General features: G+C 37.8%; 1 long non-coding RNA gene across 1 annotated transcript; it reads left to right on the top strand.

The window, feature by feature from the left end:
• The first annotated feature begins 19,958 nt into the window (after nt 1–19,958).
• Nucleotides 19,959–25,748, top strand: LOC147578216 (uncharacterized). Its single transcript, XR_015254228.1, has 3 exons — nt 19,959–20,092; nt 22,010–22,089; nt 25,309–25,748. It is a non-coding gene; the product is annotated as an uncharacterized LOC147578216 (long non-coding RNA).
• Nucleotides 25,749–72,089: the final 46,341 nt, after the last annotated feature.

Raw genomic sequence — 72,089 nt, 5'->3', positions numbered from 1 at the left:
TAGTATATCTTAACTATAATAGTTCCCTTTCTTATTTTAATGCCATTTTTTTTTTTTTTGGAAGAAACCCGTTGATTTTTCTGATGGAATTTTCATATACTATATTTCACTAATTTGTCTCAGGGTGACATTTAACAAGTTTCTCTACCCACCACATTTCCTATTAGCTAGTAGTTAAATCTAAAAGCTTGATTAGATTCCCATTATAATGTTGGTAAGAATATTGAACAGATTGTGCTGTGCATTTCCTTTTGAGTTCATCAGGATCCATGTATTAATTGGTTGTCTCTCTTTCAGGGCTATTAAGGTTATCAATGCAGTTCAGATGGCTCCAGCCCCATATATCTTTTACAAAGTTTCCCACCAACCTTTCATCCAATGGTTTTCACAGTCATTGATGATTATTGTCTAAACCCAGTATGCCATGAGAGCTGCAGTATGATGTTGCTTCTCATTCTTTCATTTTTTCTGCATTTTTGTTATTCTGGAATATAACCGATATAGGGAAATGAGCATGAATGTTTGATTCTTTCTCTTCATTTACTGATTTTAAGAATGTTGACTTGGTGCATATCATGGTCATCCCATGGGAAATGGGCTCAACTCCCTACTCATAGTTTGATTTAATGTTGAGACTGATAATGCCACAAATGTGTCAAGAGGGTATGAAGAGTTTGTTATTCACAGTCTTTCTGAGGAGAGCAGAGCAAGCTCTCAAGCAGGTCTGAAAATAGCTTTAGGGAGAGCAAGGAGGGTGTGACTGGCTTTGAGTTCTGTTGCGGTTTGGGAGTGGGGCTGAAGTGAGGTAAAGAGTGAGTAAAGAGGCTGGGGCTTTCCTGGTGTAAGCATTGCAGGAAGGGACACCTGGGCTTGCTCAGAAGCGGGACAAGAGAAGAAGGCATGTGTGGGGGGAAGAGTAGGATCTGAAAGCTGTGAATAATCAAAACTAAAAGAATAGAGTCAGACTCTTTACTACCATTCACCTTTGATATTTGACTGACAATTGAAATATATCATGTTTTATTTAATTACATTTGAACTTATTCCAGCCAGGTCTGGCATTTATGAGGTCTGAAACCTGAGACTGCTAAGGGAGGTGAAATTTCTACTGAATGCCTTATTCAAGAACCCAATATTGTATATTCTGAGAAGTGAAATGAGTGTCTTTACTTCTTTTCTAAATAGGTCTTGTATAATACATTTCAATCCTTGAAGGCTCTGTTTTAATTTACATTGGACCACATTAATTATTTTTGGCCAGGGGGTACATGGAATCCAATTTTATCAAGCTCATTGTAAGTTCTAAAGATTAATTTTATTTAAATTTATCACTTGCTGGATCTGAGTGCCCATGCCCATCCTGAAATATTTTAGGACAATGGGTGCTATGGCTATAGAGAATTTAGGCATGCAATACTTCTGATGGCCAAGGTGAATCTTACCTGTTTGTCCTGTATTCTATGTATGGTGACTACCCTGACTGTATACAGTATACATTATTGAAACTTATTGGGTTCTCAGGTATAACTATAATTTGAATCCCAGTATAAATTAAGGTATGAAGATTTGTCAACTTGTAAATTTCATCATATGTTACAATTAACCCAGAACCTATGCTATGAAGACACAAAAGCCAATCAACATGCTTTTATATTGGGAGGAGGAGGATTTTTTAAAAATGAACTTTACCTATTTATTTGAGAGACAGAGAGAGAGAGAGAGAGAGAGAGAGAGAGAGAGAGAGAGAGAATGCATGCAAGTGGGGGAGAGGGGCAGAGGGAGAGACAGAGACAGTATTAAGTAAGCTCCATACTTACTGTGGAGCCCAACATGAGGCTTGATCTTATGACTGTGAGATCATGACTTGAGCCAAAATCAAGAGATGGACGCTTAACTCACTGAACCACCCAGGAGCCCCTATATAAACTTTATTTTAAAATTTTTTAACATTTATTTATGTTTGAGAGAAAGAGAGACAGAGCATGAGCAGGGGAGGGGCAGAGAGAGACAGAGACACAGAATCTGAAGCAGGCTTCAGGCTCTGAGCTGTCATCACAGAGCCCAATGCAGGGCTCCAACTCACAAACCATGAGATCATCATCTTAGCTGAAGTCCAAGGCTTAACTGACTGAGCCACCCAGGCACCCCTTAAGCTTTATTTTTTAAAGCAGAATTAAACATAAGCCACAAGATTTCCTACTTCTCCTCCCCCAACACATGCATAGCCTCCCCCATTATCAATATCCCCTACCAGAGTGGTGCATATGTTAAATGATGAACCTATATTGATACATCTTTATCATTCAAAGTCCGTAGTTTATGTTTAATGTTGTATATTCTATGGGCTTTGGCAAATGTCTAATGACATGTACTGCTATTATAGTATCATACAGACTAGTTATCTACCCTAAAAATTATCTGTGCTCTGTCAGTCCTTTCCTACTCACCACCCAACTCCTGGCAACCACTAACCTTTAAAACGTTTCCATATTTTTGCCTTTTCCAGAAGGTCTTATAGTTGGAATCATACAGCATGTCAGCCTTATCAGACTGGCTTCTTTCACTTAATAATATGCACTTAAGATTTCTCTATGTCTTTTCATGGCTTAATAGTTCATTTTTATCACTAAGTAATATTCTGTTGTTTGGATCTACCACAATTTATTTACCTTCTCACCTACTGAAGGACATCTTGATGGCTTCCAAGTTTTGGCAATTATGAATGAAGCTGCTATAAACCTCCATTGCAAATTTTTATGGATAAGTTTTTAACTCCTGTAGATAAATATCAAGAATCACACTTGTTGCACAGTATGTTAAGAGTATGTTTAATTTTGTAAGAAATTGTCAAGCTCTCTTTCAAAGTGGCTATACCATTTTGTATTCCCACCAGCAATGAGTGAGAGATCCTGTTCCTCCACATCCTCACCAGCATTGGTGTTGTCAGTGTTTTTGATTTTGGCCATTCTAAAAGGTGGACTGCGGTATATCATTATTGTCTTAATTTTCAATTCCCTAAGGACATATTATGTTGAGCATATTTTTGTATGCTCTTCCTTGGTGAGGCACTGCTCGGAACTTTGGCCCATTTTTTTTAGTTGGGTTGTTTATTTTCTTATTGTTAAGTTTTAAGAGTTCTTGGTATATTTTGGATAATAGTCCTTTATCGGATGTGTCTTGAACAAATATTTTCTACCGATATGTAGCTTGCCTTCTCATTCTTCTGACAGTGTGTTTTGCATAGCAGAAGTTTTTGATATTAATGAAGTCCAGCTTATTTATTTTTTCTTTCATGCATCTAACATTTTTCCTTCATTTTTCAAAAAAGTCATCGCCATACCCAGGTTTTCTTATCATTTTGAAGTTTTATAGTTTTATATTTCACATTTAGGTATAAGATCCATTTTGACTTAATTTTAACAAAGAATAGAAGTTCTGTGCCTAAGCTTTTTTTATTTGTTTGTTTGTTTTGTTTTGCATATGGAGGTCCTGTTGTTTCAGCACCATTTATTTTATTTTATTTTTTTTAAAATTTTTTTTTCAACGTTTTTTATTTTATTATTTTTTTGGGGACAGAGAGAGACAGAGCATGAACGGGGGAGGGGCAGAGAGAGAGGGAGACACAGAATCGGAAACAGGCTCCAGGCTCTGAGCCATCAGCCCAGAGCCCGATGCGGGGCTCGAACTCACGGACCGCGAGATCGTGACCTGGCTGAAGTCGGACGCTTAACCGACTGCGCCACCCAGGCGCCCCTCAGCACCATTTATTGAAAAGACTGTCTTTGCTCCAATATATTGCCTTTGTTCCTTTATCAAAGCTGACAGATATTAAGACTCTATTTGTGTGGGTCAATTTCTGTGCTCTCTATTCTGTTCCATTTATCTATGTTGGCAATTCTTTTGCTAATTCTTTTGCTAACAGTCTTATCTTGGTTACTGGGGTTTTATAGTAAATATTGAAGTTGGGTAGTGTCAGTCTTCCAACTTTGTTCTTCTCTTTCAAAATTGTGTTGACTATTCTGGCTCTTTTGTCTCTCCATATAAACTTTGGAATCAGTTTGTTGATGTCCACAAAATAACTTGCTGTGATTCTGAGATTACATTTAATTTGTAGATTCTGTGGGAAGACATCTTGACAGTATTGTCTTCTTACCTACGAATGTGGAATATCTCTCCATCTACTTAGTTCTTCTTTGATTTATTTAATCAGAGTTTTGTAGTTTTCCTCATATAGATTTTGTGCATAGTTTGTTAGATTTACTTTGAAATCTGTTTCATTTTGGGATGTTAATGTAAATAGTATTGTGTCTATGTTGATGATCATGTTGATTGCTAATAAACAGTTTTACTTCTTCCTTTCTTATCTAGATGACATTTATTTCTTTTTCTTATCTTAATGCAGTGGATAGAACTTCTGATACAATCTTGAATAAAAGGGATGAGAGTGGACATTCTTGCCTTTCAGTGTTTCACCATTAACTGTGATGTTATCTGTAGGTGTTTTGTAGGTGTTCTTTATCAGGCTGAGGAAGTTTCCTTCTATTCTCAATTTGCTGTCATTTTAAAAATCAGAAATAGATGGATTTTTGTCAAATGCTTTTTCTGCATCTATTGAGATGATGTTTTATTTATCTATTGCTGTCTAACAATAACATCACAAACTTAGCAGCTTAGAACAACACATATTTATTATCTCACAATTTGGGTGAATCAGGAGTATGGACCCTGCTGACTTAGTTTAGTCTTTTGCTTCAGAGGCTCACAAGACTGCAGTCAAAGTATCGGCCTGGGCTACTCTGATGTGAGGCTACAATCAGAAAGGATTGTATTCAAATTCAAATCCAAAGTCAAATGTTTGCTGGAAGTATTCACTTGCTTGCAGGTTGGAGGACAGAAGCCCCCACTTTCTTGCTGGCTGTTAGCTGAAAGCTGCCATAAGCATCTCTCTGAGTGGCCCTCTCCCAATGGCAACAAACAAGACGACAGTTTCTTCTTTGAAGCCAGCAGCGAAGAGTGTCTGTTAACTGATATCACAATTTTATGTGATGTAATCATATACACATAATCACATACATCCTTTCATCTGTGCGACATTCTATACGTTAGAATGAAGCCACAGATTCTGTTCACACTCAAAGGTAGGGAATTACACACAGGTGTGAAATGTCTTCTGGTCAGGATATTGGGAACCATCCTAGAATCTGCTCATCACAGATGGTCATATGGATGATTTTATTTTTAATCAGTTACTGTGATGAATTACACTGATTGCTCTCAAAAGTGAAATTAACCTTGTATTCCTGGGACTACTCTACTCCATTATGATTTATTATCCTTTTATGTATTATTATATTTGATTTGCTAAAATTGTGTTTAGAATTTGTACCTTGTGTAGTTTTTTCCATATTTCTGGTGTTTCAGATGCATGTGTGGGTTTATAGTTTTAAAATAATTCGAAATTTTGGACTTGTTGGAGGGGATTTTTTAATAACTCTCTGTCTCTGTCCTCTGCTTTTGGACTCCTGTTATATGTGTATCACATCATGTGAATTTTCCCCACAGTTTACTAACACTGTGCTTATTCTTTTTATTTCTTTCATTCCTCTGTGTTTTTCATTTTGGATAGTTTTATTGCTATATCTCCATGTTCTGATCTGCTAATTATCCCTTACAGTATTTTCTTCTCAACACTGTATTTTCATCTCTAGATGTTTACTTTGAGTCATTTAAATATTTCCTATTTTTGTACTTAATTTTTGGAACAAATAGAATACAGTTATTATAACGATTTTAGTGTCCTTGTCCATTAATTCTAACATTTGTGTCTGTTCTGGATCAGTTTTGATTTATCAATTTTTCTCTTCATTGTGAGTTATTTTCCCTGACTTCTTTGCAAGCTTATTATTACTTTTTAAAAAATTAGACTCCGGACATTGTAGATCTTTCCTTGCTGTGCACTGGATATTTTTGTACTGCTCTAAATATTCTTGAGGTGTGTTCTGGAATGCGGTAAAATCACTTGAAACAGTTTCATCTTTTGGTCTTGTCTTTAAGATTTGTTGTATGGAAACAGAGCAGCATTTAGAACAGGACTAATTTTGCTTCACTACTGAGAAAAAATCTTTATGAGCACTCTGTTAAATGTGATGTTGCCCAGCTTGACTGGTGGGAACAGGCACTATTCCCAGCCTTCTGTGAGCTTTGGTACTGTCCCTTCTAGGCTAGCTCTTTCTTAGGCGTTAGGGCCTCAGTTTCCTCACACATTGTGGATCTCTGGAGTTTCTGCTCTCTGTGGCTCTTTTTACAGTGTTCCGTCCCGTGAATTTTAGCTTTTTTGGTGCCCTGGACTCACAAATCCATGATTTTACCTTAGGGAAACATTGTCTTCTGCCTGGGCTCCTCCCCACCACCCCTTGTCATGCCTTGGAAACTTCTCAAGACAGTAAGCTGGGACAATCTTCAGGATCATCTCATTTAAGTTCTATTCTTCAGGAATTTATATCCTTCATTGTCTGATGCCCATTGTCTTCAAAACCATTATTTTATGTATTTTATTCAGTTGTCTTATTGCTTCAGGCAGTAGGATAAATCCAATATGTTATTTGAACTTGGCTGGAAGCAGAAGCTTCATAGGTTCTTTTAATAACTAAATGAAATAGCATATTAAAATATGTTTGAATATAAAATTCTCTACATATACTCATTATATATAGAACAATGTATAAAGTGTAAATATCATGTTATTACTCAAAAAGCAAGTATGAAATTCTATTTTAATATAGTTTTTTATTATAAAACCCACAATATACATATTGTAGATTATTTGGAAAATAGAAGCACAAAAAGAAATATTAAAATCACCTATAATCATACCACCCAAGGTATAATCACTGGTGATATTTTGCAATGTATGCTTCTAATGTATATTTTGTATATATCGGGATCCTTCTCCCCATAATTATGTAATGATATTTCTTTTGGTGATATGAACTATTTTTCAAAACATGATTTTCAATGGGTTGATGAAAATCTATTTATAGATCCACAATTCTTTATGTAACCATTATACTTTTGTAGGGTTATTTGGAGAATTTTGAAATTTTGTTATTATAAATAACATATTTTACATAAATTTTTGTTCATAATTCTGATTATTTCTTTAAAAATTATTTTTAGATAGATTCAGTTTTTGTTAGAAAGGTTTGTTAACAAAAACCAATTCAGTTTTTGTTAGAAAGAAAGGAAACTGATAACTTTTGTTTGTAAAAGTTACTTCTGCCTCACCTTAGTAGATGGAATATTTTATCTTGTGGGGTTGGAGTTGATTGATGCTAAAGATCATTTTGCCATACTGCATTGTAACACTATAGGTATAAATAAACTTCATTTAGTCAAGACACTTCTCCGTATTCATGCTAGTTAATTGAAAAATCCTATAACCAGGAGGAAGATTCTGAAAGATTAATGAAGGTTGTCAAAGCAGCTAGCAGACAGTGATCCAGATGCTGAGATAATTTGTCCTGCTTCCTTTTCTACTTTCACCATATTAGAATAAGTACATCAGTGGAAAAGAGATGACTTCAGCAAAAAATACATATTAAAAGACTTGTGTGTCTATAATGAATGGAGTTATGATCTATGATCACACCATCGGTATTCAAATTCTGGCCTTTTCATTTATTAGTTATGCCAACTTATTAATCTTTTTGGGTCTCAGTTTTTGTTTCTGTAAAATGGGGGTAGTGTAATACCTCAAATGGTGTTTAGGATTTTACTTTTTTTTTTTGTCAATTAGATGTTCTAAATGTATAGCACTCAGAACACTGCTTGGCAAGTAGTGAAGACTTAAGATTTAGTAGATATTATTAGTATCCATCCTTTGTAATACTTTTATAAATAATTCACTTTTCTTTAGTAAATAATTGTGAAATCTATATGGATGAAGCAACTGATTATTTTCTAGTACTATAAGAAAGAGAGTATATATTATAATCTTATAAAATCCTTAGATTTTACTTAGTCTCCTTGTCATAGACTTTATTATGAATCAAAGACTTCTATATGGGAAATTGTAATTTCCTGTCTACAGTGAGAATCCCTTTTAAAGTATCTCTGACAGCTGATCTCACCACTCTCATCTGAGAACCAAAGCTGAGTTCCTTCTTGATGGTATGCTTCATTGTGGGGCCGTGTAGATTAGAACAAAATGTTGTTCATGCTATATATCCCTAATCTCTACTTTGGCCTTTAGGTTCCACTTTGAGCAAATCAATAACCTCAACTTTTATCTACACTATAGCTTAGTTTACACTCTCCAAGCAATTCATTAGATTTACTTAATCCTTTTCTAATATGGATAAGATTTCCTTATCTATTACCACCATCTAGATCAACTTTTCCCTGAGAAAAGCAACCTAACTCCATAGATAGTTTTTAGCTTCATCATCAAGTAAAAATGACAGAAAACTTAAATTTAGCTACAAAAGGCTTAAAATTGATCTATTAAAGAGACATTCTATTAAAATTATATATTCTTCATGTAAGTGAAATAGAGACTTATCATGGGTATAATTAGTTAATATTCATGCATTTGTATTTTTGAATAGTCATTTTCAATTCCATAGTGATATATTTTATCACTAAATCTATTTTTAAAACTGAATTTTGTTTCTTAGAAATTGTTTTTTCTTTCAACAACATAAAATACTGGAACAAAAATTTTCTTTAAAAATCAAATTCTTGCTACACACACAAGATGTTATATATGAACCTAATGGTATCCACAAATCAAAAACCTATTATAGATACACAAAAAATAAAGAGAAATGAATCCAAGCATAACACTAAAGAAAGCCATCAAACCACAAGAGAAGAGAGCAAGTGAAGAAAAGAACAGAGAAAAAAACCCACAAAAACAACCATAAAACAAGTAACAAGATAGCAATAATTACATACCTATCAATAATTACTTTAAATGTAAATGGACTAAATGCTCTAATCAAAAGACAGAGGGTGACTGAATGGATATAGAAGAAAGACCCAGCTATAGGCTGCCTACAAGAGACTCACTTCCCTCCTATTCTTTAATCTTTTTTCAAATATTAATTACTTGACTTCAAGGTTCTTTTCCCACACATCTTTTATAATAAATGTTAGCCTCTTCAACTTCTACTTTTTATGGACTCAACATACTTACTCTGAACATCTCAATTTCATTTCTACAAACTTGGAACCTTGTCATCACTTATATTTCTGCACCTTTCTTTAACCTACACCTATGGCTCACCTATTTCCTCTTTTCCATTAGACCTTTTTTTTTTTTTGTTTTCATTGCATCTACTATATCTCTGTTCATATTTTGCTCTGTACCATCTGAATTCCATAATCAGCCATAGTAAATGTATTCTAACCTCCTCAACCATCTACCTTCAGGACTTTCCTATTAAGTAATAAACCCCACATTCATTTTCTTTATCCCTAATCCCATTTGGTCAGACAATGAATGTTGAGAGGTTTTTGTTTTTGTTTTTGTTTTTTTGAGTGTAATATGTACTTATATTTTTACTCTCAATCTCAGCAATGAAATGAAGGACATATCATTTTTTTCATATGCTTTATCTCCTACCCAGGAGGAGTGGGACATGACATTGAAAGGGTATGCCAATTGCCAGTCGTATATTTGACATTATTTACATGCAAAAATCTACCACTACAATGCAGATACAAGATAATACCAGTACCTACAATGTTCCGTTGTGCTCCTTTCTGGTCAGTCTCCATCATCTATGCTTGGCGCTTAAAAATCTTCTTTCTGTCCTGTGAGATACTATATTTTCCTTTTTCTACATAAAATTCCTGATAATTCCATATAAGTGGAATGTAGCCTTTGTGTATGGCTTCATTTACTTAGCACAAACGTTTGAGATTCATTCATATTGCTGCATGTGTCAGTGACTAATTCCTTGTTAGGAATTAGTGCTGAAAGGCATTCCATTGTATGTATCACAATTTGTTTATCCGTTAACCAGTAACTACATGTTTGGATTGCTTCCAGTTTTTGACTCTTATAAATAAAGTTTCTGTGAATATCTACAAAAAGTCAATTTTAGAATATTTAGATACAGATAATGTTATATGTCTTATACTCGGTGCCATGAAATTATAATAGTAGATCTAGGAATAAACCAATTTGATTCTCTCATTTCTTATAGCATCTACCTATTTTGGTTTTTAAACAATTAGTATTAGTCTCTTTGTTCACTTGGAGTTGGAAAAAAATCATTGCAAATTTTTTAAATTATCTAAGCCAATCCATTCATTTTACAGATGAAAAAAATGGAGGCTCACAGGAGTTACATCACTTGTCCAATGCCATCCAGCTCTTTGGAAGCAGAACATAAATCAGAAATTAGATTTGACACATACAGTTATCACTAATATTTTAGAGAAGATTTTGTTTTCAAATAGCTTGTTTGTAGCTATTCTATAATAATTTTAAATTATTTTCAAGTTAATGAATCTTAAGTACTACTAATTGCTCAGCCTTAAAGGGGTACTCCAAGAAAGCCTAAGAAATTGTTTCCCTACACATAATACTCTTAACAGGGAAGAGAGATGCACAAGTAAAATAATTAAGAAGGACTTTGAGGTAAAATATAGTGGCAGATGGAACTGGGATGTGGTAGGTTGAAGTGAGGATTAGTTGTAGAGAAAGGTGAGGATGATAGAGCAATCAACTTAAATTAAAGCAGTTGTTAGAGAAACCTTTGGGAAAAAGTTTGAATATTAATGGATGCATCTAACCACCAGCCTTTTTCTTATCCTCCTGGTGCTATGGAATAGAGCTGGAGGAAAACACCAAATAGGAGAAATGAGGTAATTATTTACTCTTTGACTCTAAGCTCAGCTGTAGATCAAGTTCCCAGCAATCTTTTAGATTCCAATCAACTTTTTTCTGCAGGTGCAATCAGGTGCTTTTCCAAACTTTTCTACACTCAGACCCCCAATTTTACACACCTCTCACAGTTGATTGATGCTGAAGGTTAGTTTTGTGGTTTGGATTGTTATAACTACAGGTGTAAATGCACTTCAGCTAGAAAGAACAACACTGTATTCACACTAGCTAATTGAAGCGTTCATAAGCATTAGGAAGAATCTGAAGGACTAAGAAGGAATATATTCCTTTCATTTAATCCCAAGTAGGTGACACCGCCAGGACAGAACTCTTCACTTGCTGCCTTTTTGCCCCATCACTACCATTTGTTTTCTTTAACTTCATCTGTCTCTTACACCTCCTCTCTCATTGCAGAGGATGAAGTAATCCTTTTTGTCTAAAGTGAATCCATCTACTTGCTTTTGAAAGCTGCTTCAAGGATCCAGACCCATTAATTATTTTCTCTCTTTCCTATGTTTTTAATTTCTTATTCTTTACTGGCTTCTTTGTACTACATTTGCTCAATGCTTTCTCAGTTTTATAAGGGAAAATAAATCTCCATCAAGCCTGTTTGCTTTCTATCTAATGCTGAGCTCTTTCCTTCCATAGTCAATTTTCAAGTTACAAACTCTGCATCCTTAGCAAATAGTCACTGTGTTTTAAAATAACTTTATTAAGATATAATTTACATGCCAGAAAATTTACCTATTTTAAGTATATGGTTCTGTGAGTTTTAGTAAGTATATTGAGATGTGCAACCATTATCACATTCTAGTTTTAGAACACTTCCATCATCCCCCACCCCCACAAATTTCTCTCATGCCCTTTAGAGTTAACCCCATTCTCACTCCCAACCCTAGACACCACTGATCTGATTCTGTCTTCATAGTTTTGTATTTTCTAGAAATTTCAAATAATTGGATTTGTATAATAAGTAGTTTTGGTATCTAGGTTACCTTGGATAGCATAGTGTTGTTAGGTTCTTTTGTGTTTTTACATGTATCACTTTTGTGTTCCTTTTTATTTCTGGGTGGTGTTTTATTATACAGATACACCACAGTTTGTTTGTTTATTTATTGATAGACATTAGATTGTTTCCAGGTTTTGGCTATGACAAATAATACTTCTGTAATCATTCATGTACAAGTCTTTATCTGGTCATATGCTTTCATTTACTTTGGAAGATACCTAGGAGAGGAATTGCTGCATTGTATGCTAAGTGTATGCTAACTTTTTAAAGAAACTAACAAACTTTTTCCAAAGTGCTTGTAAAATTTTTACATTCCTACCAGCGGGTATGAGAATTTCAGTGTCTCCACATTCTTTCTGACATTTAGAAAGCCCTTTTGACTATATCCATTCTAGTGGGTGTTTAGGTATTTTTTTTTTGAGTGTGTGGTTTTAATTTGCATTTTCCTAATTACTAATAATGTTGAGAATTATTTCATGTGTATATCTGTCATTTATATATCTAATTTGGAGAAGTAATTATTCAAATCTTTTGTCAGTTTTTGCTATTGGGTTGTCTTCTTTCTATTGAGTTGTAAGTTTTTATATACAGTAAAATCTTGGATTGCAAGTAACTTGTTCTGCAAGACAAGCAAACATTTCTAGTAAGTTTTAACTTGATAAATGAGCAATGTCTTGCAATACGATTAGTACGTGATGCTGAACATCACATGATCACAACTGAGCCAATGGTCCTTGAAATTTGCTTTGATGTACAAGTGCTTTGGATTACAAGCGTATTTCTGGAATGAATTATGCTCACAAACCAAGTTGTTGGATCACGAACACAACACAGCTTTAACATTTCTATGATTTGCAAATACTTTCTCCAAATCTATGGCTTGCTTTTCAATTTTTTCAACATTATATTTAGAAGAACATAAGTTCTTAATTTGGATTTATAAAAATTATAAAATGTTTATTTTAAAGATTGTGATTTTTGTTGTCATGTTTATGAAATTTTGCCTAACCCAATGTCACCAAGATTTTATCCTTTGTTTTGTTCTAAAAGTTTTCTAGTTTTAGGTTTTACATTCAAGTATATGATCCATTTTGAATTATTTTTTGTATATGGTGTAAGGAATGGACCAAAATTTATTTTACTGTATAGAATATCTAATTTGAAACAATTTATAGAAATCTGTATTTTTTCCCCTGACACCTGTACTTTGAAAGGAAGTTTCAGTGCACAGCTAATTCTTAAGGAGAAATTATGTTCCCTCTTCTTTAGGGTAAAATATCTATAAAATTATTTGGAATTTTTCTGCATGAACATTTTATCTGTTTCCCCCATTACTAATTTATTTAATCATTCATTTATATCACTATAGACTCATGAATATTAATTTTATACCCTGGGTTACAATCCATTACTGTTTTATTTCCTTCTTTTAATATGCCAATTATGGACAAGTTACACTTTTGGAAATTGTCTTGTATTTCTTAGATGCCTGTTCTATTTTTTTAAGTTCTTTTATTTTCTTTTCATTTCAGTTTGGAAAATTTCTGATGACTTATCACAGTCACTGATTCTTTCCTCATTTGTGTTGCATCTGCTGATGAGACAATCAAAATCATCCTTCTTTTTTGTTAAATGTTACTGATTTCTCACATTTTCTTTTGTTTTTTTCCTAATTATTTATTTATTTATTTATTATTTTTTTTTTTAAATTTTTTTTTCAACGTTTATTTATTTTTTTTGGGACTGAGAGAGACAGAGCATGAACGGGGGAGGGGCAGAGAGAGAAGGAGACACAGAATCGGAAACAGGCTCCAGGCTCTAGCCATCAGCCCAGAGCCCGACGCGCGGCTGGAACTCACGGACCGCGAGATCGTGACCTGGCTGAAGTCGGACGCTTAACCGACTGCGCCACCCAGGCGCCCCTTTCCTAATTTTTTAACAAAAATTTTAAAAAATGTTTATTTATTTGTTTTTGAGAGAGAGAAAGACAGAACACAAGCGGAGGAGGAGCAGAGAGAGAAGGGGACACAGAATCTGAAGCAGGCTCCAGGCTCTGAGCTATCAGCACAGAGCCCAATGCAGGGCTCCAACCCACAAACTGTGACATCATGACCTGAGCTGAAGTCAAACACTTAACTGAACGAACCACCAGGCACCCCTATTTTGGTTCTTTCCTAAGAGTTTTCATCTCTTACATTGGCCAGACGTTTGTTTTCTTTTACCACTAGATTAACATATTACTCATTAAGTTCTCCTTGTGATGATTCCAATATCTGTGTCATATCAAGCCTGGTTCTGATGACTGCTTTGTCTCTTCATTCTGTAGTTTTTATTGCATTTGCCATGCCTTGTACATTTTTGTTAAAAGCTGTCCATCTTGTATTAGGTAACAGGAATTGAAGCAACTAGGTCTTTCATATGAAGACATCTGGCTAGAAGTCTGGCTAGCTAGAAGCGGGTGTGTTAATGTTTTCTGTAACTATAGATGTCATAGGCTTCACCTTCTCTAGTGTCCTGCTTTTGTCTCCCTTCTTGACTTTGGGATTTCCTAATATCTCCTCCTTAGAGAGAGTCTGTGTCTTGCAGTTCTTCCAGCTGTAATTCACTGTCATTATACTGGATCCCTGCTGGTATGATGTTGGAGTGTGGGGAGAGAGGCATTCCATAATCTTCCAATTAAAGCTCAGGGTTGTAATGGATTTGTGTCTTAGGTTTATGACTTTTCCAAGTATTTCTCCAGTGGTATAGTATTTTTTAATTTATTTTTCCTTTTGTTGCTATCTACTCTCTTGGAATCTTGACTCATGTTGAGTACCTTTTTCTCTTTTTTTTCTGAGATAGAAAGGCTAGAATAGGCCTGGGGTAGAAAAGTATCCTTCCTCCAACTGGGATAGGCTTTGGCCAAATATTTTCCTCTGGAGAGGAGTTTGTTCTGATGAGGTTCTGGACATAGTTCATGAAGATTATTAGTACCCCTGCCTGAGGTATAAGATCAAAAACTAATTTATGTCCTTTCTTGGCAACTGGCAAAATCAGGAGGGCCTTGAATGGCCTAACCCAATTCGCCCTCTCTTTAAAGGTAGCTGGGATTTGTTTTAATCAGACATGGTGAGACATGCTGTCACCAACATGAGTGTCCTTCAGGAAGAAGCCTGTATACTCACAGATCCCTAGAAACAGGAGGCACTGCACACAACTCTGCACTCATGTGGAAGCACTAGGGTTGATCAGCAGACAGAGGGAGCAAGGGGAGGAATGTAGACAAGGGAGAAACAGGCAGGGCAGGGTAAACAGGCTTAGATTTGACTAGTTGGAATAATTACAATAGGCTTGGGGGTATCGAGCCTATCCTTAGTTGTCTGGCACCTGATCCTGGGGTGACTAGAGCTAGGGAATAATGGCCTGAAGTATAAGAATTTAACAAATTCAGAGAACTGTGGGCTTTGAATGTGTTGGTTTGCATATAAAAGGTACACTCCCAGGCAAGTCCTTTACTATCTGTAGGAATTGGCTAGCCCTAGGAGGAACAGTGTCTCCAGGATCAGCAGGGCCCAGGTGTCAAAGCATCCAGTACAGAAACTAGAAAACCTGATTATATCCTCCTCACTCTGCTCCCTTGGATAAAATCCCCTACCCAACAACCCTCCCTATCAAACGGATCACATGCTGTTCCTGTTTATCTGGAGTGGTGGGTTTCAGTTCCCTGACAGCTCACAGACTTAATGAAACAAGCCAATTACATCCTTATGTAGAAACTCAGGGTCACTGCACCCTTTTACTCCTACAAAGCTGCCTCCTACAGCCCTTGATTTTTCACTCTTTTCCCAAGTGAAACTCCCATGAATTCCTACATTGCATGTGGTGTTCTCTACTCTTGGATTGTGAGAATATGTGACTAATAAATTGCAGTAAAATTCATATGTCAAGTGTCAGCTGTTGCGTGTTTGGCTATCCCCATAATCCTAGAGTGGAATCTCTCCCTCACCATGACTGGTTCAGGGAGAAATCTTTTTTTTAACGTTTATTTATTTTTGAGAGAGAGACAGAGCGCAAGCGGGACAGGGACAGAGAGAAAGGGAGACACAGAATCCGAAGCAGGCTCCAGGCTCTGAGCTGTCAGCACAAAACCCTACGTGGGGCTCGAACTCACAAACCGTGAGATCACGACCTGAGTTGAAGTCGGGCGCTCAACCGACTGAGCCATGTAGCCACTCCTCAGGTAGAAATCTTTACTGGACCATCACCTGGAAGGAATGCCCACGATATTATGTGTTATGCCCAGAATTCGTGATCCCCAAAGACCACCAGGGAGCCGAGTCCGATGCAAAAGCAAAAGAGCCTTTATTCGAGCTAGCTCGAGCTCAATCCCCTACCTGCACCTACGCAGCGGTGAGATGCCGGGGAGAGAGAACAAGTTTCAAAAGGACAAAGGTTTTACTGGGGCCCAGGGGCAGTTGGTGAGGTAATGGCTGTGGCCTCAGCCGATTGGCTGGGAAGGGTCCGAGTCCTGTTAGGCAGGTGAGCCGGAGGTTACTCAAGGGGAGGAGGCGTGGTCAAGGTGAAGGACACAGAACAAGATGGAGTCAGCCGGCGAAGGCCCGCCCTCTCATTATGGACGTTCCCAGGGGTTTCTCACACTCATGCTAGTCCATTGTCATCTTCCAGCAATTTTCCAAAATTACTTTTTAAGTGTTCCTATCAGTTTATGTCTCCAGTGGCTTCTACTTCAGATAAATATATCTGGTATCTCTCTTCCTAAATGATCCTTCTCTCCCAATTTTGAGGTAATGATTTTCCCTGAAACCTCAGTTCTCTGGTAAGTTCAACAAAAGTTATCTATTTGTAGTTTGTCCAATTTTTTGGTTGTAAGAATAAGAGTGATGAATTGTAAGCTTTTACATGTTGGAGCTGAAACCAGAAGTCCTAATCCATTCATTTTTTTCTCCTACTATAATCTCATTTGTTTGCCAATGAAATTTCTCTTAGCAAAGTTATATAACTATCTTCATTTTTACATGTAATGGGCATATTTCTCTCCTTATATTAATCTCTTTGTGACATTTATTATCTCTTTTAAGTTTTTTGTTTATTTAAGTAATCTCTACCTCCAATGTGGGGCTTGAACCCATGACCTTTAGATGAAGAGTCTTCTGACTAAGCCAGCCAGGTGCCCATCTTTGTGACATTTATAATTGTTGATTAATTCTTTCTTCTTGTAATGATTGCCTGGCTGAATTTTTAAAACACCATGATTATGTTTTTCCTCTTCCAGGTTCTGCCATTATCTATTCTTTAAATGTTGAGTGTTTTCCAAATTCCATCTTCAGTTTCTGTTACTTCTTCTCATATTCTCCTTGGGTGACGTCCACCCGTTTTTCTTTTTTTACTGAAGTATAATTAATATAGAATGTTAGTTTTGAGTGTATGACATAGTGATTTGACAGTTCTATATATTACAAACTGCCCACAGTGACAGGTGTAGTCACCATTTGTCACTATACAATATTATTATAATATTATTGACTATATTCTCTATGCTGTACTTTTCATGCCTGTGACTTATTTATTTTATAACTGGAAGTTTTTACTTCTTAATCCCCTTTATTTTTCTCATTCCTCCCCCCTCCCCCCACCCTGCCTACTTTCTCTCTAGCAATCACCAGTTTGCTCTCTGTATTTATGAGTCTGTTTTTTTTTTTTTAATGTTTATTTGAGTATAGATGACATACATTGTTACATTAATTTCAGGTGTACAACATAGTGATCCAACATGTGGATCACTATGTGTTATGCTATGCTCACCACAAGTCTCGCTACCATCTATCACCGCACAATGCTATTACAATATCATTGACTGTATTCCCTATCAGACAGACCTTTACTTCTGCTCAGATCTCTCTATTGTCCTGCTATTCTGAACATTTCCATGTAAATGTCCACCTTTTATTCCCATGACATATTCATTCCGTAAATGGAAGCCTGTATCTCCCACCCCTCTTCTCCCATTTTGTCCATCCCTCTACCCCTCTTCCCACTGGCAATAGTTCTCTACATTTATAGATTTGATTCTGCATGTTGTTTGTGTATTCACTTGTTTTGTTTTTAAGATTCCACATATGAGTGAAATCACATGATATTTGTCTTTCTCAGTCTGATTTATTTCACTTTGCATAATACCCTCTAGGTCCATCCATGCTGTCCCAAGTGACAAGATCTCATCCCTTTTTTATGGATGCATAATATTCTATTGTATATCTATACCATGTCTTCTTTATTTATCCACCAATGGGCACTTAGGTTGCTTCCATATCTTGGCTATTATAAATAATGCTGCAACAAACATCGGAGTGTATATATCTTTTTGAATTAGTGTTTCTGTTTTCTTTGGGTAAATATCCAGTAGTGGAATTATTGGATCATATAGTATTTCTATTTTTAATTTTTTGAGGAACCTCTATACTGGTTTCCACAGTAGCTACACCAATTTTCATTCCCATGAACATAAGGTTTCCTTTTCTCTACATCCTCGCCAACAGTTGTTATTTCTTGTGTTTTTGATTTTAGCCATTCTGCCAGGTGTAAGGTGGTACCTCATTATGGTTTGTGTTTATTGTTTGTCCACTTGTTTAGCTTACTAATATTCCACGTATAAGTGAAATCATATCTTCCTCCCTCCCTTTTTTTATTAGCTCTTCAACTTTAATCACTCCTAAGATCACCTTTCTCTTAATCCCTTTACTTCTGCTCAGATCTCTGTATTGTCCTGCTATTCTGGACATCTCCACTTAAATGTCCAATATGTCAGATTTGACACATCTCAACATGAAGCAACCATCAATTTTATATACTGACCACCCCAAACCTGATATTTTCTTATATTTCTATGTCTGTGAAAGGCTCCACTAGGCATTAATCACACAAATCATAAACCTCAAATGTTATTTCACTTTTTCCTTGTCATCTTCAGGTCAGTAACATCTGGAAAATGTGTTTTCTGCTCTCCAAATCCACAGCCACTAATCTTGTCTCCTACTATTCTTCTGCTAAGTCAGTGGTTCACAAACTTTAGTGTGCATCAATTGCACCACCATCTCCTGGAAGGCTTGCTACAGTGTAGACTTCTGGGATGGGGCCTGTGTTTTGTGATGTGGTAGGTCTGAAATGGGGCAGGAAATTTGCATTTCTAACAAGTTGCTAGGTGATTCTGATTTTGCTGATTTGGAGACCACACTTTGACAATCATTGTCCTAGATTATTGCAATAACCTCTAATGAAGCTCCATGTTTCTATTCAAGACTTATTTCAGGCTATATTTCACACCTGTAATACAATTCGCTTAAAGGTTATATTTGCCGTTCATTGCCCTATGGAACCTAGCAAGTGCCTGGCACATACTAAGTGTTCAGTGTTTGTGTAAACAAGATAGGCATTAGAGAATGATCAGGATTTGCACTGGATGAGTTAAGACACAGTTTATGGTAGCATTGGAGTTGGGGGAAGGGTGGGACAGGGTATACAGCTTTAGTTGCAATAATATGTATAAGGAAGCAAAGCCTATCATGCAAATCAATTAATAAATAAGGAAAAAAGTTGTATATAGACCAGTGAAGAAATCAGCTAGATTAGAGCAAAGAATGATATTAGACTGATCTATTCAAGGACAGATAGGAACTCAGTCTCCTAAACATTTTATTTTGCTTCACAGTGTTAAAGAAATCTGGGTTTACTTTTACACTTTCACCCATCTCACACAATTTGAATATTTGTTCTAGCATTCCCCCATGCAGCTTTTTAGAGCTCAAGAAATATATATTTATAGAGTATGTCTACTTACTCAGTGTGTACGTGGAAACTTTTTCCATTAAAATTAGCTCAAGGACTTTATTTAGCTTGCCACCACAGTCGAGAATATATTTGTTATATCCCTAGAGTTTTCATATTATGATTTCTTTATGAAAAGAACTGTCGTTTGCTTGAAGCTTCCCCTTCAAAGATCTTTTTTATGTGCAGCATAGAAACTTGTTTCCTGAAATATTATTCCTCTTATTTAGGAAACTGCATTGCAAAATATTTGTCTCCTGTCCACAGAGGTGAATGCACTCAAGAAAAAGACAAAAGCAAAGAAGATATGGGTCTTCCAAGGATGATAGTTGATCATACTCTCCTGAGAACTGTGGATGTCAGTTAGGGTCTGTATCAGAATCATATAAAAATACATATCTCCCTTCCTCTTCCTTCCACTTTCCTTTTGAGAGCTCACAACAGAAGGGGAGTGGCAGTGTCTATTTTGAAACTACTTTTTTTTTTTTTTCAACGTTTATTTATTTTTGGGACAGAGAGAGACAGAGCATGAACGGGGGAGGGGCAGAGAGAGAGGGAGACACAGAATCGGAAACAGGCTCCAGGCTCTGAGCCATCAGCCCAGAGCCTGACGCGGGGCTCGAACTCCCAGACCGCGAGATCGTGACCTGGCTGAAGTCGGACGCTTAACCGACTGCGCCACCCAGGCGCCCCGTATTTTGAAACTACTTCTAAGGGAATTCTGATTCACCTCTGGAAAAGGACTGATTTAGTTGCTGTATATATGTGTGTGTGTGTATATATATATATATATATATATATATTGGGGGAGAACATGGTGTTGTGGAGCCTTAATTTTGAGCAGTAAGGGCTTTGGAATGAAAAAATAAACTTTCATATGATATCATCATCTCTTCCAATTAAAGGATATTTTAATACAAAACAAAGCTAATAGAACACACTCCCAGAATAAGGAATAATTCTTTAAATTAAAAAAAAAATACACATAATGAAGAAACTCACCACTTTGTCCTCACTTTGTGGGGAACCATCGAAAACATCATTATGTACCAGTGCTTATTCTAGCATCAGAGAGCCATTGCCCTAGATAAATTAGCAGCCTCCAGGAAAGAAAGTTAACGTCACCTTTACTTTCTTTGCCCTTTATTTTAATTTGTCATTTTAAAGCTTTGCTTTCCATGTGTATCATAGTAGCCTATTTTGGTTCAATTAAGCATTTCCTTTCCTGTTTTTCACTGTTCTGCTCCAGGGAACCATCCTCAGTGCTAAGAATTCATGGCATTAGATCAGATGGTCCTTTTTCTGTCCTCCATCCAGTGGCAGGTTTAAAACCCTTTGATGATTCAGCTCTATAATATTTAAAGTTATATTTCAAATCCTTCAAACTTAGGGTTTTAGGAAATAGCTAGCTGCGTGGGAAGGCAAGAGAAGAGTCTATTAAAATCTACAATCCTCTTAGTGACCCATTCACTGAGTCTCTCAACAAATCTGTTCAAGTTTTTTCCTCTTCTGAAAACAAAAGAAAAAGCAAATGGGAAACTAAAACTCGACCAAGACAAATCTAAGAAAAGCCCACTCAGAAATAAGCCTTATTAAGAGACAATATTGCAAGTGCTAGCTTTTGGTACAGTATGAACACCAGAATCTCAATTTAACAGCTGAGTGAGGTCCAACCTATTTGGGCCACTTTCTTTTACAACAGCTGAAAGGACTTTTAGATTTAGGATTCTGTGAATATGGACAATAACTAAGGCTACATTCTGTACTAAGAGCTATATACTGTTTATAAACAGATGATAAACTTAAAAAAGGTTTTTTTACGTTTATATTTTTGAGAGAGAGAGAGCAAGTGCGAGAGGGGTGGAGGGAGAGGGAGACACAGAATCTGAAGCAGGTTCCAGGCTCCACGCTGTCAACATAGAGCCTGACATGAGGCTTGAACTCATGAACTGTGAGATCATGACCTGAGCTGAAGTCGGACGCTTAACTGACTAAGCCACCCAGGCACCCCCCCAAAAATTTTTTTAATGCTTATTTTTGAGAGAGAAACAGAGTGTGAGCAGGGGAGGGGCAGAGAGAGAGGGAGACACAGAATCCGAAGCAGGCTCCAGCCTCTGAGCTGTCAGCACAGAGCCCGATGAGGGGCTTGAGAGATCATGACCTGAGTGGAAGTCGGAAGCTTAACTGACTGAGCCACCCAGGCGGTCCCAGATGACAAACTTTTAAGACTATATAAGATTTCTGAAATCAGGTTTCTCTTCTTCTTTGCTCATTGCTTTCCATAGGCTTTGACCAGGTGTGGCCAAGGGGATGCCTCTGTTCCAGTCTTCACCTCCTGCACATGACACTTTTCTCATCCATCCAGGTCAGTCAGACCTCTGCCATTCAGTTTTAGTGTTTTGTTTATGTACTTGATCAAGACTAGTTTTTAGATAATGACTCTTTAACAGCTAGTTTCTGTGGAAAGCTTTGCCTCCTTTTAACATTTTTATTTTTAGTTGGGCCTGTATAATCCCCAGCTGTGTGTATCTCTAAGCTGAACATTGTAAGTGTCTTTCTTCAGGCATCAATGTCCTTAACACTAGAGCAATGGTTTGTAAAGAAGGAAGATTAAATCCCTTTGACAAGAAGAATGACTTTCTATTTGAATGAAAGCTGGAAACACATTTACTTATTTCTGTGGGACCATAATTATATTAATGAAGTACCATTAAACATCTCTTCTCTAACATGGCCATCCCAGGCCTCCTGAATAGTAGTAGTTATGATAAGTGTGTTAACAAGAAACATTTCTACAGTGCTTCCTATGTGCCAGGCACTATTCTAATGCTTTATTTATTTATTTATTTATTTATTTATTTATTTATTAAGTTTATTTTGAGAGAGAGAGCGAGAGAGAGAGAGAGAGAGAGAGAGAGAGAGAGAGAGCATGTGCATGCACACAAATTGGGGAGGGACAGAGAAAGAGGGGGAGAGAGAGAATCCTGAGCAGGATCCATGCTGTCAGCACATAGCCCAGTGGGGGGCTCCATCCCATAAACCATGAGATCCTGATCTGAGCTGAAATCAAGAGTTGGATGCTTAACTGATTGAACCACCCAGGCACTCCTCTAATGCTTTATTTTTATTAATTAATTTAATATTTAAATAACCTTCCCCACGGTCATGCAGACAGTGGTAGTGCTGATATTGTGAACATAGGCAGTCTTGCTCTAGAATCTGGTTCTGCCATCCATATTCTTTATTGTGAGAAGGCAAACATTTGCTTTTCAGTTACCTCATGCACAAAAATTATGCTTGTTACAATGAATTTAGAGCCAAGACATATTATAATAGGGTTAATAATCAGCTTGCAAAATCTCTAGGTACCTTGGGGAAGCAGAGTTGAGATAGCACAGATTTGAAATCGGACATAGAAGGATTTATATAGTGAGTGTTACTGATTAGCTGAGACTGTGGGCAAGTTTCTTAACTTCACTACTTCTTTTCCTCATAGTTATACAGAACAAACCCATTTGTTAGGGGTGTATGAGCTGGAGTACAAAGAGAGCACATCAGCTGAATAACTGAATTAATAGAGAATTTGAGTTCATATGTTGTCCTTTCTCACATGTGTTTATTTCACCAATACATGTATCACCTTTACTCTTCTGCACAGTTCTAGGTGCTTCATTTGTATCCACTGATCAAAGCCTCATATAATAACTCCATGAGAAATTACCATTATCATCAAGCCTGTTTTACAGAGGAAGGTGAAGCACAGAGTGGTTAAATCGTTTGCCCAGGGTCACACAGAGCTGGGATTAGCAGAGCTGGGATTCATGTTCAAGCACACAAATGCCAGTCTGTTTTTAACTGCTATGCCATGCTGCTTAATACTAGTTAAGTCATGGAATGAGGCTGTTTGGTATTCTAGCATTCATGCCTTTGCATAAAAAGGGGGGTAGGGACTGCAACCCAAAGTGCTTAAGAAACATTTTTGAGCACAAACTGAGTGGTATAGCTGGAACTAGAAGTGTTCTCTTATCCAGGGACAGCTTTTTGTTTTATAGTCAAGTAGTGACCTTAACTTTGGAACCTAAAGATAACATATAGAATTGATCAAGTAGGAATTTGGGAGTTTTCCAGAAAATGCAGGAACTAAGCTCACCATGATTATAGCATGCTGCAAATGATATAATTATTCCAATATCATAGCACTGCACAATAACAGATAAGCTAAGCTCATATTGCACTGTATTCTTAGGTGGAGAGAGAGAGAGAGGGGGAGAGAGAGAGAGAGAGAGAGAGAGAGAGAGAGAGAGGCAGCGAATAAGACTGAAAGACTGAAATAAGATTTTCTGCTTGGTTTGTTAATGAAATATCTTGAAAGCACTTTCCGCAACAATAATGAAATGCTCCTGTTTTGGTAACATAGACAAATTCCAGCTGAGTGATTACATTCCACCTAATTAAAAATTCTTTCTCTAATTTCAGATTCTCCATGTTTACGATGCTCTTTACCTTCTGTCCTAAATTGTTGTTTACTATGTTTTCCTGCTGCTAAATTCCTTACTGCATTTCTCTCTGGAGGTAGTTGTATACTGATAATGGTTAAAATAATTCTATATGTAAAAATATGCTCAGAATATGTAAATATTTGTACTTTAACGCTGGAATAAATCTAAATTAAAATGTATAAATATATTGTTTTCAGAAACCCTCTCAAATGCCTCACACAGTCAAAGCTCCTTTTGAATATGGAGCTAAAGATTGGACACATAGTTGTAATTATTTATTAATCATACATTTAATATTCCCCAAGCTGCCATAAAATGTCTGAGGAGACGTGCTGCTAAGAATAACTTGCTCAGCATTGCAGTACAATGCAGACAATTTTCCACAGGGAAAGAAAAAAAGAAACATCTCTTTTCACCTATTGCCAAGCAAATTGCTAACGATTTTGCCCATTTGAGCTAAGAAGTAATTAGTGGTATGGGATAGAGGCCAAGCATATCAAGAAACTTGAAAATGTGTTCCTACTTATGTACTGATATGCCCATTTTGGATTTAGCTGTATTTCTGTACATTTTATGAATTTTCTTTACTTCTGTCACAATGCTAATATTGATAACTTGCCTTTCCAAAATAGCAATTTAAAAATAATGGCCATATTTTCTATAGACACAAATTGTAATTGTATGAATAATAATAATAATAAACTAAGCCAATTAGGTGCACATGTTAATTTTGTGGGTCTGACAGCTTAATCTGACTTTTCTTTTTTCCATAGTTAACTAAGCACTGAACAGTACAGAGGCTCATATCAGCCTCAGAATATCATAATGCTTACAGCCAGTGGCAGTGGCTTAACAGGCTAATCCCTGGCATCAAAACCTTAGCAGTATTTTAAGGCTCTAAGTGGCTTCAAGGTCATTTGATTTCCTTTCCTGACGTGATATACAAGCATTCACATAGTTCCCCAATCCAATATTTCAAACCTCCAGTGTAATGTGTCTCCCTGGGCAATTTTTTTCTGGGGTTCAACTACTCTGAAAGTGGAATAAATATATAATTAAATGTATAATTTTGTCCTCTGTTTCAGGAAGGCTGACAAGTCGGCTCATGCCCACTTTTGTGCATTTGTGTAATGTGTTAACTGGCATGGGTCACCGGAGAATCGTGGAGTCTGAGAACCAGGGAAGGTAGAGAGCAACTATTCTGGACACTTGAACAGCAGTCATCTAACCTGAGGGAGGAGGGACAGGAACGTGATGGAGAAAGGTGGTCATGATCTCATCAGTCAGTCATGCTTGGAGTTACTGCCATTTCATAAGTGTATGGTCTTGACCCTGTCTGCCACTAATGGTGAGTCATTCTTGCAAAAAAAAAAAAAAAAAAAAAAAAAAAGGCATAAGTTTATACTTAACAACACACAATACACAAAACTTATGTGTGGAGTTCCAAGACAGTTAAATGGCATTCCAAGAAACAGCAAATTCTGAAAACAAAATAAGTTATTAAATTAGCAATTTTGACGTGTGATATTCTGTGTAGTGCTGTCGCCTTGCTAGGCCATCTGAATAATCTGGTACTTGAATACAGCTCAATAATCTTCTGGTACTTGAATACAGACTGTTTACAGGGTTTGAATGTTCTCTGTAGGCCACAGTTCTTTTAAATACTTTATTATTAAAAAAACCCTTTTTTTAAATGTTTACTTATTTTTGAGAGAGAGAGAGAGGCAGAGAGAGAGGGAGAGACAGAATCCGAAGCAGGCTCCAGGCTCTGAGCTGTCAGCACAGAGCCCGATGTGGGGCTTGAACCCACAAACCACGAGACCATGACCTGAGCCGAAGTTGGATGCCCAACCGACTGAGCCACCCAGGTGCACCTTAAATACTTTAAAGGAGGACAGGTGAAGAGAAAAAGTTGTGAGCATTGTGTGGAATTCTCTAAATGAAATCAGAAATTGATTTAAACTCTGAATTAGCAAAAGCAGTATTAACTTCAATGACAAAACCAAAATCAGAGCAAGGAGAAAAGAGATTTTTACTTTTACAAAAGGAAATAAACTTCTATGAAAGAATATATACTACAATGTCTAACTTGAAGATACTTTTAGAGCCACTCTTAAAAATCCAATCAAGAAAAATGCAAAATGAAACATGTTTTATGTCTGGAATATTTTTACATAAAACAAAGGTCAAGATTATCAAGGAATTACTGCTTTGTGTATTTTATTTTATTCTATCTTATTTTTTTAAAGTTTATTTATTTTGAGAGACAGAGAGAGAGGGAGAGGGAACATGAGTGGGGGAGGGGCAGAGAGAGAGAGAGACAGAGAGAGAGACAGAGAGAATGAGAGAGAGAGAGAGAGAGAGAGAGAATCCCAAGAAGACTCCATGCTGTCAGCACAGAGTTTGACACGGGGCTGGAACTCACAAAACCATGAGCTCATGACCTGAGCTGAAATCAAGAGTTGAATGCTTCACCGACTGAGTCACCCAGATGCCCCTGCTTTGTGTATTTTAAAATTTCATTTTAAGAATAATAGCTTAAAGGAGCTTAAAGGATGACATCATCAAGATGTAATATAGGTCATTATACTAGTTCCTAACTTCAGTCCTTTTAATATGAAGACCAACTAGCCAGTATGCATAAAAAGGGCACCATTGTGAAACTGCAGCATCCAGGGATGGGGCTGTAGCACTCGCCTGTACCCCTGTACAATAGAGCCTGAGCCGGACTGCATTTGAAAGGTAAGAGGAATGGTTTCACTTTAATCACATTGCCCCTCCCCGGAAGGGCACAGTGCCATACTGGGAGGGCCTCCTTGGCCCTACAGTATCTCCAGTGGGAAAAAGAGGAACTAAGGTGGACATCCAACTTCCCCAGCATTGTGGGATGCTTCCTAGGAGGCCCACTTGGGTCCTTCCTCACAGGGATCATGAGGAGAATCTGTGAAGCTCAGCTACTGGGGTTAAGGTAGAGGCAGATAAGCAGAATGTGGCTTAAAGCATCCAGCATTTACATCTTGGCAGGTTTCATTCCTGCTTGCAGCAGCACCTGAGCAGAGATCCTAGCCAGCAGCTCTGTGGATCAGCAGACTAAAGCCAGTGACCCTGTCAGGCCAGGAAGGTTGGTTGGCATTTCAGCCTAATTTGGTTCTCCAGCCACAGGGCCACATTGGCTGTGAAGCACATTTTATGGCCTTGCCTGAACAGAAGAATAAATTCAAAGTTCTGTTCAACCGCTGAGCATAGCATCCAGACCCACTGCTCTGGGGATAGTGGCCACAACACCCTAAATCAGCAGAAGATATCTTAGGGCTCTGCCTGGCAGGGAGCCATGCCAACAGCCCTGCCCAACTGTTGAACATAGCCTCTAACCCCACACAGGCAGGGAACCTGAAATTCCCTGAGGAGCTTTGGAGCCCAGCTTATGGTAACCACCCAGCTGCCAGGCCCAACCTACAAGCCTACTCAGTATTAGAGACACAGTCTGCTGCCCTAATTGCAGAACACAAACTGAGGCCCATCTGACCATGAAGTCCAGACCTGTGGCTGTGCCTAAATGCAGAGTCTAGGCAGCTATAACATCCAGGTTGGTGAGGACAGCCTGAGGTGCATTACCTGAACAGGGAGGATTGCAGAGTGTAGCCCAAAACCCTATCCCATTGCAAAATCTCACCAGTGGCACTGTCCTGTGGGGAACACAGCCTACAACCATACCCAACCAGAGGTGACTGCAGACCCCAGAGAATGGCATCATCTAAACATGGAAAACAACCCAGAAGTCTTGCCCAACCAGGTAGTACACATAGCAGCACTACTTGAATACAGAGTCCAGCCTGAAGGCCAACTCAACCAGCGACAAACTCTATCCCGCCAAGGGCAAGGGCAAGGGCAAGGGCAGTGGCCTCACTCAACTAGACATGCAAGCTCCATTTGCTCACAGATGCTACGAGCTGATCCAGTACCCTAAGCTGAGCTGGTTGGTGAAGGCCTTTCCTGGATGAAACAAAACCTACAAAATCTGGATGAGGAGACTGTTTACTAATATGCAGATTGTAAGGGTTAAATTGTACTGTAGGGCTAACGCTTAGCTTGAAAGATAACAACTTTGTTCTGACACTGAAGGTCAAAAGATAACAACCTTGCTTTTACTCTTGTAAATCATACTTCATACTCTTGTGAATCAGGCTTTACCAATGAAGGAAACAAAACCTCAAAAAAGAGCATCAGAGACAAGGTGAAGGAGATCCACTGGTTGCAACTTAGCGGCAGAAAATCTAAAATAATCACCTCATTCGATAACTGTTTCTGACTCATCTGGCAACTGTTTCTAACTCATCTGGGAACTGTTGCCCTGTTCTGTTCCCAGATAATGATAAAACGACGTGATCGACTTTAAAAACTCTGTACCCTGGCTGTTCGGGGCCACACTCTTATCAAGAGTGTTGGTCCCGATCGGTCGGCCTTGCCTCTTATTGTAATAAACTTTGTTGCAACTGTCACTGGTGCCCGTAGCATTCTGTTTCAGGAGTCGCGTGGATGCAACACAGATGCCAACACAAGGATATGAGGTAAGAGTCAAGTAAATATGACGCCACCAATGAGAACTAATAAAGCTCCCCTAAATGACCCTGAAAAGTGGAGATCATTGAACTATCAAAAACATTAGAATAATCCTCTTAAAGAAATTCAGTGAACTACAAGAATATAGAAACAGACAACTAAATGAAATTAGGGAAAGGATTTATGAACAAAATGAGAATTTTACCAAAGAAATAGAAATCATCAGGCAAACTAAGTGGAAATACCAAAGCTGAAGAATACAATGACTAAACTAAAGAATTCAACAGAGAGCTTTGACAGCAGACTTCAAAAAGCAGAAGGAAGATCAATTTCCAATTTCTATTGGCAATTATCCAGTCAGGGGAGCAAAAAGGAAAAAAGAATGAAACACTGTGAAGAGAATTTATAGAATTTATGGGACATCAGCAAAATAAAATAAAATTTATGCATTATAGGAATCCTGGAAGGAGAAGAGAGAGAAAAAGAGGAAGTGAATGTATTTCAACTATTGAAAACTGGACTTTCTATTGAAACACTCTGAAACTTAGGAAAATAAATGTACATCCAGATTCATGAGGCTCAAAACACCCCCAAAAGTTTCAATCCTAAAAGGGCTAAACTGAGACACATTATAATTAAATTGTCAAAAGTCAGATAAAAAGGGAAAATTTGAAAGCAGCCATAGGAAAACAACTCATCACCTATGTGGGCACACCCAATAGGCCATGAGAGGATTTATCAGCATAAACTTTGCAGGCCAGGGTGGGTGAGATGATTTATTCAAAATATTGAAAGAAAAGAAATCCTATCAACCAAGAATGCTATGTCCAGCAAAGTTATCCTTCAGAAATGAAAGAGAGAAAAATACTTTCCCAGACAAATAAAACTGAGGGAGTTTATCACCATTAGACTTGCCATATAAGAAATACTGAGCAGTGTTCTGCTAGTTAAATTGAAGTGATGTTAATTAACATTGGAAAAACAAATGTATAAAAATCATCAGTAAAGGTAAATATAGTTAAATTAGATTCCCTAACATGGTAATGGTGGTGTGTAAATCACAACTCTAGTTTAAAAGTTAAAGAAAAATAAACACTAAAAATAGCTACAACTGCAATAATTCATTATTGTATACAAAGGATGTAAACTGTAACATTAATAGCCTAAAATGTGATGAAAGGGAAAGAAGTAAAACTATCTAGTTTTCATATGCTATAGAAGTTAAGTTGTTATCAGGTTGAAATGGGTTGTTATAACTATAAGATATTTAATATAAACCTCATGGTAACCACAGAAGAAAAACCTGTAGTAGATACGCAAAAGACCACTCTCTTAATAATGTTTCCAAGTCCCAAAGTGCTATTAATCTTTGGGATTAAGGAACTAGAAATAATAATTCATGGTAATTTTAACAAAAATCCTAAATTATTCTGTATTTTTCATAACACGTTATTTTGTGTTTTTAAGTAATAATAAGTGACCATAATGGTAAATCAGTTTTCTGTGATAGGATTATACTAAAATTTTCATAGATTTTCTGTGGTAAGAAACTGTTATAATAAATACATGTTTATTATTATTATAAAGCAATAAGTTATGATAAGTTTATATAATTCAATCCCATGTAAAAATGGTCTCTACCATATAGACATTTGAGAACAGAAAACCTTAAATTAAAGCAATATTAATTTAAACAGTTATTTAGAAGGGTGCCTGGGTGGCTCAGTCAGTTAGGCGTCTGACTTTGGCTCAGGTCATGATTTCACGGTCCGTGAGTTCGAGCCCCGCATCAGGCTCTGTGCTGACAGCTCAGAGCCTGGAGCCTGTTTCAGATTCTGTGTCTCCCTCTCTCTCTCTGCCCCTCCCCTACTCACACTCTGTCTCTGTCTATCAAAAAATGAGTAAACATTAAAAAATTAAAAAAAATAAATTATTTAGATGTTGAAACATAGTGCCAGAAATATTTAAAATTAAAATTTATTATTTTTTCCAATTTTATTTAGATGTAATTGACATATAACATTAAGTTTAACATGTACCAGAAAATTATTTGACATGCATATATTTTGTGAAATGATTACTACAATAAGGTCATATCTCAGTTATATTTTTGTATGTGTGATGAGAAATTTTAAAATTTATTCTCTTAGCAACTTCCAAAATACAATACACTATTGTTAAATATAGTCACCATACTGTATATTAGACTCCCAGAACTTACTGGTCATATAACAGAACATCGTACTTTGACCACCTTCACCTGTTTCCCACACACTTTTGCCCCAGCAACCACCAATCTACAATGTTTCTATGAATTTTATTATATAAATGACCATATATGAGGTCATACAGTATTTGCTTTTCTCTGACTTATTTCAGTTAGCATAATGCCCTGAAGTTTTGTCCATATTGTTACAACTGACAAGCTTTTCACAAAATTGAACACGCTTTGATGATAAAAATTCCAGGGGCGCCTGGGTGGCGCAGTCGGTTAAGCGTCCGACTTCAGCCAGGTCACGATCTCGCGGTCCGTGAGTTCGAGCCCCGCGTCAGGCTCTGGGCTGATGGCTCAGAGCCTGGAGCCTGTTTCCGATTCTGTGTCTCCCTCTCTCTCTGCCCCTCCCCCGTTCATGCTCTGTCTCTCTCTGTCCCAAAAATAAATTAAAAAACGTTGAAAAAAAAATTAAAAAAAAAAATTCCCAACAAATTGAGTATAGATGGAACATACTTCAACACAGTAAGGGCCCTGTATTATAAACCCACAGCTAACATCAGACTCAACAGTGAGTAGTTGAAAGCTTTCCTTCTAAGATCAAGACTAAGACAAGGGTGCCCGCTATCACCATCTCCATTCAACCCATCACTGGAAGTCCTGGCGAGAACAGTCAGACAAGACAAAGAAATAAACAACATCCAAACTGGAAAGGAGGAAGTAAAATTATCTCTGTTATATGAGATATATAGCCATACCTATGGCCATAAGGACCTAGCCATGAGGACAAAGAGCAGAATAGAGGGTATTAAGGGTCCAGAAGAGGGAAAATGGTAGTTATTGTTTAATGGGCACAGAATTTCTGTTTGGAATGATGAAAAAGTATTGGATAATAGTTATGGTTGCAGAACATTGTGAATGTACTTAATGTCACTAAATTGATGGTTAAAAATAGTTAAATGGTAAATCCTATGTTGTGCACATTATGCCACAATAAGAATAACCTCCCATGTTATTAGTTTACAAATGCTGGGCCAAAATATGATTTAACACATATAGCTATAGAAGGTACACTTATGTGTCACTTTGAGACACATGAGTTTTCATCTAGATCACATGATTCTTGTAAATTAAGCTTGCTGTTGGGGACTCTGGGTGGCTCAGTCCATTAAGCGTTTGTTTCTTGGTTTAACCTCAGGTCATGATCTCATGGTTCATAAGTTCGAGCCCCATGTTGGGCTCTGTGCTGATGGTGCAGAGCCTGCTTGGGATTCTCTGTCTCCCTCTCTCTCTGCCCCCCTCTCTCTCTTGCTCTCAAAAATGAATAAATAAACTTAAAAAAAAACTTTGCTGTGGAAATTCTAAGATTTCCTGTATGCCTATGAAATGTGCAGTGATAGCTGTTCCCATGTTGCTTTCATAGTAGAATTTCATTCCCATTTAAACAGACACAGATGTCATTTCTATAGTAGAATAAGCTCATATACATTTATATCAGTCATCAAATTTCAAATTTAGAAATCAGCTATATTCCGGGAATGGATTGATTCTTTTTCAATCCAATTCACAGAATTTAAGTAAAACTTCTGGAAGTTCGTTATATTGAAAGTGAAATAGCATTATTTCGAACATCTTTGTTAATTTATTTAACAAAAATTGTTTTGATGTCCATTTATTTTTGAGAGAGAGAGAGAGAGTGAGGGAAAGAGAGAGAGCGAGCAGGGGAGGGGCAGAGAGAGTAAGACACAGAATCCAAAGCAGGCTCCAGGCTCTGAGCTGTCAGCATGGGCCCTGACAAGGGCTTGAACTCACAGAGTTCATGACCTGAGTGGAAGTCAGATGCTTAACCGACTGAGCCACCCAGGCAGCCCATATCTTTGTTAATTTATTTGTAAAGGTGAACACTGAAGAGGTATTTTTTCATGGAGATAATACGATTACAAATTTTGTGTAGTATAATTATATGGTAAAAAAATGTTTCCCAATTAATTAAGAAATTTATGGAGGAGCTATATACAGGAAATTTATTATGGTACATTCATAATTTATAATTCAAATAAGCTATATAGCATTCTATTCTTTGAAATAAAGCAATAATTATCCAAATTTACAAATATTCTATACATACACAGGGAACTGAATTACAAAAATTTTTTGAATGGGGCTCTTGGGTGGCTCAGTCGGTTAGGCATCTGACTCCGGCTCAGGTCATGATCTCATGGTTTGTGAATTTGAGCCCTGCGTTGGACTCTGTGCTACAGCTCAGAGTTTGGAACCTGCTTAGGATTCTGTGCCTCCCTCTCTCTGCCCCTCCCCTGCTCATGCTCTCTCTCTCTTTCTCAAAAATAAATAAACATTAAATAAAAAAAAAACACAAAAATTTTTTGAAAGAGTTGATACTGAACACACACATCATCATCATGACAGTCTATATTTTCTCTTCCTATGACACATCACAAAAATCAATTTCAGGTATGTTTGAGCTTAAATGGAATAATTTTGTAAATCATTCTAATTGTCCTTTAGTTATATTGCTTTTCTTGTAACCAATTTTTCTAATATTTCATGTTGTTAAAAAACAATTAGAAGTAGTTAATCACAGCATTAGAGTGGGATTGCAACTTTTGAAGCTTTGAAGGGAACTGCAATTTTTGAAGACAAAACATGAAAACAGGTAGTAATTGCATTTTATTCCTACAAAGGAAACAATTGGAAAGATTAAGTGATGAGAATGTAAATGTTGTACATGATTTTGTTTTAAAATCCTATAATTGTATTTTAGAATATCTCATCTGGTGGGAAGAATCTTTTGACGGAACTTCTAGTTTGTTTAAATTTATATTCAGTATCACAATAAAATGAGATTGAGAGGATCAGTGATTTTGGAGAATCCAAGTTTGGTGAAACATTCAAATGAATAATAAAAAAAATCAACTTATTGACTATTTTCAACTATTTGTTGAACTTGTTACTTTGTTTATTTTGTTGTTTAAAAAAAACTTTTTTTGATGTTTATTTATTTTTTAGAGAGAGCGAGACAGAGCATGAGCAGGGAAGGGGCAGAGAGAGAGGGAGACACAGAATCCGAAGACAGGCTCCAGGCTCTGAGCTGTCAGCACAGAGCCCAATGTGGAGTTCAAACTCACAAACCATGAGATCATGACCTGAGCTGAAGTCAGATGCTTAACCAGCTGAGTCACCCCAGTGCCCCTGAACTTGTTACTTTGAATGGAGGCAAGAGATATTTGAGATGAAATATTTCCACACTTGAATATGAAAAAATAAAATTCAGACCATCCACATTTAGCAGAATTTGCTCTAAACAGACCATATCTCTTAGTGCTTATAGACAGAATATTTTCTCAAATATTATGTTCTACATAGAACAATTAGAGGTATCAACAATTTCAAATTTATTGGCCAAAAAATGTAATTTTGAGGATGCTTCTAGGAGATACTATGAAAAAAAAATTTTACTTTGGTTTAAAAACACAAATATATATTATTTGGTTTTAGAAATAATTTATTTTTATACTATTTTTGTACTGAACTATTTTCTAGGTCTACCATTATAAATGAAACCAATTTTAGTGAATACTTCATAACTCATATTATGTGAGTTATTTTGATGCCTTTTTTCATTCTCAAAACTATCCCAATTTGAACAAAAATTAATTTGGACAAAATGATTAGGCAGATAATAATATTATAATTGCTATTTTAGATAAATGGAAATGGAGCCTGGAGAGGTTAAGTAACCTCAAATTCTACAGCTAACAAGTGCCAAAGTGATAGTAAAAAAAATTTTTTTTAAGTGTAATAACAACTATTGCCTCTATTGGGCATCTCCTATGGACTGGGGGCCATATTTGGTACATGATATGCACTACTTATTTCTCAAAGGAAGCCATAAAGTGGCTTATAATTATTGTTATTCTTGTTTTATGGACAAGGAAATTGAGGCTTATTGAAGTAAGATAATGTGCCTGAGATCAACAGCTGGTAAGTGAAGAAATTGGATTTCATGCTTCTATCTGACCACATGCTCATAACTCACTCATTTCCTTTTTTTTTTGCTTCCCAAGCTTTATTGAGATATAATTGACATATAACATTATGGAATTTTAAGTTGTACGGTGTGATGATATGATATATGCATGTAATGCAAGGTGTTTACCACAATAAAGTTAGTTAGCACATCATTTACCTCATATAATTACCATCTTGTTGTTGCTATTGTTAGTTAAACATACAGGGCAATATTGGTTTCAGGAGTAGAATTCGGTGAGTCATCACTTACATACAACACCCAGTGCTCATCACAACAAGTGCCCTCCTTCGTGCCCATCACCTGTCTAGCCCATCTCTTACCCACCTCTCTCCATCAACCCTAAGTTTGTTCTCTATCATTAAGAGTCTCTTGCAGTTTGTTTCCCTCTATTCTCTTTTGTTCCCCATTCCCAACTATATGGTAAACTAATCTTTGACAAAGCAAGAAAGAATATCAGTGGAAAAAGTCTCTTCAACAAATGGTGTTGGAAGGCAACATGCAGAAGAATGATACTGGACTACACTCATTCTTAATGGAAGTTTTAAAAGATTCTTAAGAAAACGTGAGATGCACAGGAAAAGAACAATAATAATAAATGATAAACAAACAAACAAACAAAATCATTACCTTAAAAGTAAAGAAACTAAGGTTAGCTAATCAAAAAGGACAAAGGGTGGCCAACATAGTAACCCTCCCCCTCCTTATCTCTGTTTCACACTTTGTGGCTACAGTTACTCACATTCAGCACCAACAGTGGGGTCCAGAAGCAGATGATCCTCCCCTTGAATGGTCAGAAAGTCAGTAGTCGCCTAATGCTACGTCACAATGTCTATGTCATTCATCTCACTTCATCTCATCTCGTAGGCATTTTATCATCTCACATCATCAGAAGAAGAAGGGTGAGTATAGTATCAAGTTATTTTGAGAGAGAGACCAAGGTCACATAACTTTTATTTACAGAATACTGTTATAATTATTGTATTTTATTATCATCTCTTGCTCTGCTAATTAGGCACAGTAAGTTTAATTAATAAATTAAGCTTTATCATAGGTATGTCTATATGGGAAAAAAAAACAGTGTACATTGGGTTTTATACTGTATGCAGTTTCAGGCACCCACTGAGGGCCTTGGAACATATCCCCATGGCTAAGGACAGACTTCTGTGTTGCCAGCATGTAAAGAAAATGAGTCTTAAGTAGATAAACATGAGTTAACATTTCAGCTCTACAACATACCAGCTGAGCAATTTTGAAACCCATTTTCATGATCCATGACTTTCAGTCTCTTCATAAACAAAATGGCAAAAATAATGTCTATCTTAAAGAGTCATTTGAGAATAAAATAAAATAGGGTTTAGAGAATAAAATAAGGTAGCACTTTAAGAAATCTAGAATAGTGCTTCGACCATTGTAAGTATTCAGTAAATGTTATCTATTACTATTATTGTTCACATTAACAATAAGGTAAAGCAGTAATTCTTTGAGAGATTACTCCATGTGAGCCCGTTTGCTAATACCACAAAACCTGTCTGCATCACTGTATAAATAAGACTTTGCTGCCTGTATGTGTACACTTGGAAAATAACTATCAAAATAAATATGTGGTTTACCTGATGAGTGGAGAAGTATGTAGAAGACGGTGTTTTAATAGATAGGCCAAACCAGCTACAATGCTTATCATACTTCCCCCTAAAAATTAAGGGGATTCCTCCTATAGCACATTATCCTATTTTAATGAGTGAATGGAAGCAGAGAATCAAGATGGTATACTTTGTCCCTAGATAGAATAGTTTTAAATGTTTTTATTCTGATGCCAAGTTATTTGGTGGTGGGAGGGGGGTGTGGGGGCAAATGTGATCTTATTACTGGTATCAAAGTTAGTGTTTCTTGTGATTGTCTTTCAAGGGAATAAATGGCAAAGTTGTGCTTCTGCTCTATTTCTCTAAAGGTTTAAAGTTTATTTTTTTAATATTAAAATCTTTTTTTGTTTATTTTTGAGACAGAGAGAGACAGAGCACAAACAGGAGAGGGGTAGAGAGAGAGGTAGACACAGAATCTGAAGCAGGCTCCAGGATCCTAGCTATCAGCACAGAACCCAATGTGAGGCTTGAACTCATGAACCATGAGATCGTGACCTGAGCTGAAGTCAGATGCTTAAGCAACTAAGCCACCCAGGCACCCCAAAAATTTATTCTTGAAGCAATGTAATACAATGCAAGGAACGCTAGGCATGAGAATCTGAGTATCTGCTATCTTATTAGAAATATGAATTTTACTCATTCTTAGGTTTCTTTTTTTATTTTTTAATTTTAATTTTTATTTGTTTTTTGATTTACATCCAAGTTAGTTAGCATATAGTGCAACAATGGTTTCAAGAGTAGATTCCTTAATGCCCCTTTGCCATTTAACCCATCCCCCCTCCCGCAACCCCTCCAGTAACCCTCTGTTTGTTCTCCATATTTAAGAGTCTCTTATGTTTTCTCCCCCTCCCTGTTTTTATATTATTTTTGTTTCCCTTCCCTTATGTTCACCTGTTTTGTGTCCTAAAGTCCTCATATGAGTTAAGTCATATGATTTTTGTCTTTCTCTCACTGACTAAATTCACTTAGCATAATACCCTCTAGTTCCATCCACGTAGTTGCAAATGACAAGATTTCATTCTTTTTGATTGCCGAGTAATACTCCATTGTATTTCTTCAATATCCATTTATCCATCGATGAACATTTGGGCTCTTTCCCAACTTTGGCTATTGTTGATAGTGCTGCTATAAACATGGGAGTGCATGGGTCCCTTCGAAACAGCATACCTGTATCCCTTGGATAAATACCTAGTAGAGCAATTGCTGGTTCATAGGGTATTCTATTTTTAATTTTTTGAGGAACCTCCATACTGTTTTTCAGAGTGCTGCACCAGTTTGCATTCCCATCAGCAATGCAAAAGAGATTCTCTTTCTCTGCATCCTTGCCAACATTTGTTGTTTTCTGATTTGTTCATTTTAGCCACTCTGACCGGTGTACAGTGGTATCTCAGTGTGGCTTTGCTTTGTGTTTCCCTGATGATCAGTGATGTTGAGCATTTTTTCATGTGTCGGTTGGCCATCTGGATGTCTTCTTTGGAGAAGTGTCTATTCATGTCTTTTGCCCATTTCTTCATCGGATTCTTTGTTTTTTGGATGTTGAGTTTGATCAGTTCTTTATAGATTTTGGATACTAACCCTTTATCTGATATGTCGTTTGTAAATATCTTCTCCCATTCTGTCAGTTGCCTTTTAGTTTTGCTGATTGTTCCCTTTGCTGTGCAGAAGCTTTTTATTTTGATGAGGTCCCAATGGTCACTTTCGCTTAAGTTTCCTTTGCCTCCGGAGACATGTTGAGTAAGAAGTTGCTGCGGCCGAGATCAAACAGGTTTCTGCCTGGTTTCTCCTCTAGGATTTTGATGGCTTCCTGTCTTACATTTAGGTCTTTCATCCATTTTGAGTTTATTTGTGTGGATGGTGTCAGAAAGTGGTCCAAGTACATTTTTCTGCATGTCGCTGTCCAGTTTTCCCAGCACCACTTGCTGAAGAGACTATCTTTATTCTATTGGATATTCTTTCCTGCTTTGTCCAAGATTAGTTGGCCATACATTCATGGGTCCATTTCTGGATTCTCTATTCTGTTCCATTGATCTGAGTGTCTGTTTTTGTGTGAGTACTATACTGTCTTGATGACTACAGCTTTGTGACAACAGCTTGAAGTCTGGGATTGTGATGTCTCCTACTTTGGTTTCCTTTTTCAAGATTGCTCTGGCTATTCGGGGTCTTTGCTGGTTCCATACAAGTTTCAGGATTGTTTGTTCTAGTTCTGTGAAGAATGCTGGCATTATTTTGATAGGTATTGCAATGAATATGTAGATTGCTTTCGGTAGTATTGATATTTTAACAAAATTTGTTCTTTCTATCCAGGAACATGGAATCTTTTTCCATTTTTTTTTGTGTCTTCAATTTCTTTCATTAGCTTTCAATAGTTTACAGTGTATAGATTTTTCACCTCTTTGGTTAGATTTATTCTTAGGTATTTTATGGGTTTTGGTGCAATTGAAAATGGGACCAATTCCTTGATTTCTCTTTCTGTTGCTTCATTATTGGTGTATAGGGATGCAACCAATTTCTGTGCATTGATTTAAATCATGTAACTTTGCTGAATTCATGGATCAGTTCTAGCAGTTTTTTGTCAGAATCTTTTGGGTTTTCCATGTAGAGTATCATGTCATCTGCAAAGAGTTTAAGTTTGACTTCATCCTGGCTGACTTGGAGGACTTTTATTCCTTTGTGTTGTCTGATTGCTGACTAAGACTTCCAATACTATGCTGAATAACAGTGGCGAGAGTGGACCTCCCTGTCATGTACCTGACCTTAGGGAGAAAGCTCTCAGATTTTCCCCATTGAGGATGATATTAGCGGTGGGTCTTTCACATATGGCTTTTATGATCTTGAGGTATGATCCTTCTATCCCTACTTTGTTGAGGGTTTTTATCAAGAAAGGATGCTGTATTTTGTTAAATGCTTTCTCTGCATTTATTGAGAGGATCATGTGGTTCTTGTCCTTTGTTTTATTGATGTGATGGATCATATTGATTGTTTTGCAGATATTGAACCAGCCTCACATCCCAGGTATAAATCCTACTTGGTCGTGGTGAATAATTTTTTTAATGTATTGTTGGATCCAGTTGGCTAATATCTTGTTGAGGATTTTTACAACCATGTTCATCAGGGAAATTGGTCTATAGTTCTCCTTTTTAGTAGGGTCTCTGTCGGGTTTTGGAATCAAGGTAATGTTGGCTTCATAGAAAGAGTTTGGAAGTTTTCCTTTCATTTCTATTTTTTGGAACAGCTTCAAGAGAATAGGTGTTAACTCTTCCTTAAATGTTTGGTATGATTCCCCTGGAAAGCCATCTGACCCTGGACTCTAGTTTTTGGGGAGATTTTTGATTACTAATTCAATTTATTTACTGGTTATGGGTCTGGTCAAATTTTCTATTTCTTCCTGCTTCAGTTTTGGTAGTTTATATGTTTCTAGGAATTTGTCCATTTCTTCAGATTGCCCATTTTATTGGTGTATAATTGCTCATAATATTCTCTTATTATTGTTTTTATTTCTGCTGCATTGGTTGTGATCTCTCCTCTTTAATTCTTGATTGTATTTATTTGGGCCTTTCCTTTTTCTTTTTGATCAAACTGGCTAGTGGTTTATCAATTTTGTTAATTCTTCAAAGAACCAGCTTCTGATTTCATTGATCTGTTCTACTGTTTTTTTTTGGTTTTGATAGCACTAATTTCTGCTCTAATCTTTATGATTTCCTGTCTCTGCTGGTTTTGGGTTTTATTTGCTGGTCTTTTTCCAGCTCTTTAAGGTGTAAGGTTAGGTTGTGTATCTGAGATCTTCCTTCTTTAGGAAGGCTTGGATTGCTATATACTTCCCTTTCATGACTGCCTCTGCTGCATCCCAGAGGTTTTGGGCTGTGGTGTTATCATTTTCATTGCCTTCCATGTGCTTTTTAATTTCCTCTTTGACTTCTTGGTTAGCCCATTCATTCTTTAGTAGGATGTTCTTTAGTCTCCAAGTGTTTGTTATCTTTCCAAATTTTTCCTTTGGTTCATTTGGAGTTTCATAGCATTGTGGTCTGGAAATATGCATGGTATGATCTCCATTTTTTGTACTTGCTCAGGGCTGATTTGTGTCCCAGTATGTGATCTATTCTGGAGAATGTTCCATGTGCACTGGAGAAGAATGTATATTCTGCTGCTTTAGGATGAAATGTTCTGAATATATCTGTTAGGTCCATCTGGTCCAGTGTGTCATTCAAAGCCATGGTTTCCTTGTTGATATTTTGATTAGATGATCTGTCCATTGTTGTAAGTGGGGTGTTGATGTTTCCTACTATTAGGGTATTACTATCAATGAGTTTCTTTATATTTGTGTTTAATTGATTTACGTATTTGGGTTCTCCCACATTTGGCACATAAATGTTTACAATTGTTAGGTCTTCTTGGTGGATAGACCCCTTGATTATGATATAATGCCCTTCTTCATCTCTTGATACAGTCTTCATTTTAAAGTCTAGATTGTCTGATATAAGTATTATTGTGATTCCAAAGAAGGCGACTCCTTCTTTCTTTTTTTGACCATTAGCATGATAGTTGCTTCTCCATCCCCTTACTTTCAATCTGAAGGTGTCTTTAGGTCTAAAGTGGGTCTCTTGTAAACAGCATCTAGATGGATCTTGTTTTCCTATCCATCTGTTACCCTATGTCTTTTGATTGGAGAATTTAGTCTGTTGACACTTAGAGTGAGTACTGAAAGATGTGAATTTATTGCCATTATGTTGCTTGTAGAGTTGGAGTTTCTGGTGGTGTTCTCTGGTCCTTTCTGGTCTTTGTTGCTTTAGGTCTTTATTTATTTGTTTGTTTGTTTGTTTGTTTGTTTGTTTTTCATCTTTTCTCCCTTCAGAGAGTCCCCCTTAAAATTTCTTACAGGGCTGGTTTAGTGGCCACCAACTCCTTTACTTTTTGTTTGTCTGGGAAACTTTTAATCTCTCCTTTTATTTTGAATTACAGCCTTGCTGGATAAAGAATTCTTGGCTGCATATTTTTCCAGAGCAGCACATGGCATATATCCTGCCACTCCTTCCTGGCCTGCTAAGTTTCTGTGGATAGGTCTGCTGCGAATCTGATCTCTCTTCCCTTGTAGGTTAAGAACTTTTCTTTTCCCCTTTCTGCTTTCATGATTCTATCCTTGCCTGAGTATTTTGTGAATTTAACTATGACATGCCTTGTTGATGGTCAGTTTTTATTGAATCTAATGGGAGTCCTCTGTGCTCCCTGTATTTTGATGTCTGTGTCTTTCCCTAGGTTAGGAAAGTTTTCCACTATGATTTGCTCACATAACCCTTCTACCCCTTTAAAACTCTCTTCATCTTCTGGGACCCGTACGATTCTGATGTTCCTTTATAATGAGTCACTGATTTCTCTAATTCTTAAATCATGCTCTTTTGCCTTAATCTCCCTCTTTTTTTTTCTGCATCATTATTCTCCATAAGTTTATATGTATGCTATAATCCTCTATATATGCTAATTTGCTGTTCTGCCTCATCCTTTGAATGCAATCCATTCGAGATTGTAGCTCAGTCATAGCATTTTTTATTTCATCCTGACTAGCTTTTACTTCTTTTTTCTCTGCATAAAGGGATTCTAATCCATTTTCAACCACAGCAAGTATTATTATTATTGTGATTCCAAATTCTGGTTCAGACATCTCACTTGTATCTGTGTTGGTTAATTCCCTGGCTGTTGTTTCTTCCTCCTCTTTCTTTTGGGGTGAATTTCTTTGTTTCATCATTTTGAAGGGAGAAAAGGAATTAATGAGGTCAAAAAAATTAAAATAAAAAAATTATAAAGAACACACACACACACACAAATCAAATAAATGATGCTAGATCCTAGGTGTGTTTTGGTCTGGGTGTTGAAATGGCTTGACATATTAGATAAAAAAAGGGGGGAAGGAAATCATTTGAAAATTTGAAAAAATGAATACACTGAAATAGGATAAAATGAAGTGATGAAGTGAAATAGAATTTGAAAAAAATTACAAAAAAAAGAAAAAATATAGTAGAAAAAATTAAAGAAAATATTTTTAATAAAAATTGGAAATAAAAATAAATTTTTTCTCCTTTTGTATTGAAGAAAAAGAAGAGAAACAAACAAACAAAAATGAACCTTGACTAGAGGGACCAGCGAACAGACTGAAACATGATTGAAATTATTTCGTTTTCCCCAGGAAGTCAAACTATGTAGCACTTACAGCACAGTCTGTAAACTGAGCAGGTGGAGAGACTTCTGTTCCTGAAGATCAGATTGAGGTTGGGCCAGTTGGGCAGGGCTTAGTGTAACGGCTCCGTTTTCCACTAGATGGCGCTGCTTAGCCCACTGGGGTAGATTGTTGTGGTGCTTGTAGGTGTGTATGCGCATGCGTGGGAGGGGTGAAAATGCCGTCACCCAGATACCAGGTCTCAGAACTCTGTTCTCTCGGATATACATCCGCACACCAGTCCTTTGTCTCTGGCTTCTGTCCACGCCCCCATTTTTACCCTGTCCGTGACCAGGCCCTAGGCAGCACCTCCCTCCTGAGTTTCATCTCAGATGTGGCTGTTTTTCCCGACCCCTTATTTCTGAGGGACTGTGGCTTTGACCGGTTCTGCTCCTCTGCAGGAGGGTCTCACCGAGCACTGCCGGGTGCCGACTGCACCCAGGAACGTTCACAGGACCGTGCTGCTGCCAACGCCCAGAGGCTGTTGCTGGGTGCTATCCCGCCCCAGAAAAAGTTCACACAATCGTGTAGTAGCAGTGTTTCAGCGATTATGGAAAATCACAACACACATCTGGCACCAGGATTCATCCTTAAGGACCCTGTCCAACACCAGCAAATGTGGTTGTTCTCCAGGGTCCACTGGGGCCTTTGCCTGGGGCAGTGTCACACAGCCTCTACCAGATGTCCTCCCATCAGGGGAACTGCCTCTCCTGTGTGGCCTGAGGACCCCCACGGACTCACTCTGCTCCTGAGGATTCACCCTTCTCACCAGAGCATCGCCAGGTATCAAGCTGCAGAGTTTCAGACTCTGTGCTCCCTATGTATAGAGTCTTAATGGAATTTAAATCCTCTACTTTCTCCTTTCTCCCTTTTTATTTCAGTCCTGTAGCTGTTTCCATTTTCTCTCCAGCTACTTTAAGGGGGAGGGGTGCTTTTCCCAAACTTCCCCCCACAACCGCTGCCCGACGCTGTTCTCTCTATGCTCACAAAAATAGCTCCCTGTCCTCTGCGGCTTCTCTCTTCCCCAGTTCACCTTTCCGCGCCGCGTACCTGATGAGTTCTGTGGTTCAGGTTGTGCAGATTGTTGTGTTAATCCTCAAATCAGTTTTCTGGGTATGCAGGATGGTTTAGTGTTGATCTGGCTGTATTTCATGGACGTGAGACCCAAAAAAACTTCCATGCTGTTCCACCATCTTGGCTCCTCCCTCTCCTCATCTCAGTTTTCTAAGCCTCAGCTGCATTATCGGCTAACAGAAATGATGTTTGGGAGTTCAAATGCAATAATTCAAATGGAGACTCTCTCTAGGCTGGAGAATGTAGTGAGGTAGTTATGCCATGTCACACACCTTGTGTAAATTTGGATATTATATGAGATACAAATACTAAATGTTTTATATTTCTAATACATGACCACCATTATGTACATCATTATGTACAATTATTACAAAGATGAAACGGCTTAATCTAAGTAGCTAATAATGAACTTTTATTCATTGGGTTCAGGAACTCACATATATTGAACCAGACAATTATGTTACTTTGGTAAATAAACAGAAAATGTCCCTGCTTTATGGTATTTGCCATCTACTAGAAAAGTTGGACATAAACAAACACATAATTATATAATTAAACCTTGTGATAACTTCTATGAAGCAAATTAACTGGTTTCCAAGAGACAGAGTAACAGCTGGGGAGTGGGAGCTAAGTTGGATTGGAGAGTTAATGTGTATAATATTTTAACTGAATCTCAATAGATGAATTGACGTTAGCCAAGTGAAGACTGTTAATGGGTGGGTGAGAAGAAGTGAAGGAGCTGTCTGAATGGAGGAAATAACATATGCAAAACCTGAGGCAGGCAGAAAGTTTGGTGTTTTCCAGAAACCTTTCTAAAATTGGCTCAGTGAAATTGCCAGAGGAAGACATGACATGGAGTTTTAAGATCTGGACAGAGGCCAAATCCTGAATATCTTTGAGGGCCATGTTAAAGAGACTGGATTTTATTCTAACTGAAATGGAAATCCCATTGAAAGGGATAGAGGAGGGGAACTTGTTCATATTGGACAAGTTGTTTTGCAATGACCCTGAGGCATTTAAATGGCTGAGTCAAGTAGTTAATTGGGTATGAGTCTATCATTCTGGGGGGTTAGGACTGGCATATCAATTTGGGCATCATTAGCACAGACAGCATTTTTAAAATCATGAGAATGAATGAGACCGCCTAGGTAGAGAGTCTAAGAAAAGAACCCAGGGAACTTCAACATTGAGATGTTGAAAAAAAGAGTAACTAGCAAAGGAGACTGAGCATTAACAGAGATGTAGGAGGAACTGTGGTATCAAGGAGTCGACGAAACCCATGTTTTTGAGAAATAGTGGCCATTTGGGTTAGATCTTAAAAATCCATTATGGAGGTCAGTGTCAACTTTAGCAGAGTGAGTTGGAGTGTTGCAGGCAGATGACAGATTCAAGTGAGTTGAAAGGTAAACAGAAGGTGCAGAAGTAAAGCCAAGGCAAGAAGAAAGTTTTTTAAAGATTTGGATACAAACAGAGAAATTTAGAGCAATAATTATGGGGAGATGAGATGCTTGAAAATTTTTTTAACGATCCAAAAATAATAGAAGACACTTACTTATATGTTTATAGAAATAATCCAATTGAGAGAAGTTTGAGATGAAGGGGAAAGAATAACCAAAGAAGTAAATTCCTTGAGAAGGCAAGAAAGCCTAGGATTCAGAATAGAAGCAGAGGACTCTGTTAGCCGAAGAGGTTAATAATCATAAAAATATGGGGATATAAATTTACCCAGCTGTATAAATCTCTTCATTGATGCCCAGCCTCAAGGACAGCTTAGAGGCAGGTAACGAACTCCAATGTAGAGTTTTGCCAGAGCAGGTTCAAGAGATGGAGAGGGACCAACAATGGCAATTTACAAGGGAGTTCTTATGGCTGGTTGAACTTGGGACTTTCGATAATAGACTGCTACAGACTTTGTGTCTGTAGCAGTAAGCAGTAAGCAGCATGTGGCCTAACTACTTTTGAGATGTGCCCTGTGATGTGTATTCAATTTGAAGGCTAATACCTGTTTCTTTATTGCTATTTCTGAGAAACACCTAGATATGAACATTTTAGTAGGTAAAAAGTTGTGCCAAGTTTTCTCCTTGCCATTCTTCTCTTCAGCAAAGTAAGTACTTTAAGTTGTAAGAATACGTGTTTTTATGGATCTATATAAACATTATTTTCACTTTGAATTCTAAAAGTGGGTCTTGTAAAAATCCTTTAAAAATTTTATTCTGAGGGGTCCCTGGGTGGCTCAGTTGGTTAAGTGTCCAGCTCTTGATTTCAGACCAGGTCTTGATCTCAATGGGTTCTTGGGATTGAGCCCCCCGACAGCGACAGCTCCATGCTGTCAACATGGGGCCTGCTCAGGGTTCTCTCTTTCTCTGCTCCTCCCCCGCTTGTGCACACAGGTGCTTGCTCTCTCTCTCTCTCTCTCTTTAAATGAATAGGCGTAAACATTATTCTGAATTGGTCTTCATGCAAAAATTTAACTTACTACTGAGACTGAGGGCATGGTCGCTGTTAAAGACAACCACAGGCTCAGAGGACAAGTGGGCAATGACTTTGAGGAAGCCACTTTCACTTAGAACACATTTCTGAAAGGGCTGCTTCCAGAAACTTCTTGTCACTGGATATCACAAATGCTTATTTTGCCTACTACATGACAAATGTTACAAATCAGCTTCAAGAAATTTAAAAATATAAGTCTAAATATGAATATCAGTTAGAGGGCACACATAAAGGAACGGATTTTTAACGTTTTTGGATATTTTCCTGCTCACAATCTACTCTCCCTTAAGAAGTACATTTGATAGATTTTTTTTTTTGTAAGATACACTAATTTCCCTCTTACATACACGTCCCTCCTGCAAGTCTCCCTCCATTCTGTCTGTGAAAATCCATCCAGCAAATACCCCTCTCCCATCCAGCCCTGACTGACCTCTATCTCAGCCACCATTACCTCCTTTGAGGTGACAGCATGCAGTAGAGACAGTGAGGATGTACATACAACAGAGCGGGTCTCCTCATGTAACTAGCATTTCCAGATGTCTATTATTTAATGGTGTGATTTGGTGTTTTACCCTCCTTCCCATTACAATGAAAAATTTAAAAGAGAGGTAATTTTCTGTGGTTGCTCTAAGTAAGATTAAGATAATTCTTTTCCATAAATAAATAATCATATATTCATTAAAAAATAAGCATGTTATCAGTGAAAATAAGCAAGCAGTTTAATATTTATTTATACACATACATATGTCTGTATTTTAGCTTCCCCCATTCTTCCCCTCACCTATTGGTGGCTTAGTTCAATTTTGGAATATGTATAAGAGCTGTTCACAAATTCTGGGAGAAGTACTTGATAATGATTGAATAAATGAATAACACTGTATGGCATACCCATAAATTTTCTTATGTAGTTTTCACAATAATCCCTGAGAAATGGGTGTGTTATCATCAAATGAAGATAGGAAGAGTTTAGGGGCTTGAGTCACAAACCTCAAGTGACAGAGGTGCTAAGTAGTAAAGGCAGGAGTGAAGCCCAGAACTCCACATTCAAATTTCTTTGTTCTTTTTATTATCTGCACTCCCCTTCTGAATGCTGTATTGTAGGAGCCGGGACAAGTCACGTGACAAGATTTGGTTGCAATGGGAATATAGTAGATGAGAGTTGTGGCCTGTGCACGTGCTTTGTTTTGAAAATACTTTTGGAGGAAGTAAACACAGCAAACACACGTATGATTTAAACCTCTTGGTATAGCCTTGCTTTGTCTGTCACTCATTTTACAGTATCTTACAAGATTTTAGGAGCATAATATCTTTACTAACATATCATGAAGAGAGCATGTTATGATGAAAGAGTATTATAATGTAGCAGTTTAGCCCTAAGTTAATAACCCTCAACTGTAAATGTTACATCATTTATATGTTGTTTTTTTGTTTTTTTTTTTTTTTACCAGGGGAAAAGTATTTGTGCTTGTCATATAAACATGTGTGATGTACATAGTTAGTAAAACTGATAGTATTAATAAAAATCTTAATAGGCTTCATGATTAGAATAAAATGATATTTTGATCCAAATCCCTAATTAGAACAGTACATTTACCAACTGTTCTCATGGGAAATGGAGCCAGAACTCATCATTTAAAGTAATACCTAATTAATCCTTTTTTTGTAACAGATGTCAACCTTATTTTCAAATCTTTTGTAGACAATGACTTGCTGTATGAATCCTTTAATTGTGTATCTTGGGTTATTTATTTTTTTAGCACTGTAATATATGGTTAAATAAAGAAGATATAGATAATGAGTTTCACTTTAGTTTGAGTCTGTTTAGCTACTATAGTAGAGACATGGAAGGTTGAACACAAAAAACATATTTATGACTCCATCAGAATCAATTTTAAGTAAAATCTAATAGTAAATATGTCAATCATAGTATAGTGCAGAAACCCTGGGCTGGGAGACCAACATCCTATAGTGACCCTGACATGTATTATTGCATGATCTCAAGCAATGTATCCCCTCTTTTGGACTTCAGATACTACATCTGCATGATGGGGTCCCTGGACTGTGTGACTTTTAGGGTCCCTTCCAGGGCAGAGATTCATTACCTTTTAAAAACTATTCTGTTTTTATCATTCACATTCCATTTTAATTTACTCTATCCATATGTATATGGGTATGTGTATGAGAATATGTATGTGTGTGTATGTACACATCCATACACACACTTCTATCCATATCTTTACTTACACTTAGCATTTTGCTCCATTCCATAGTGTCTTTTTGATGAAGGAAAGGAGCAAGATAATGACAGTTGATAAAGCTACTTATCCTTTTAGATACATATTATCTATTATAGTTAAAAAGGGAATCACTTATTCAGTGGCAGATTTCAGTGTATACCTCTGGGAAGCATAATATTACATTTTGAATGCTTTTTTTATTGATTGGTCAGGAAAATAATTATGACAGGAATTTAGGATATGTAGATTTAATTTCTTACTAAAGAAATGCATATTCATATTCCAGTAACTAATTACTAAAGATGACAAGAGCATAATCTGATGAACAGAATAAATATAAAATAGGATATATCAAAAATGGAATCAGTACATGCTGTTACAATTAAAGACATCAGCCTGTAAAGAAGAATTTAGGTATCACTATCGTTGAAGATTTGAACTATGTGATTTATATTTGGATGAAGTCTATAAAAACTTAACCTGTGAGATTCTGTTGGCTTTGCATTATCTCCGTAACATTTAACAAAAATCTCTGAATGCCAAAGGGCTAATAATGGCTAAGAATTGTTAACATTATTGAGTTCACTCTATATGAGGCTATCTTTTATGCTCATGACTCATTTTATCTCATTTCACTTTTAAAACAATCCAGTGAGGTGGATCCTTTTTTAAATTTATTTTTCAGATGAGAAAACTGACATTTGCAGGTAATAAGTAACTTGGCTGAGACCATTCAGCAACAGTGTTGCTGACCTAAGATTCCAATTCAGACCATTTGACTCCAGACCCTTATCAATACACAGTGAAAACAAATCCAGCCAACTAACCAACAATAATACAGATCACTCCTAAATGTGTTTACCTTTACCTTGAGATCTAGGCCTGTATGTCCATCTTCCTATTAGACTTATCTACTAGAAAGTCTCAGAGTGCTCCCCCCACCCCAACTCCCAGAGTCACTGAACTCTCACCCTGTGCACCAAATGTGCTCAGTCTCCAGTGATTTTCCTCCTTAGGCAATGGCTCCATCATTCATCTACGGCTCAAGGCTAAGAATCAATGCGGCCTTCTCTCTCTTCACTTGCTACACCCAATTATCTATTACATCCATTCAATTCTATTACTCAAATACTTTCTAAATCCAATTGCTTTTCTCTATTGCCATGGCCTCCACCCTGGTCCAAGAGACTGTCATTTCTCATGTGGACAACTGTAACTTTTTCTAATACTGGCTACTCTTCTTTGAGTTTTGCTCTTCTTCTATCCATTCTCTATACTTTAGCTAGAGCAATGTTTCAAAATCACATATTTGATCGTATAACACAGCTGCTTAAAATTTACGTCTTTTCATTACTTTTGGGTAAAGCCCAATTTCCTTAACCGGTTCTGCTCTCTTGCTTACTCATTTGCCCCTAACCCCAAATTACCTTATGCCATTATCTCTTTCCATCTTATGTCACAGACATAGTGCCTTTCTTGTAGTGTTCTGCTTTTGTCTTTTTTGCTTCAAGACCTTCACACATTCATTTAGAAGTCAGTAATCAATCACTTCCTAAATAATAGCCACTCTTCTCAGCTCTCAAGTATAGTAGTAAGCAAGACAGACCAAGTCCTGCTCTCATGAAATTTTTCTTTTAATGGTTTAGAGAGACAGATCATAAACAAAGAAAATTATGTATTTTCAGATGGTTGTCAGTTATGTGAAGAGAATGGGACAATGGGACAGAGAGTGAGTGGATGTCTGGCGTAGAGGGTAGGATATACACGCGTTTATAGATGCCTGGAATATTCTCACATTCTTCCCTCACTATCCCATCCCACTTTCTACCCCGTGCCTGACTAACTTGTACTCGTATTTTGGGTGTTAACTTAGTTATCACTTGATTGGAAGGCTCTTTGTGACCTCTCCTCTATCCAGACTAGAATAGGTGCCTTCCTATTCTCATGTCCCTAGAGTTTTCTTTTGTAATTTCTCAATTTTGTGATTTCCCTTTTGTAATACTCATCATACTTTAAATTACTTAAAGTTTTTTAATAACTATTTAAAACAATTATTTTAAGTATGAAATACTTGAAATAATTATACTCACATCAGCATACATTATATATTTTATATATAATAAATAATAATAAATACTTAATTACTTAAAATAATAATTACTCTAAATAGCCATTTCAAACTTATTTCCTACACTCAAAGTTCCATAAAAAAGAATGATTCTCTACAGTCTACACTTGGAGGACCTCCCTTCTCTGTAGTTTTAGGGATGGCTTCCCTAAGGAAGTGACAATTAGGCTAAGACCTGGGTGCAAAGAATTAGCTAGGTGAAGATCTGATTTGGTTAGCTGAGAAAACATGTGAGGATAGTACAGTGGGAATGACAGGGATCTAGGTAGGAGGGCTGTTTCTGACCGGGGGTCAGAAGAAGTAGAAGTTGAGTTGAGACCTGACCAGCAAGAAGGAGGCAGCCACGTATATGAAAGCAAGGACAGCAGAGTTTCCAAAGAGAAGGAGCTTGGCATAGCCTAGGAGAATTAAGAGGATGAGCATGCCTGAAGCATAGTGATCAAAAGGGATTGTGGTAGGAGTTGAGGTCTGAGAAGTAGGTGGAGGCCAGATCACAGAAGGCCTTTTTGGCCATTGGAATTTGAACTTCATTCTAGACATTAAAAAAACCTGGGAGATACCAGGCAGGAGAGTGACAGGCTTGATTTATATTTTAAGAAGATTACTCTGGCTGTAGTATAGACAAAGGATTTTAGGAGGTGGGAGGGTATGCAAAGAGACACCAATTAAAAGCTCATAAATAACATAAATGATCTCTGTAATGTGAAAGAAAAGTCAAAAAGGAATGTCTTGTAGTCTGTCATGGTGATTATTTTCTTTTTTTAAATATAATTAAAAAAATTTTAACATTTATTTACTTTTGAGAGAGAGGGAGAGAGAGAGAGGGAGCCGAGAAGGGGCAGAGAGAGAGAGACACACACACAGAACCTGAAGCAGGCTCTAGGCTCTGAGCTGTCAGCACAGAGCCCAACGTGGGGCTTGAACCCACGAACTGAGAGATCATGACCAGAGCTGAAGTCCAGCACTTAACCAACTGAGCCACCCAGGAGCCCCATGGTGATTATTTTCTTTGGGAACAAAAGAAGTAAGATGTAGCAAAAATACTTAGGAATCAGCCAGATTTGGGTTTAAGCCCTAGCCTAGCTATATGACTTCAAATAAGGAACTCACATGAGAAAAATCTATTCCTCAGAGGTTTATGGAGAGGACCAATGAGGTAAGGCTTGATCCTATCATAGTGTTGACACATGAAGAAGCCAATACACATGCTTCCCTTCTCTTTCTTTAAGGGAAAAATACTCCATGTGAAGAATAATATATGAATCACCAGTGACTAATGACTTGACAGCAGTGATGCGAATTTTGTGAGGGGCTACTATTCCAGGCACTGTGCTAGGTGCTGAAGGCATGCACAGCAGGAAACAAGACAAACCAAGTTCCCTTTATCAGTCAGTTTATAGGACAGTAGGAAAGACAGACATTACACAAATAATTACATAAATATTTACATGGTCATACTTGGGGTGAGTCCTGCAAAGGACAAGGTCTTCAGAGCACGTGATAGTAAGAGCTCATATAATCTGAAATTTTAGGAAAGTTTCCTGGAATGGAATTTAATTAGAGACCTGAAGGTTGAGTGCTAGCCTGTTGATGATTTACTTGATCTCGTCTTTGCCAAGGTGACAGCTTACAGAAAATAATTTTTTTTTATAAGGATCAGAAGGAGAAACCAAGAAATGGAAATGGAGAGGAGAAATCCAATGCCAGGGATCCAGAGTGATGAGTTGTGGGGGTATGTGATCCATGATGGGAAAGAGGAAGCATGCAAGTTTGATGCTCAGCACCGATCATGGACATTGTCAGTGTCACAGAGGGCAGAGGGAAGTATCATGCTTAAAACTTCACACTTTTCCTTTCCTGCTTCCAAGATGTTGTGGACATAAATGGTGAGGAGGAATTAGACTGAGGAAAGTTGGGTGAGTCGACAGTTTAGGAGTTTGGGCAGCTTCTGCAGTCAAGGAGAACTGAACAGATTCAGGAACAAACAATGAAATGATAATTTCTCCTTGCTGGTATCCATTAAAAGTGAAAGATCTGTTCAGAACTCATCTACAAATCGACAACTGCCCTAATTATCAAATATCAAAATATAAATCATGAGCCAAAATCTAAATTGATTTGTGAATAAAAAGACCTTAAAAGATATCAAAGTATTTTTGATCTATTTGTGCATAATGATCTCACAAATAGTTTACTTGAGAACCTTATAGAAGTTCAGGGATGATGAGAAAATTCAGAATGTAAGGAGGCCATGTCTATATAAGCTCAATCCTGTTTTGTCCAAATTTTTAGATTGAAATGAAGGCAGAAAGTGCTTAAAATACACCCTTTGAACAAATGCCTTTTTGTATTGAACAAACCTTTAGAAAAATACTATTAGAACAAAAGTGTAAAGTCCATGCTTTCATTTGGCAAATTGATGGGAATCCATTAAAAAACAAACAAACAAACAAACAAACAAACAGAAAACAAAGAGCAACAGCAACAAACACAGAAAAGCCCGAGTCCCACCTGGGAGAAAAATAGTTTTGGTATTCAAACACTGCTCAGAGGATCTGCCCCTGTTTTTAAAAGCTATGTTCATTTTCCATCTCTGTCCATTACATTTAGAGAAGGACAGGTTGACAGTGTTCTTTCCTGCGTGTGCTGATGTGGCTGAAAATCCCAGTGGCCAATCAGCAATGTTTGCACACTCCAGATTCCAGTCCACCCTGTCCTTTGAGCAAGGATTCTAAGTGCAGCTTGCCAAGAGCGCTCTGTTGGTGGTCTTGGCCTCAAAGTCAGAGTGATGTCAAACTGAATTGTTTCACCTCTGATCAAGGAACTTTCACTTGTCCTGCAGGCTGTTGTGTCTTCTCTGTGCCCTCCAAGGTTATAGTCTTTTAAATTGGGTCATTGGAAACATTTTTCTTGCCTGCTGCACACCAGCGAAAACTCCTTCAGATTCCTCTAGTTATTCTTCTGATCCCTTGGAGTATTCCATCCTTTTCCTGGGAGAGGAAGTTCAACTTTAAAAGAATGAGTCAGGATGGAACTCCGCCATTTGGAGACAAGGCTTTTGCAAAGGGAGCCAGAATGTCAGAGCGCTTTCCTTCATTGCCCTCACACTATCTGGAGAGTGTAAGTCACCGCAAGCCTATGGCTTGATGGATTTGGAACAGGGGTTAATTTTTCCCATGTACTTTCCAAGGACAGTCTATGCCCTCTGCCTGTGGAGTTGGTGCATACATTATGTTATACAAAAGTATATAAAAGCATTCTTCAATGGCAATGTTGAATTTTACTCTGATCTGGAGCTTTCACCAGATCTTAACCCCTTAGAGAAAGCATCTGCTTCAACTGGAACTCTTGCCTTTGTTATGTAAACAAGTGTAATATGTAAATGTAAAATGCCAAACTGCCTGACACATAATAGATGCTGATTAAATGGCAACGTTATTTCATTTCTTCCAGTTTGCTCATCTTTTAAAATAACTAAAATAATAACTTTTCTCTTTTTCTCTGAAGGATTTCCATAATACATCCTTTACCTTTCAAATTGTTTTAAATTAATGGAAATAAAATAGCATGCTTAATAGGGAAAGATGTACAGTTCATCAGAGAAAAGATTTAGGACTGGATTTCCTTGTTTACAGTGTTTACAGAAATAGAGAAACCAACATATTTAAAGAATTTCTCTTTTTTGTTGTTAATCATATTTGTTTGCAATTTCAAGGGAGAAGTTTTTTAATTCATAAATGGATCTTCATACATTTTAAAATCTTCTTCAAGTGAGAGCTCATGTAAAGCAAATGCCATCTAATGATTGGAGACTTTATAAGGGCTTTATCTGAAGAAACTGCTGTTAACAATAGTTTGTAACTCTTCTATCTGAAAAATACATCCATCCTTCTGATTCCATTGTTTTAGGATGGACTCTTTTCTTCCAAAGGAAAACTTTTTTTTACCATCCAGAACAGCCAAAGTAACTGTGTGTGTGTGTGTTTTTTAAAGTTTTTAATGTTTATTTATTTTTGAGAGAGAGACAGAGACAGAGACAGAGTGCGAGTGGGAGAAGGGGAGACAGCGGGAGACACAGAATCTGAAGTAGGCTCCAGGATCTGAGCTGTCAGCACAGAGCCCGACTCAGGGCTCAAACCGATAAACTGAGATCATGACCTGAGCTGAAGTCAGGCGCTTAACCGACTGAGACTTGCTTGCATCAGAAGCTTTTATTCAGGGGTAAGAAGAGCATAAAAATAAATATTTTAGAGCCTTAAACATCATAGATTATTGAAATTCAATAAACCCATAGAAAATGTGTATATATAAAGCAGATTTATTTTCATTATATGAGAACGAAGACTAAAAAAAAAAAAACAAAAAAAACCAAAACAGTTTCTATAACCTTAAGAGCTGAAATAATTTTCTCTACAAAAATTGTGTTCTCAAGTTTCATTGCCTTGTGCTAGTTTTCAGCCTAGAGTGAATTTTTACAGCTGAGTCATAAACCCCTGAAAATAATGCCACTGGTTTATAGTGGAAGGCTGACACCACTTTAATTACAACGTGGCAAGGGCCAGGGTGAGAAGTCTGGCATTAATGCCACTCACACTCGCCTTCAGATGTACGTGGGCTACGTGATTCAATCGTGAAAACGTGTCTTTCGAAGTCATTGAGTTTGTACATTGAGTTTGTTCTGTTTTATTTCAATTTCTTTGCCTCTACCAAGAAATACTATCTTTAGAGTTATAATGAATAGTTTCATTCCTCAGATTTGGATCAAAGAAATCTGCCATCTCTGAGTTAACCAACCTTCCTAGGCTGTGGTAGCAAATATCAGACTTCGATTTATGAGCTGCTTTTGGACTCTTATCACTGGGATCTTTCTTTGGCTAACAAATGAGGAATAAGGAGTTCGGTCTTCTAATCTGCAACTGAGAAATGACTTCAAAAACTCATGCCCTACACAAGGAAAATCCAAAGCTTTTGACCACAATTGTTTCTTTGGTGATGTCTATATTTTGATGAAGAAGGAAATGACCAAGCAACTGTTTAAGAGGATCAATGAACCATAAGTGGCCTGAAATAACTGACTCATGAAAGCAGTAAAGCTTTTTGCAGGCATCTTACAGATCTCGAATATGGAGGCTGGGTGTTTGTTTGTTTGTTTGTTTGTTTGTTTTCTGTTTGTTTGGTTGGTTGTTTTTAATTCACCAGGAAGGCACATTTAGAATATAAACTGCTAAGGGATTACAACCATGTATTACATCGCATTGAGTACATCGTGAACCATTAAAAAACATGAATCAATTGTAATGACATGTTGAAAAAATGGAGAAAAGGAAGACAGACATCTTCTTTGTAGTAAGATACGTAGGAAATTTCATCCTAAAATGGCTGAGGAAACAGCCCTAATGAAATAAGCTAAGCTGGGAGAGATCCATCAAGTCAATAACTACATTAGCAATTACATCCTTTTAGTGAAAAAGCAATCCTGGGCCATGTCTCCATAGCTATTGAGGGGATGTCTCCTCAGCCGTGCTGGGAGAGTCCAATACCTTTGGCTGCCTCAGCTCTCCAGGGCTTCCAGTTAAAGCAGTTGATGGATTAAGTTGGCAGCTAACAAGGGCTAGCCACCAGAGTGTATTGGGACTGTGTCTGTAAGCTCATGGAAAATTCTGAGAGTTTATATCCAAACAAAGTATAGAAGTGGATTTGATGGCCCCTCGGAAGTTTCTTTCTTTCTTTCTTTCTTTCTTTCTTTCTTTCTTTCTTTCTTTCTTTCTTTCTTTCTTTCTTTCTTTTCTTCCTTCCTCCTTTCCTTCCTTCCTCCCTCCCTCATTTCTTTTCTTTTCTTTTCTTTTCTTTTCTTTTCTTTTCTTTTCTTTTCTTTTCTTTTCTTTCTTTCACTGGTCATTCTATTTTCTGTTAATAATTGACAAAGTAAACTACATGCTACTCTAGATGGTGATAAACATGCCGATAAACCATGTTTTCAAGGTGTTCTTTACTGAATCATAATCTATTAATGCTGCAAGGGATCTTATAGAAAAACCTTGTCCAATGACTTAAGCTATTTCTTTTCTAAATCATACACTTGCAATTCTTAAAAAAATGAACCTAATATAATAGGTGGTTTGCTCACTATCTGTACTAATTTTATTTTCTACTTAACTATTTTATGCTGTGTATGTAGCCTATTTTTTTTGTGTGTGTGTTTTAAAATCCCCCACACCCAATGTGGTCCCAGATTGTCTATCTCCTGGGCTCATAACTTTCAAAATCTGGTAAGATACAGACAATGACTTTAAAGTCAATATAACCAGTCGGAGTTGAAAAACCTTTGTTTACTTGTTTGGCTGGCTGCTGTTGTGAAAACTGAATCAATCAATCTTGGGTAAAAGTGGTTCCAGCTGATCCCTGTACATTTAGTCCTGCTTAGAATTGCTATTACATTACTTAAACTGTTGAATTCTCAGCCATTTAAATGGACAGCCTTTGTCTTCTGTTGATAACCTGCATGCTGCTTGATTAACACTGGTTTGATTCTCCTCTGGGCACTTTTCCTTTCATTAAACCTGATAGTTTTTTTTTGACTTGGAACTTCTAGAAGCACCCTAGGATCGCTTAATGTATGTCCTTTCCATTTATAAAAGTCAGCTCCTGGTTTCCACAGGATAATATAGGTAAAAGTGCTTTGAAAAAGTTAAAAGCATCATACAAATACAAAGTACTGATATTTTCTTATTTGGGAAAGTAACCTTGGTGAAGCAGGTTTGATACAGCACAGTAGTTCAACTTTTGTTCTAGATCTTTCTTTCTTTCCTCCCTTTCCTTTGAAGCACTTCAAGAGTTTTCCCTTTTGGATCCCTGAAGCCCTGAAGTTACTTTGCCACTAGCATAAGGAATAAGCAAAGCAAGGAATAAATATTTCAAAGCTAGCATTTTGGGAAAAACAACCCACTGATATCTTTCTGCTTTTGGAAATAGATAAATCAACTTTTGGGTATTGGGATGGTTGGGTTGGGGGTTATTGAAAATAAGGATATGGACAGAGGCAATACCATTGACAAGGATACTGTCATGCAGCTGAAAGGAGAAGTCGGGGAGTGGAGTCCCAGAATTTTCAAGACTCAGGTTGATTCCATAGTGTCAGCTGCTTAATGCTCTTCCTTAAGCCCATTCATAGGCTTACTTCTATTGAAATTCAGAGATCCACTCACAAATAGAGGCATTCTGTAGGGAAAAACAGTTATGACTTATACAAATTAATTTTAGATTTCTGGCTTCTATAGTTCTCTAGTGCTTCTTATCTGGAGCTTCTTCCACAATCAAACGGCAAGAGAGGTGAATAGCTATTATAAATAATACACCCCAAAGATTCAAAGATCACTCTAACAGGTTTTGGTAACTCTGGGTGAAATTGCTAACAGAAAAGAAAAGTGGGATGTTCTTTAATCTCCAAGAAGTCACAGTCTTCCCAAAGGTTTTCTTGGGTTGATTTCAAGTTTCACCATTGTGGTCCGAAAATATGCATGGTATGATCTCGATCCTTTTGTACTTGTGGAGGGATGATTTGTGGCCCAGTATGTGATCTGTTCTGGAGAATTTTCCATGTTTATTCTGCAGCTTTAGGATGTGAATGTTCTGAATATATATTTTAAAAACGATAGCAGAGAAAAGAGGAGGCGGCTCAAAAACCTCAGTTAACAATGTTAACACCATGTTGGCTAATGCACAGACAGCTTCAATTTCCTTAATTAGTTCAGTGTTAGGTGACAACATATTTAATCAGCGAGCTAACAAGTACAGCAGCTGATTGCTCTCACTGCCCTATGTGTATGTTTTGACTGAAAAAGTAAATAAAATTACTTTAACTGCAATAATAAAGTGACATCCTAATTTTATTACCGTAGCAACCTTTTAGAAGTACCATACAGCAGTGAAAATTGGTTATTTCCTAAGAACTTGTTTCCCCTTTAGCATGTCACTGTGGTTAACCCTTTGGGGATGTGATGGCTAAACTGGAGTCCATCAGTCAGAGGCGGACCACATTGCCCCCATGTTCTGTGTCTCTTCTGCAAGGCATTGATTGAACTTGAACTCACATTGCTTGAACTCACGTTAGCAGCTGTATTCCTGGGTGGCAAAACATGGCCTTTGGCAGACAGAGGGATCTGTTCAAAATTCAGTGTTTTTCCAATTAGTTAAACACACCTATAAGCCAGCAGTGTGTCTGCTTGTTTTTTTTTTTTTTTTAAGGTGTTTTTGTCACTGAGATAGGGAATAGGTGTCATTTTTCTCACTTCTTACTGACCTATATAGGGATTTTCATGTACTTATATTAACTAGCTTGAATTTTGCTGTGATTTTCCTAGGTTAGCAAAGAAGAACTCTCAAAAGCAGGACTACTCACTCAGGAAATATTTCTTCTTATATCATTGGTCCTTTGGGGGCTACAATATTTAGAGTACATTGTTCTTCAAACTGCTGTACAATTTAAACCAATAAATGTAATTAGAATAGCCAGTAGTAATCTGGGCCTTTGGCCGTCATTATTTACACATGGTGAGGGACTCAGTTTGTCTATATTAGATCTTCTTGCCTTTAGTCTTCACCAAAAATACTGAGATTAAGGTCTTACTGGAAAGTCTTTTGTTACCCCCTTATAAAAACTCCCGATCCAACACATCAGGAGGAATCTTAATTAAAGAAAAATCCAAACACGAAGATCCAGGATACTTTTTTAATGTCAGATGGAGTAGTGATGTTGTATATTATAGTCTTCATCACTAGCTTTATTTGGTGTGAATATGCCAACTAACCTAGCTGCTTTATCTCATTTAATCCACACAAGCCCTGTGGGATTTTCCTCATCATTTTTCAGACGAGGAAACAGGCAGAGAGAAGTATATATTGCAGTGACTTCTGAACCCAGACTTTCACTGTGTGCCTCAAGGTGATCTTAACCACATTGCTAACTTCCTTCTCATCGTGAATTATTAGGGTTACCCCAACTAGTTTTGGGTATCCTATATATTATAGGAAAGACTCAGAGTTCTCTTTCTTTGAGCCCAGGGAGACTCATAGTTTTCTCCATAAGACAGGTCTATACAAAGGCCTCTCACCGACTAACTTCTTCTCAGCCTTAGAGATTGATTCCGGTGGAGGGTGGGGGAGACTTCATTGTTTTTCTTTCTAAAATGACATACTTCCTCTCTTTTGAACTAATTAAAAAACAAAAAACAAAAAACAAAAACAAAAACAAAAACAGGATACTCATAGGCCTTGCAGTCAGGTAAGCATGAATTCAATCCCTGACTCTGTTTCTTATTATCTATGTGACTCTTGAACAAGTTACTTAACTTTTGAACCTAAATTTTCTCATTGGTAAAGTGGAGATACAGATACCTACTATATACACTTCTTGTGAGCATTAAATGAAATCATAGTGCTATTTTTATGCAATTCAAGATATATTTGAAACCCACCAAACAAAAGAACTGTGAACAACCACCAAAACCCTCACAATTAGATAGAGTCAATAAAATGTTGCATAGTATAGGCTTACTTCTCATGCTTATTGTTTATATACTACTTGTGTTATCAATATCTGGTCTCTTGGCTTTCTTTGGTCTCTTGGCTTTGGGTTTCTGCTACCATTGGATTCATTTAGTTGTGGATTACCTCATCACAGCAGATATGTTGCAACTGTTTTCCAATGGCTCCCCACAACTGGGTAACAGTTTGACCCTTCTTGTGCCAGGTATCAGTGACCCAAGACTATGTGATTAGCCATCATTTCCTGAGGTCTGTGGGCCGTGGATTACATTGCAACCCATATACAAACAATTTAAAATTGAGATTTTACCATATTCTCAAAAGTCCTTGAACTCTTCTTAATGGCTATTCCATAGAGAGCTTGGTTTTCATTCTGAGAAGTTTAGCTTCTCAGTTCCTTTCTGCAAACTTCTTGCTTCCTCTCTCCACTTTCCCAATCCTCCTGGAAACACCCAAACTTGTACCTAATTATGCAGAGAAAAATAATTTAGTTCTTCTCATTTCTCCCCTCTCTCTTCTGAGCTTTTTTTTTTTCTCCCACAACCAAATGGCTCATCAATGTGTTTTGCTATGTTCCAGAGAGAATTTATGCTGCTCTCTTGGGAGGCAGAAGCTTCTGTAGGGTAGTTAGAGTTTCAAATCACATTCTCCCTCCCTTCACCCATTATATATTCATTCATAAAGTTTTTATTAAAATACTTATTGTATGCCTAGTAATGGTAAGCAAAAATGGTAAAGAATGCCTGCCTCTGAAGTGCTTGCTTAGGTTACCTTTACTATTCTTGTCTATTAATAACTGTTGTGACTTGGGGAAATAGCAATAGAAATGAAAATTGAGATAAAACATACTCTCTCTTCATCATATGGGATTACCAAGATGCTGCTTCTAACTCATTGTCTTCACAATTAGAGAGTCAAAGTACTATATTAGCATTGATATTCTGGGTAGTAATAAGGTAGAAAGAAAAATAGTATGAACATCATGGCATAATCTGAGAAAAGCCAACATGAGAGCTAAGAGTAAAATAGATAAAGAAATGAGAAACAGAATTTGGGTTAGAATTTAGATTCTTCTCTTTTTCACTTCTGGATTCACAATTCTACTTCCCTTGCCACTCATGGGGCAATGCCTCCATATTTCCTTGTCCCCCTGGAATATTCATTTAGAAGACATTAAAAGAAGGTTGGCAGGTGATTACTTATTGCAGAGTTTTAAAAGGAACTTCAAGAGTCAACAATGTTGGAACGCAATGGGATGGGAGTATTAAAATCTCTATCAAGGGGGTGCCTGGGTGGCTCAGTTGGTTAAGCATTCGACTCTTGAATTTGGTCCAGGTCATGATCTCACAGTTTGTGGGTACGAGCCCTGAGTCGGGCTCTGCGCTGACAGTGCAGAGCCTGCTTGGGATTCTCTCTCTCTCCCTTTCTCTCTCTCTCTCTCAATCTATCTCTCTGCCCCTCCATCACTGGTGTGTTCTCTGTCTCCGTCTCTCAAAAATAAACTTTAAAAAATTAAAAAAAAATAACCTCTATCAGGTAGCCAATATATATATTCATTTGTGACTTTAAGATTATCCATTTTGTAATAGTCAGAATTTAGCATTTTAATATGTCACCCATGAACTCTCAAAATCCTGTTTTTAATGGCACCAATGATTGAAGTGAAGTTATATAAAGGCATCTAAAACAGGCTGTGAAAATAAAACTTCAACTGTGATCTGAAAGAATTAATTTAGAAAGCTAACATATGTACCAGGTGCGTTCCTACCTAAAACACTCTAAAAATAATATAGGATTCTCAGAACAAGGGCCAAAATGGACATTTAGCACTAGGATATTTTGTTTGCCTCCTAATATTTTCTGTAAAAAAAAAAAACAAAAAAACATTAAGCAGTCTTAGATGGACATCAATTTTGCTTTCCCGCCCCTGTGGACTAGGCTATTTTATCATCTGCAGGAAATCAGATAAAAATAATTGTATTGTAAAAATGATTTTGGCTAGCTTCAAAGTTTTTAATTGCTTTATTTTTCCCCTTGAAACACACCTGATATTTAATAGGCAGAAAAAAAAAGTACATGGAGAATAAACATTTTTATAAATAAACAATAAGCACCAAAGAGTATTATTGACTGCAGTTGAAGCCTCCCACAAAAATAGATTAATAGAAAAAAAATAAGGCTCTCTTCCATAAATTGGCTTAACAGGATGTGCTGTCTTGAGGATCTCTCCAGGATTGTGAAATACTGTCACTTCAGTGATGAGAGGAAGCTAAGTAAATTGTACTCAGAGTGACATTTGTGTGTAATGCAGACATTTCACTTCTCCTTGCTCAGAGTCCAGATGCTGGGCAGAACTAGCCACAATGGACAAGAGCATGGAAATGTTTCTCCAAAGCAACTCTACTGGCATTTTCCTGAAGTTTTAGTATAGAATGGGGCTTTTCCTTGCTAACAGGAAAGTTCCATTTTTCATTCTCCAGAGAGCCATGATTACATCCTGTTTTTAATGCCTCCGAAAGAGCTGGAGCCTTTCTTCAGATTAAAGTCATCGTCTCTGTGACATCAGGAAGGAATCCATCAGTTATCATCCAGAGAACAGACTTGTCACCAAGGGAACTGTCTTGGAGGGCCAAAGGCAGAAGGGGTATTTATAAGATGGAGGAATTGGCTCTTTCCAGGATTAAAAAAAATTTTTTTTAATGCTTATTTATTATTTTGAGAAAGAGAGACAGAGTGCAAATGGGAGAGGGGCAGAAAGCAAGCGAGACACAGAATCCAAAGCAGGCTCCAGGCTCTGGACTGTCAGCACAGAGCCTGACGCAGGGCTTGAACCCATGAAGAGTGAGATCATGACCTGAGCCGAAGTTGGATGCTTAACGGACTGAGCCACCCAGGCGCCCCATCTTTCCAGGATTTTTAATGGATAAGGTCACAGGCTCGGATAATTCTAGGGTGGGGGAGTTGGTCACCCTTTAAAAAAAGTAATTAAACCACATCATTCACCATTTGGACTAAAGCCAACCTAGGATATATTCAATTTTCCTTGTAAATACTCCTATTTCTTTTATCCTGGTGTGAATCCTGCAACACACACACACACACACACACACACACACACACACACACACACTGCTGTTTCTGTCATCCACAATCTTGGACCAGCAAGAATGCCAAGCAGGGAAGCCAGTGTAGAGGGCAGCAAAGGAGAAATCTTACATGTTCATATTTAAAACAAACAAAACAAGCTGAAGCAGCTGGAAGAGATGGAAGAGGCATGCTGCAATTTATTCCTGTCTGTGGCTTAATGTCCCGCAGAAACTGAAAACACATTTTCCCCTTTCAGCATGGCATGGCAGGGGCAATTGTCAATGGAAATTACAAATGCAGAGGAAAACTATATACTTGGGTCAGCGTGAAACAGTAACAATGGATAGACCCACTTCTAACAAAACACATGCTTCCTGATGCCTCTCTCCACCCCACAAAGTGTAACTGACCTCCTCTGGTGAGGGAACAGAATAGAGGATTGTTTAAGAATATGGGCCAGGGGAACCTGAAACGCTTTGCTTTGAATCTCAGTTTTATGAATCTGTGACCTTGAGTGATTCAGGTTCCTATTTATAAAATGGGGATGATAACTGCATTGCATTATATAGTTGCCATAAAGATAAGGTGTGTGTGGTGAGCATAGCATAATGTATGGAATGTTGTATACCTGAAATCACTATGTTGTATACCTGAAACTAGAGTAACACCATGTGTCAATAATAATAATAATAATAATAATAATAATAACAATAATAAAAAGATAAGGTATGTGACATGCTTAGCACAGTGCCTGGCACATAATAAATGGCTAAAATATGACAGCCATTGATTAGCACAGAAATGTGGAAATGCAGCTGCTTGATTATGGAGAAGTAAATGGAATTTACTAATGGATTAATTCCACAAAGCACAGCTACTATATATAGATGCCGTTGAGGCTTGGAGATGCAAAATGGCAAACAAAAGAGCCAGTGTCCACTATCATGGTGCTTAGGGTACAGTGGTGGAGACAGGCATTATATCAATAATCACACAAATAGCTCTATACAATTATACTAAGTGACTCAAAGAAAATATAACTAATGCCATGAGAAAATATAATAGGGACCCTAAACTAGGCTCCAGTGTCAGGAAAGATCTCCCTGAGAAGGTAACATTCAAAGAAAAACTTGAAGGATCAGTAGGAGTTAGCCAGATAAAAGAGGTTGGAACTGGTGGCGTGTGCTTCAAATAGAGAGAACAGTATGTACCAAAGGGCTGATGCAGTAATGAATTTGGCCTATTTGAGGGACACAGAGTAGGTCAGTGAGAAGAAGTCCAGTAAGAGAGGGGGAGGAGGAGAGAAGATAGGAAGTTGCAGAGGCAAGTAATGGCCAGGTCATGCAGACACTTCTAGGCTTTTATTGACATTTTGACATTTTTTATAAAAAATATCATGAAGCAGTTAAAGGGATTTAAGCCTAGCAAGTGACAAAATTAGACTTGTATTTTAAAGAGATCATTCTGGCTACTGTTTGAGAATGGATAGGGCAAGGAAAGAATGGATGTACAGAGAGAAGGTAGACCTTCACTGTAGATGGAAAAAAGCAACAGAGAGGGTGGTGAGAGTGTAGACACAGGCACATGGATTGGATTAGAGATGTGTTTGCAAAGTTGGAGAAAGAGGAGTTGGTGGTGCATTGGGGTGATGGGGGTGAAAGAGAGGCAGGCCCATTGATGTCTTGTCTTAAGCAAGTGGATAGATGTATGTGTCAATTCCTGATGAGCTAGTGTATTCACTTAATAATATCGCTGTTGATGAGGTTTGTTGATGGCCAGTAAGGATTTGCTGTTTTGTTATATAAATAGATTAATGTCATTTGATACAAACATTGCCAATTTAAATTTGGGAAAGCATAAGCAAATATTTCCTAATAACATTTTGTAATAAGGTGCCAAAAATATAGATTTCCAGTGCAAAAACTCTTTCCTTTCATGTACACCCTACTGCACTTCTGGTGTTTTTGCTGGATTTTATACATACAGATATTTTTTGGTATTTAGAGATGTCTCTGTCTTCCTCCTTCTTATCCTCTTTCTCTGCCCCCTTTCTCTCTCACAGCATATAGGTCTTCATCATGGGCATTTACCTCCATGATAGCTCTCATAAGTGAGACAATAAAAGATGGATAATAAAACTAGACCATGAAATAGATGCCAGCCAGGGGTGCCTAGGTGGCTCAGTCAGTTAAGCATCTGACTTCAGCTCAGCTCATGATCTCATGGTCCATGGGTTTGAACCCCATGTTGGGCTCTGTGTTGACATCTCGGAGCCTGGAGCCTGCTTCGGATTCTGTGTCTCCCTCTCTCTGTCCCTCCCCCATTCATGCTCTGTCTCTCTTCATCTCTCAAAAATGAATAAACGTTAAAAAAAAGTAAAAAGAAAAAAAGAAATAGATACCAGACACTGAAATGTGGTTAAGGGAAGAGGAGTCTTTCTCAGTGGCTTGCTGGGTTAGTGGACTGGGAACAGTAAAAGAGATTTCTCAATTCCAGAAGTTGGAGAACACTGGGATTTTCAACATTGCTATAACCTCCTACCCAAGGGTAAATAAATATGGAGTAAAATACTATTTTTCTGCTGCTTCATTCCAGCTGTCCTAATGGTGACTGTAGCATTTTGAGGTATTTTGACATCATTACCCAAGGTAATGGGGAAATATGGAGCTGCATTATCGCTTTCAATCTGTTTTTGTTCTATTCGTCTATTGTGCCTCTATCATTTTTGAAATACAAATTCAGTTAAAAACTAAATCAGAACAACCTCTTAATTTGTTTGACTTTACAAAGAAAACTCTCTGTGTTAATTTATAAATTAAGGGTTGGAGAAATAATTTCTGCTTTAAATTATCAATGATAAAATATTCATAATGTTCATAAATAATAAGCCAATAAAATGATGGCTTACTGGTAAAAATAAGTATATAACACTTTCAGGGTCATGAAACATGATGGCATGGCTATATTTTATGGTTTTATGAGAAATACTTATATGGCATTTGCTGTGGATTGAATGTGTCCCCCCAAATCCATATGTTGAAGAACTAATCCCCAATATGATGGTATTTGGAGGTGAGTCCTTTGGGAGGGAATTGGGGTTAAATTAGGTCATGTGAGTGGGGCCCTCATGATGAGCTTAATGTCTTTATAAAAAGGGGAGGGGACACAAATCTCTCTCTTGGCCATGTGAGGATCCTGCAAGAAGGTAGCTGTCTATAAGCCAGGGAGGGGGCTCTCAGCAGAACCCAATATGCTGGCACTCTGATCTTCCAGCCTCGAGAACTGGGAGAAAAAATGTTTGTTGTTCAAACCACTCAGCCTATGGTGTTTTGTTACAGTACCCCGAACAGACTAAGACAGCATGGCTCTAAGACTTTTGTGTATTTGTGTAACTTTTACCCTGAGAAGATTGAGATGATATTAAAACAAGATATTTTATTAGGTCAGGTGTATACTCTGTACATTGTTGTTGGTTTCAATGCTGATGTTTCTTTTCCTGCGCATACTTTTTACACAGGTATCAACTTCTGGGCATTATGTTTGTGTGAGGCTGAGAGTGTGTATGTGTGCATGTGAAATGTGTATGTGCGTATCAATTAGAGACAGACGGAGAGAGATTGAGATTCTAGATTATGTTCTTTTCACTGGATCATTCAAAAAGGAAGTGGGGGGCGCCTGGGTGGCTCAGTCGGTTAATCATCCGACTTCAGCTCAGGTCATGACCTCACAGTTCGTGGGTCTGAGCCCTTTGTCGGACTCTGTGCTGACAGCTCAGAGCCTAGAGCCTGTTTCAGATTCTGTGTCTCCCTCTCTCTGACCCTCCCCCATTCATGCTCTGTCATTCTCTGTCTCAAAAATAAATAAACGTTAAAAAAAAAAAAGGAAGTGGGAACAGACTTTTACTGAGTCTTTGCTCTGTGCCAGGCTTCTCACATACATTATTTTTCTTGGTCCTTGCAAGAACTTCCTTTCATACACAAAGAACCCGGGGCTCAAAGAGGTTAAATAATTTGCCCACAGTTATGCAACTGGTAGACGTGTGAGTAGTAATTTCAAAGTTGGCTCTGGACTTCCGATTCCAAGTCCTTTTCTGTATTTCTCGTGGCCTCTGTGAGGATTTTTTCCATCTTCACCCAGTTCAACTATGGAATTTATGAGACAGCCTTCACTCAGGCCTTGCCTGATTCAGCTGGGGAGGTGGGCCATGAAACAACCAGATGACACTGCATGTAACACAATGGTGTGGAGTGTAGAAGATACGCACATTCATATTTGGAGAAGAGAAGTGCACTGTGGTTAGTGTTAGCTGTAAGGGAACACACACGCTCATGCATGCATGCACGCCCCTTGAGAGGAACACGTTTAGGCTGCCAGAGAAGAGGGTGGGGGCCATGATGCAATGCAGGAGTGATCCTGAGCACTGAGTGGCAGAAGCTGGTGAGGGGTTTCTCTGCTGTGCAGGCAAGACCTGCAAGGCCTGAAGACCTCACGCCACATTGAAGAATGCGGCATTGATCCCATTAACAGCTCATTTTAGCACAACACTCAGCTCAACTCAACACTTGGAGTAGGGTCTGGGAGCTGCTCGTTCAAGTCCCCAGTGCCAATTTGATGGGATTTTCAAGAAGCAGAAACAGTTTGACCAAGCGATGCAAAACTTGTTTTGGGCTTATAGTGCAAATAAGACTGAATTCTAGTCCTTTTGTTTTCTGGTTTGGCTTGGATGAACAAAAGCTCTGTTTTCTTCAAAGCTGATGATAAATTAAGCATGTTTTCTGTCACAAAAATTGACAAGATTAAGTGTCCCGTGGTCATCGCATTTCTGATTATGGAACCATCATTAACAAGCAAACATCTGGCCATTATTCCTGATGAATCTGTTCCTTGATATCTGTTGACAAGGAGAGTGGGAGGGGTCAGTGAATTCAAGCACAGATGAGCCACATTTCAATGACCCTGGCTATTGACTCTAGTAGTTATTGTTAATGAAGCATTCTGCATAATTGATTATTTGATACTGAACGATATATCCGTCATATTGTGCCATAGGGCACTTGCATTGGCGCAGAGGCAGAAAAATCCTTAGAACAATGTGTGTTTGGAGCTCTGGTTGGTGACTCGGCACAGTGAATACAGGCGACCACGGGAGCTGGGTGTAAGCATTGATTAGTTAGTTACAGGGTCCTGACACCAAGCTATGGATAGCAGAATGAAAAGTAAAGGTCTTTCCCAATACTCAGAAAGCCTGATCTTCAAGGAGGCATGCTCACAGACACCCTTTTCCTGAGCTCGGAGGACAACTCCCTGATTGACTACCTGCCATGGCAGGTGACACATCAGAGACTTGCTGAGCGAACTGTCAAGAAGGGCATGCGCCAGGTAGCCTCCTACATGGGATGTGCTATTTCTGGCCTTTGCTGCATACAGGCAAGCTGCTAAGTTACATCTTTCTGGAGCTTCTTCTGCTACCTCATCAGGCCATGTGTTTACCTTCAGTGTTCAGGGAGGATGATGAACAACCAAGCAGGATTCTCCTTGAGCTCATACAGAAGAGCAACTTCTTCTTCCAGCCTGTGCCCCTCCAACTCCAAAGATGTGTGTGCCCATTTTCTTCCAAGCAGATGTATACAACATGCTTCCAAGTTTCATGGCTACCTGGCAGGCCTCGTCCTCTGGGTTTTTTCACACAGCTGAGAATGCATAGAGCCACTATCATGGGAGCTGGGAGGGGCATCGTCCAGCAATGCCTCCCATTATAGGATGGGACAATGAGAGCACTGAGAAGTGACTGGCTAGAGGCTGTGCAGAGTCGGTAGCAGGTCTGGGATGGAGCCCAGAGTTCTCTCTACTCTACTCTGTCTCCTCTATTTACAATAGGGTAATGTATTAGGTCTGCAGCGATAAGATAATGCAGAGAAGAAGGGCAGAAGCAATTTCTCTTTCTTACTTCACACACAGGAGGCATTGAGAGGTCACCCAATTTGTCCACAGGGACACAGCCGGTGTGACATTTTCTCCTCTCCCATTTCCCTGTTCTGCTTTTCCTTCTTCCGGTTGTTTTGGCTTTCCTCCAATGGTGACTCTGCTATCTGGCCCATCCAAGGCTTTCCCAGGACCACTACCCTGGTTCAGGCCCCCAGCAAGCCCAGCAATGTTTGGCCTTTCTCCCTGCCCCCAGCCTCTTTCTTCTTCTGGTTCCCTTTAACAGGGCTGCTTAAATCAGAGGTTTATATCCCTGACCATGGCACCCTGCTGTTCAGAGATTTCCAGTGTCAAATCACTTCTAACAGAGGAAATCCAAGAAGCTGAGTGTGGTATTCAATTTCATCCATTATCTGTCCCCAACTATTAGGTCATGAAAAGTGAACCGGCCTGGAAACCTGGGTGGCTGAAGGACCTCTCGGCTCAGCCATTAGCGGCGCAACATGGGAAATGTGCTTAATCTCTCTGCGATTCAGTTTCATCGTGTGCAGGGTGAGAATTTAGGACTGAAAGAACACGCACGTGCTTTCAGGTTGCTCCAGTTCCAGCCTCAGCACTTAACTACTCTCCATCCTGATCCCTGGGCTTCGGTCAACTGTACTTCTTGCTGTTATGTAGCTCAATCCATTCTTATGAATTGATTTCATCCTGTTGAAATCCTATCCATCTTTTAAGATACAGCCAAAAAAGTTAGACCCACTTGTCATTGCTCAGAGTAGCTTTGCAAACTCCTGACTGTGTGCTCCTACACCTCATTTTTTTTTTTTTCTACACCTTTTATCATGACTGGGGACCCACCTTCTTTTTTCTTCCTCCCTTACAGGTAGAGCTGTGTCTTGTTCCTCTCTGTTTCCTCTGTAAAGCCTGGATCAATGCTTTTCACAAAATAGATGTCCAATAAATATTCATTGAATTGAAAAACTGCAGTTTGTGCCAAGAGAAAAATGTGCCTTTTTATCACTGGAAACTGATTGGGGTAGTACCTAAATTCAGCAAGAAATTACGTAATGAGATTTAGCTATAACTCACCTTGATTTTTATGCTAATTGGTTCATTCGGGTGTCATTGGGGCATTCAGAACTCAACCAGCCTGTTCATTATTGGATAATTTGCCACACACGTATTAATTGGTGATATCCATCTTATCTATTTCTATCTACTTTCATTCTTGTAGGAGGAGTCTTAGCCTAGGTCTAAGCACATTCCGTAGTGGAAGTAAACACATCTGGACATATCTGGCAGATGGATGGGAAGGTCCATAAAGATTCAATTTGCATAAGGGAACAAGGAAAGTCCTGGAAGAGAATTTATCCTAAAGGCATATGAAGTCAGTCAGAGTTGGTCAGTAATAAAGACCCAGCGGTCAGGGAGATGTCCCTCTGACAAGTCATAATATCGATAGGTAACATTTATTGAGTACTTACCAAATGTCAGACATGGTACTAAGAACTTCTTTGTAAGCATTATCTTGCTTAATCTCCATTTTGCCCTATTAAGGTAGTAACTAATATCCATCTTTCAGAAATGGGGAAATTTAGGGAGATCAAACCTGTCTGTTCTATATTTAGTGGGTGGCGGAGACAGAACCAAACTCAGGTTGGTCTGACTCTAGAGCAGGGTTTAATAAACTACAGGCCAAATCTGGCTCATGGTCCGTTTTTATATGACCCTCAAACTAAGAATGTCTGTACATTTTTTGGTTTTGTAGGAAAAAAACAAAACAAAAGCAAAGAATATGTGACAGCAGCTATATGAAGTTTGCAAAGCCTGATGTAATTACTATCTGGCCCTTTATAGAAAACCTTTGCTGAGCTCTGGGTCACAGCACCAAACCCATTGCCACTCAGTAAGCCCAGTCCTCAAGAATCATTGACAGGCAAGCTTTCCCATGGAACCTACCTTTCAGTAGTAAGGAGAGAAACTGTGCGGAGTAACACTTGCAAAAGTGATTTTCCTAAAGATTCATTAAGACCTTGGGGGATAAGACAGCCACTTTTGTCCACATGTGACCAAATACAGCACAAGAAAAGGACAGAGGCAGGAAACTCGGTGACCTTTCTTTCCTAAAGATTAGGGAGACTATGCTGAGCTCTGCGGGCAGCGGGCTGTAGTTCAGTTCTGCAGGGCTGTGCCACGTGTTGGCACTAGATCTTTGTGAAGTGAGGCAGCTTGTGACCACAGACCTGCCTGAGAGAAGATGAAACAGGAGAATAAAAAAAAAGCCACCAATGGCAGCTGACAATAGATGTTTATGAACAAGTATTACTTAAAACCTAATTGTATCTAAGAGGAAGGGATGAATAAGTGGAACACAGGGAATTTTTAGGGCAGTGACACTATTCCATATGATACTGTAATAGTGGACATATGATATGCAGTTTTCTGAAAGCCACAGAACAATACAGCACAGAGAGTGCACCTTAGTGTAAACTATGGGCTTTGGTTAATAACAGCTGTATCAACATTGTCTCATCGATTGTCACAAACGCCACACACCAGTGTGAGGTTAGTAACAGGACAAACTGTACAGCAGGATGGGCTGGGAGATGTATGGAAACTCTGAACTCTCTGCCCAATTTTTCTGTAAATCTAAAACTGCTCTAAAAATAAACGTTATTAATTAAAAAAACTCACCTAGATTCTATCATTCTACAGTC

This window comes from Puma concolor, chromosome C1 (assembly GCF_028749965.1).
Source record: "Puma concolor isolate L17-30 chromosome C1, mPumCon1.1.hap2, whole genome shotgun sequence".
Classification (NCBI taxonomy): Eukaryota; Metazoa; Chordata; class Mammalia; order Carnivora; family Felidae; genus Puma; species Puma concolor.
This window is presented reverse-complemented; position numbering and strand designations above follow the sequence as displayed.